Consider the following 72,089-nt stretch of genomic DNA (forward strand, 5'->3'; position numbering starts at 1 on the left):
TTTCTATTGCCCTCACGGATTGCCGCAGTTAATACATTCATTGATGTTTACTTCAACCAATCTTGGAATCAATTTTCAACCTCTACAAAATACATAATTAAGTATTTGACCTTCCTGGTGCAAAGAATTGCTACGCTAGATGAAAATATCTTTCATAATTTATCAACTTATATCTTATCATAAGACCGATGATAATAGACTGCTTGGATTAACGATATCACTTTGCTCCAATATAATCAATTTATATTACCACGGCAACAAAGAAACGGTAAAGTACTTCCAGTTAATTAGGAAATTAATACACCAATATCTATTAATGATGCACGAATACAGAATTGGTGCACCTACAGAATAAATCTAGTATTATACCGATATCTTTTACTATGCATACCGTATACATATGTACAAAAATAATAGATCTTCGCTTACCATATTAATATGCTTTGAAACATCCTAGACTGTTATATAGATGATCCTCACGATATCAACCTTAAAGAGATTCAAATTAAATCAACAACTTCGATTGATAATACATTACAAATTCGTTCAACATGAAACCCAAAATAAACTGAGTTTAAACATCATAATAATGAATAAAATCATCTAAAGAACAAAGAGTGCAACTGACTAGTGAGATAAACTCAATCAATTACCAACAAAATAACTCAACTCCGACTAGAGGACCCAACATCCTAATGCAAGAAGAATAGTAAACTAATAAAAGAAGTCCTCGGGTGTCCACTGCTAGGTACAAGAACGCTCATCCATCAAGTCCTGCCGCCTCCTCATTACCTGCACCATATAGATCTAATGATTCTAAAAACACTACAAGTTCAATCTTTTACATAAATAGCATCCGTCGCATTCACAAAAAATATTTTGATAATTACCATATTAAATAATGACGGGGAGTAACTTCTGACATTAGTTTTATGAACCCTCCAAATTTACATAAATTAACCTTCAATATTTAACCTTCGTTATCTTTTATTTGTAGAACTTGTAAATTTCAAGAATTCAGATCATCAAATGTATTTACTTTATACCTTAACCTGATCGTTTGGCCAAATCTTTACCCTAATACTAGGTTGGTAAGATTCATCGGACCCTTCTTAAGCGGATTCCCAGACCCCTCTGTTTTGATGAGGTTCACAGGACCATTTTTAAGTCAGATTTCCAAAACCCTCTGTTTTGGTGAGGATCAACGGACCCTTCTTAAGCCAAATTCCCAAACTCTTTTGTTTTGATAAAATTCACCGGACTCTTCTTAAACCAAATTCCCTTACCGATTACATTGCAACATTCATCAAGAAGTTTACCTTACTTACCTGCATTGACCGTCATAAACAAAAATAATAATTTTTTTCTTTGCATGCAAACTCTACATTATCCTTCGTTTGATTTCATGGTATCATCAAGAAACACATGCAATTCGAGAATCGTTCTTACTTAAAGCATAGAAAATATGGAGCAAATAATTACAATAGGAGGAACCTCAAATCCAGCAACCATATTGATTGATTAAATTAAATCAATCAATTACCAATAGTACAAATAACAGTTAACATGTTCAACTAAGTCCCTAATCAATAATCACGGGCTCCCTAATATATATATATATATATATATATATATATATATATATATATATATATATATTAATCCATTGATTATTTAACCTATGAATGATCAATAAATTTATTAACTTGTCCCCTTTCTTTCCTTTTTTTTTCCCATTTAGTTAATTTGATTAGTAATCCAATTCCATGTCAATTAAATCAGTCTATATTACACTCATTACTCAATTTTAAATCAACGTTAAATTTATTTGACTTACTATTCATTGATCAATAGGTTAATTATCTAGCAATTCAATTAATTAACCATCTCAATAAATTCGATAATAATTTACTCTAATAATTAATCCATATATCCAACAATTAATCATTGATGAACCAACATCAAGCAACCCTTAATTAAATGACCTGTTACTTAAATCAACAATTAACCTATCATATAACCAATAACCTTTAAATCATTATCAACTGATCATTTAATTATCTGTTAATCATTGGAATTATCCTGATTAATCAATATATTAAATTCAAAATCAAATAATGACATGAATCCTTATATTACTAGCATCACCAATACTGCCAAACATAAAAAAGACGAAGAAATTATATGGTACAAAACTGGACGTTTGAAATCATCACAAAATTTCCAATAACATTAAGGAAAGAAAGAAAAACAAGAAACCCCTCTGATCATGCTAAATCACGCATTGATCAATAATCATGCTTAGTATAATCCATGTAGTGCAATAAAATCGGAATAGAAAATCTTACGACGTAAATTAAGATATTATACTACAATCCATATGGTGCAGTAAATATCAAAAACTATCAAAGGAGATCTTGCCTTAGTATTTTTGCGTATGGGAGATGACTAGTAAATATCAAAAATCATCAAAGGAGAACTTGCCTTAGTGTTTTTAAATATAGGAGATGACTAACGAGACATAGGGAAAGACGACTTTAAGCGTTCCGACAGAATTCTTTCTCTATCTCCTCTGAAGTTGCTAGGGTTTGAATGGGACAATCGGCGGCTTCCAAAGTGAGGGGAGGAGAAACAAAACATGTATTTAAAAGGATAAGTCGGATCATATTACTAGCCAATCGAGTCGGGTTCGTTAACTTATTAATACATTATTTACTTAAACGTATTAATGCTTTAATTACCTTTTTTTCTTTTATATATATATATATATATATATATATATTAGCACTACATGCTTGCTGTGGAATCAGCACTGCCCCTGTATCTACTATATTGGCGCACCTTCAAGTAGTAATTTTTTTTTAAAAAAATGATGATAATAATAATAATAAACATTTAAAATTGATATGGAAGTGATGAATTTCAAATAAAATGATAATGATAATAAAAACATTATCGTGAATGAAAATGATAGGTTCACCCAAATTTTGCAATAAAGATATATCAGGGTTAAAGAGCCTCACTCAAGAAGAAAAATAAAACATGGCAAAATCATAAAACTAAATCTTCACCAATAAAATTATATAAAGCGTTCATCCATCCGAATATCCTAACAACTGATGTGCAACAAAATGTTTTTCCATCATCTCATCCTAAAGAGAATGTAGTAAATATGGTTGATTTTTCCATATGAAATAGGCTAAGAGTGAGTTCTATGTAGTTCCTCAATATGACATCAATTACGGTCAAATTATCACCATCGAGCGTGACACTTGTAAATCAGAGTGGCTGAGCAACAGATCGTCAATAAAAGTAAAAGAGATGCATAAAATTTGCTACGCTTGGACTTACCAAGTGGCTTCAAGCTCCAGTTAATCTTTCTTGACTCGGTTCCTTGCGGCTGTAGCAGTGGCAGAACGCTCAGACTGAGAGAAACGGATAAATATCTGCATGACTACAATAACCAGCAATAACGCTGCAGAGGTGAATCCAACTCCTTTCCATGTTGTCAACAATTGAGACCGTTTGGAGAATCTGAATGTAGCATATGACAGAAGACACGACCAAAATACAACCACCTGTTGAACCAAGATGGTTGATCAACAAAGTTGTATATAAGATCCAGAATATGAATGGTGTACACAGGGTGGCAATGTAGGTAAGTGCCAACCTTGAAACTTCAATTTTGTTTGCTTAAACACATGAATAATCCAAATGTGTACACAAATGGAAATTAGAGAAACACAGGCATATACATTAAAAAAAAAAAAGATGGATCAGTTCAAAGTGGGAAATACGAAAATACAGTTTTCAAAATTATTCCATTATATTTTGCATCTGTAATCTTTCCTGGAATGAGGCAATTTTTTACTTAGTATGATAAAGGTTTACAGTTTGCAAAGTGGCATTGAAACTTTGCAGAGCATAACTGTGGTGAAATTTGAGGAAATTAATGATTCCATTTTAATTGCATTCTACTGTTTGGTTTCCTCTTGGTAAAGGAATACTATGTTGCTATGTATCCAGCACAGTGATATAGGTAGACACTTCATTCTCTAAAACAGGTTTTTTTATATGAGATCAATAGAGGTGATGTCCAACTATATGTTGGTGCTGGAGCATGTGGTAATTGTCCCCTCGAGATGATCTAGTGGCTAGCGCATGAGGTACTACTATCATGAAGTCTGGGGTTCGAATCTCGGCATAACCGAGATAAATGTCTCCCTCATACGCCAGTCACTTTCCAAATGCTAATAGCCACCCGTGATTTACCTCCTCCGTGTTGGTCATGGGATGGGTTAGCGGGGGCGCTGGTGGCGAGCGTAGTCGTCTTTTGCCACCATGGAGCATGTGGGGGCGAATGTAGTCGCCTTTTGCCAACATGGAGCGTGTGGGTAATTAAAGAATCTTGGGTCACGACACCCTCCACAACACCCATAGAGAGCTGCCGCGGCACCGCAACCCCAGTGGAGGGTTGTCGTGAGGTTGCGACACCCTCCGTGACCATTGTGGAGGGCCACCGCGGCACCCTCAGTGACCCCAATGAAGGGCCGCTGCCGCTGCCGCACCTTCAGTGACCCCACGGAGGGCCGCCGCGGCACCGCAACCGTAGCAAAGGATCGCCGCTAGGTCGCAACACCCTCCACGACCCTTGCGGCGACCTCATGTGGACTCACCTCATGGTCGTAGTGCCGGTAGGTATAGGTGCCAGTAAATATTGCCCGTTTCGGGCGGTACAGCTAGGCATTTCAAATATTGTATGAAGCATCATAATTGTTTTGTAGATCCAAGGCATGCAAATAAGATTTGCGAGCTACAAATGTCCACATATGGACTAAAGCAAATATCTCAAAGTTAGAAGCTTTGGTTTAATGATACACTTTAAAAGTTTAAGTTTGTCTTTAATAGAGAAAGATGAACCTTATATCTATAAGAAGGCGAGCAGGAGCATGAGTCATGTTTTTGATATTTTATTCGGATGATATTTTGTTTATTTGGAATTGATGTCTCAATGTTGCTATCTTTGAACACGTGACTCTCAGTTAAGTTCTCCATAAAGAATCTAGAAGAAGCAACTTATATTTCGGGTTTAAGGATCTATAAAGTAAGCAGCAATCTCACAACCATGCAGCTGACAAACTCACAAGCAAGTCATGAGCTCATGGCCAGACCACCAATAAGCTCGCGGCAAGGCGGCCAACAAGTTTGCAAGCAAGCCACAAGCTCACAGGCTAGCCACAGGCAAGCTCATAGGTGTCAAGCATGTAGGGGGCCAACAAGCTCACAAGCAACCAGCAGGCTCCCATGCAGGTGACAAGCTCCCAGTCGGTCATTTGGCACTCGAGTAGGTAGCCAAGGACAATGTTCAAGAGGAAGGTGGCGGGTTGCGTCTGGCGGGTTGCGAAGGAGGGTTGAATACTCTAGAAGAGTTAGAAGGAAAGTGTTTTTCCATCCAATTTTGGTTAGATGCTCATGAAGAGGAGTTGGGAGGAACGAAAGTGTCTTTCTATCATATTTTAGGCAATCAAATTTAACCAAAATCAATCGATAGATGAATTGACAATCCATCTTTTGTAATTCTACGTCTAGTAAACAATGAACAATATTTCAATTTGCATTCAACCACAATTTTAATGATATATCCTTCAGAGTAAACTGAGCATTAGTACAGAGGCAGAGAACTAATCATGCAAGGGTCATTTATGGATACAAGTTGTTCAACTATTCATGATGATTTGCGGTCACAATTGCGATATGGTTTGTCTCAATAGAGGTGCAATGTGTTGAAAGAGTTCTAAGCAAGACACTATGACCTATTCAACAACAAAAGAATACATAGCGGCCTAATAGGTAGCAAAGGAAAAAGTTTGGATCTACAAGTTCATTAGTAAACTTAGAATAGTTTTGAGTGTTGTTGATCCAATCACATTGTGATAACAACAAAGTCATTGGGCAAGCTAAAAAATCTAATTAACAATCTAAGCACATACTCAGACAATCAACCTTATATGAAATTTTATCAAGCATGAAGATATGATAGTGAAGCAAATGGAGCAAGCTCTAACTTGTAACGATGTCACTGACCCACTTATTAAAGAATTGTCCAAGTAGAAATATAAGTGCCATATTTGATCGTCTCATATATAGGGCAGTAAATGAACTAAGCATTGATGAACAAGCTTAGTGTTCAGCTTGGTAAGAGCTTGTTTATGTGCGTTCAATATACACAAGATAAATTAAACAAACAAACTTAAAGAGTTCGTTAAACTAAACAAACAAGTTTGAACACATATGTGTTCAGCTTATTAACGTTCGTAAACAATATTCGTGAACAATGTTCGTGAAAACAATGTTCACGAACTATATTCATTAATAGAACCCTTATCAATATGCTAAATAAATAATAAAATAAAACAAACAAATAAATTTGAATTATCAAACTCAATAACCAATCAAACAACTAAAAGTTTCAAACAACCAAACAAGCTTGAATTGAGAGCTCGATAATATCTAAACGAACCAAGCTCGAACTAAGCTCAAGCCAAGTTTGAATTGAGAGCTCGATAACATCAAAACGAACTAAGCTCAAGCCAAAACAGGCAAGCTCAAGAAATAAACCAAGCCAAACTTGAACAATTATTTCAAAGGCTTGGTTCATTTTAAGCTCGGCTCGGCTTGACTTAGTTACCTTATCAAACAATCTTAAACGCCCCAAAACTCGGTTAAGCTCGGTTCGTTTACAGCCCTACTCATATGCAATACATGGGCGATTGGCTTTAGCAAAAAATGGAAGGTTATTAATTCAAGTGGACTATGAGGATATAGTGACAAGAGTAAGGATTTCAAGTGAATTAACCAAAGCATTTCCTATAAAAAATAGAGTTACATCAAGGATCAATTCTTAATCCGTATATTTTTATATAAATCATGCATGAACTCATTGGACACATCCAAGACATATTACCATAATGCATATTGTTTGCAGATGACACTGCTTTGGATGATGAGACACGTGGAGTAATAACTAAGCTTAAATTTCAGCAAAAAAATATGAAAATAAAATATTTTAGGCTTTGTAGAGTAAAAACAGAATATATAAAATTTAAATTTGATAGTAGTAGACGAAGCAAGACAATTGTTAAGATAAGATGTGATGATTTACCTATAATTGAGAATTTTAAGTATCAATTTCATTTTTGCAAAAGGATAGAGGGGTTGATAGAGATGTTTTATATATGATACAAATTAAATGGTTGAAATGGAAGAGAGCATTTGGTGTTTTTTTGTGATCGTAAGGTACCTTTAAAGCTTAAAGGGAACTTTACAAAATGATGGTTAGACATGATATGTTATATGAAGTTGAATGTTGGGCTACAAATCGAGCACACAAGCCGAAGATGAAAGTCGACAATATGAAAATATTGAGGTGGATATGCAAACATACGAAGATAAAAAAATAAGAAATTAGAACATTAGAAGAAAAGTCGGGATTGCGCTTATTGAGGGGAAAACTTTAAGAGACACGTTTAAGATGATATGAACATGTACTTAGGTAACCAATAAATGTCTCAGCACACATTAATCCAAGAAGAAGGAGACCAAAAAAAAACTTGGTTAATAATGATAAAATAGAATAGAATTTATTTAAATATAAATAATGATATTAAGGGATCGAACCTAATGATGTAAAAGGATCGATATAGTTGACCCTACTTAGTAGGATAAAGACTTAATTGTTATCGTCGTCGTTGTTGTAGAGCAATCCAAATATAATAGAAATCACTTGGTAATGTACTTGTATGTATAAATGAAATTATACTTTTATCACAACCTTTTTATCATGTGTACTGGAAAATTATAATAAAAGTTCCCTATAACATTGTTTTAGTGATGAATCAAGACAGATAATGAGACAATAATGAAACACAGCAATTTATTAAAGTCCCTAGTCTTAGTGATCTCAAAATGGGTGATAGTAATAGGTGATCTCACACTCGTAAACATAGTATTGTCTAAACTAGGACATAGATGAATTGTTAGAGAACAATCTATTAAACATGATCTATAGGATCTTATACAAACAAGCAAAACTACTCATAAGTTTATTACTTGCCACATAAGAAGATCATCATACTTTGATGTTTGGTGTTTGGTCGCCTAAAAATGTTATATATACACTTGAGATTTGGTATGTTGAAAATCTTATAGTCATGAGAGTCTAATCAATATAGGACTTATTACTCTTCTTAGTAAAAAGAGAAAATATCACATGAATGATTGGATCAGTGACTACTTAAATCAAATTTATGCAACTTCAAAACCAATAAAGAAGCATTCTCAAGTTGATTTTCCTTCTAGTGTGTCAACTACATCGAGTGCACAATTAGATGTACCCTATTAGGACATACACTAACCAAGTCCTATGAGAACGTACGATATAAAGTAGTAAGAGATTGTATAATCATGTTGTAACAAGCTTTTGTGGAAAGTGTCACTTCCAAAATACTGGTAGTGTTGATGCTTTAGTAGAAGCTAATCAAGACTTGAATGCCTAAACTAATGAGTCACTTTCAAAATAGTGGAGAATTTATATGGCTTAGTAGAGGCATCAATGCCACCTCTTTTGCTGCCAACATCTCAGCTAGGTCCTTCGAGGCATGGACGAGTGTAGTTAGAATAACTTACATTGAATCCGCAATGCGTTCATGAGCACGGGCTAAAGCTCACAAACAATTCTAGAGCTAGAAATGGGCAGCCATTGGGATGATAGTGATGCTAATGTCTAGATAATAGGGCAGCATGCAAAGGAAGAAGATGTGGGACACAACTCGAGAGCCCTCAATCTACTTGGTTTAGATTCACTCTACCATATTAGTCTGATTCAAACTTGTTTGTGTCGAGCAGTTTTGTTGGGGTGAATGTATCTATCTAATGGAAAAGGCACATTTTTTTGGAAATTATCCAACATAGGGCTCTTGATTGAAAAAATTTGATCCGAAATCTTTCGAGGGCAATCGTTTAAGAAAAACGTTAGATTTTTTTAGTGCCTCCTTGATGCCGCTTATGGTTGTTCCTCCCAATCTTTGGCTCTATCACAATTACCACGGATAAAGTGAATATAAAAATTATGCCTAATAGACCATAGTAGTTAAAAGTTTGGTTCATGAGCCAAGGTCAATTGAAGCATCTCAGCACCTAGGATACAGAGATTCTTAAGTCCACTAAAGCATCATGGGAGCATAATGATGCTCTATCAAGAGTATCTTTTGTTGCTACTCCTATAAGACATTGACATGGGATAGCAATCTATAATGAGTACATCTCTTGGGCCTATAATGTGATTAGTAATTTCTTCCAATTGCACCAATCATCACTTAGATGACCAACATTAGCCACTTCTAGGCTTTACAGATGATTGGTAATCACTTCCCGAAATCTCCAAATGTCAAGCTATAAGGACATCTTCTTATCTCCCCAAAAATTCACAACAAATTAACATAGCAAAAGAAGAAGAATCAACACTTAGTTAGCTTGCTCATGCTCCTACATATATATGTTCTTTTTTCCTTTGAGAGTGATACATCTTTTACTATATGTTATCCTATAAATTATGTCATTCTCTTCCTCTCCGAGCATTTTATTGTACTTTGTCTTGTCCATCTAATATCTCCTACACAAAATAAGTTATATGTACATTTATATCTTTCTCGCATATTTTTGTCTCTAGAAGGGCAACTATGCTACTCTCCTGATTTACACATAATCTTTATTCATATCATGTGTTTATCTTTGCTAATGTGACTTTCTTTGCCCTCGGGGCAATGGTGCAACGGTTGGATCCTTCAAACAATTAACAACAACAGCAGCGCACTGTAGAGATTTTCCTCCCATGGAATAATAACTCTAAGAATGTTGGCAGCTTGGATGGGCCTCCACGAGCCCTTCCCGATTTACCCTGGTAGCCGATAGAAACTTCCATGGGGCCGAACCAGTCACCTCCAGGATTAGGCAATTTGAAGAGATAGATACCTAAATTACCAATAATAATAATAATAATAATAATAATAATAATGTGACTTTCTTTTACTCAACTTCATTCTTTGGTTCTTCACTCTCTTCAGCTAAGTTAGCGTGGAAGGATTATATATAGATCTCTTTTGTATTGTCATTAGGATTGCATGATTAAAGGAGTGGACAACCTCAAAAAAAATTCCACAATAGCAAAGATTACTTCGACTTGCCTCTCTCACCTAGGCAACTATCTTTCATTAACTGCTTCATCAACTCAACATCAAAATCACCTTTCATGGGTGATCTTACTAAGAAGATTTATCTGGAGCACCAGAATTTGTTGTTTACCTGGAGGAAATGTAGTGTCCGAGCTAAAGAAATCATTGTATAGATCAAAGTTTCAGGTTCCATTTCACGTCAACTAGCACAAGTGAAACATTTTGTCAAGACCACCAACCGACACGCATAAGAGCTTGGTACTAAAAGTCTTCCATGAGCAAAGTTGACACAGTGAAATAACAAATACAAAAGTTAGCTCCATAAGTCTTCTACAAGCAAAAGTAGTGTGACGAAGCAATCATACCAACATGCCAATTTTTCAAGTTTTTAAATACAAATATTATATTTTTGGATTTAAATTAAATTTTGAATTTTGTAACTAATTTTATTTAATTTGATAAGTATAAATTTTATAAAAAATAAAAATATAACACCCAACTCTAACTCATCTAAATTAAATTCGAAAAATTTTAGATTCAAAATTTTCAAATAAAACTAAATTTGAATTTGGAAAACTTTTAAACCTTTAAACTGAATCAAGATACAAAATATTGGATTGATGCTAGTGTTTCGGTTTTTGACTAGAACAATATTGTTTCAGTATCGTGTCGACATTCTAATATATGGTATCCATTGTAAATTAGAGGTAAAAGAAGGAAAGAAATGAAGAAAAAAATATTGATATCTCAAATGTTATGATTTTGACATTATCTTTTATGGAGACAATCAACAAAATAATAAATAACAACATTATCTTAATTTTAATATGCAAAGGAGAATAAGTGTTAACATGAAATGATGCTCGTCAACATCATTAACACAATAACACAATAGGCATTGTCTCAGCATGACAAATAATATTGAGTTTCATTAATTTATCGAAATGATGTTCAACCATTTCGCATAATAGATTCAAAATTTCACACCATGAATTAAATAAAAGAAACTATTAACTAATCTAATCAGTACATACCTATTGTAATCATCATATATCTTCCACTTTTCCAAATAAATGAATTAAAAATAGTGAAAGAAAACATAAATTATTTAATCAATCAAATAAATTCTCATTTAAGCAAAGCTTCATGTGAAACCCTAGCTGCTCTCCTTGATGCCCAAACCAAAGCATAGAGAAGACACAAAGGAGAAGGAGGTCAACAGACATGGTTTTATCAAACCTTAGTTTTCCCATCCCTTGCTCCCACAATCTCTCTCGATCTCTCCTGACGTAACAAAAATTAGAACATGAAAAAACATTATCATCAACATAAGATACTCAATTTTACCCTATTTAAATTATTTTTTAAATTTTAGATGCCTAATTAAGTTGAACCCAACCAACATTTGATTTTTGAGCGTTTAATTGAAAATCAATTTAGGTTTGATAGAGCCCATTAAGTAGACTCAAACCAGATTCAATTTGAACTTATTTTAATAAGTTTAGGACTAAACCAAGTTTATATATAGGATAGTCTAGTTGGGTCGTATTGAATTCAGTGAGTAGAATTTTTAAGAGGGTAGCATTAAATTATTTCACCCCCCTCTCTCCTAAATCCCCTCCCTTCTCATCCTCTCCTAATTTCTTTCTCGCTCGTACTCTCCTCTCCCTAATTTCCTTAATGCCAACTGTAATAAGTAGTCCATCATCATCATAACCGATAGCCCGCCACTCATTGCCAATCGTCAATCCTCTTCTCCCCTCTCCTCCAATAGACCTTCTCTCTACAAGTATCTCTCTTGTGCTTGTCTCTCTTTCCGCCACACATAATTGTCACTGCTCACGCTTCGATGTCTTATTATGTTGGTATCGTCTCGCTTGTCAGTCAATGAGTGGAACATTAAATTTCACTCATGCCAACCAATAGAGCTCGACACTTCAATTCCTAGCAAGACCTAGCGAAGGAGACTCGGGAGTATCAAAGCATAAACTCCCAAAGCTATATTATAATCAATTAATATAATTAATTAATTGTTAATAGATAATATAATTAATTAGTTAGTTAATTAATTTATATAATAAATTGATTAGAATTGAGTAAAAAGGGCAGCTCGGTGCACGAAGCTCCCGCCATGCGGGGTCCCGGGGAAGGATCCATTGTACGCAGCCTTACTCTGCTTTTTGCAAGAGGCTGTTTTCAGGATTCAAACCCATGACATTTTGGTCACATGGCAACAACTTTACCGTTGCGCCAAGGCTCCCCTTCAAAATTGAGTAATTAAATTAATTGATAATAATTAATCAATTAATTTATTGATTATAATTAATTGATCAAACATACTCGTGTGTATAATTCAGTGAATAAAAGTATAATTCATTACTTAATAATTTAAATGTTATAAGTAATAGTTTATAATTAAAATTAAATTAATTAATTTATTATTATAAAAAATATTATTAAATATTGATAAATTTATAATTAAGGTATTGATAATATAAATAATTATATAACATATTTTAGTAAATGACAACAAATTTATAAAGTATTGATAGAATTATATATATCTAATTAATGTATTAAATAATAAAATTAATTAGATATAAATTATTATTTAGTCAATCAATTGGTTTACTAAGTATAAACAATCATAACTAAAATATAAATATCAAGTGGACTGTATTATTCTGCTTAGAGATAGAAACTCACACTACTCAAAATTTTAAATGTTGACATGAACTATGTTTAAAATCTCATGTCATACCGGACGGCACGAGAGAAACATATCATTTCGTCTGCCGATTGGCACTGCACCAACACCGACATAGCACATGTGAGGCCCCATGGACACCTCATGCAAGGCCCTAAGGCCGCCTTGGATGAGGCCCCATGACCGTGTCGACTCCTTGCGCAAAGCTTCACAACCTCGCGAACACCTCATGTAAGGCCTCACAGTCGCGTGAAGACCTCACCGAGCCTAGTAGAGGCCTCGCACGATCCCCACGGCCGCGCAGAAGCCTCACACAAGATTGCGACAGTCGTGCAGAGGACTCGAGCTAGCCTCGCGGAGGCCTCGTGCGAACCCCGCAACAACTTGGAAGCCTCGCACAAGACCACGACGACACGCAAGAATAAGTTTTTTTAAAACTTTTTTAACTATTATTTTTTTAATGGTTTTTCCCCTCTTAATTCTTTCTTCTCTAGATTTTTATTTCTTACCTCCTTAGACACATGAAAAAAAATCCTTTTTAGTTTTTTTTTTATTCCTTTCCTCCTTAAATACATAGGAAAAAAATTTCTCAATAAACTGATTAAAATAAATTCAATTCAATTTAATTTAAACCTACTTGATCCTTATCATTATGTTTAAACTTTAGTTAATCCTAATTATTTTTTCTCTATCCTAATTGAATGGATACCTCTGTAAACATTTTCTATTAAAGACTTAGATGCCCTCAAGTAGTTCTTTGACACAGAGATTGCCTACTCAAGCAAAGGAAATTGCATCTCTAAATGAAAGTATGTACTTGATAGTTGATATATTAGAGGAGATTGAGATTGGTATGCTAGGAACCAAACCACATTGCGTTCTATAAATCCTAATGTTAGATTGATACCATCATAATTTATCCAAACACTAATTGTTCGAGTATTAGTAGACGATATATATATTGGTTTGCGATGTCTTGCCACTCGAAATCAAGATATTGGGATTGGACTTATAAATCGATTCATAACCTTTCGAGCATAACCAATATATATTAGAACCCCCTTTACTTGCAGGAGACATCTTGGATCTGCCAATTATGTTATGGTCGGAGTCCTACTCATGGTGACCTTGTCGAATTGGGAGAAGCTGTAGGTATTATTGCAGGTCAATCAATTGGGGAACCAGGGACTCAACTAACATTAAGAACTTTTCATACTGGTGAAGTATTCACAGGTGGTACTACCGAGTATGTACAAGCTCCTTCTAATGGAAAAAAAAAATTGAATGAGGGGAGAGCATTAAGTAATTTGGAGACGTACAAAAAAACTAAATAATCCCAAACTTAAAGTACCTTACAATTACAAGCTCTGATGATATTTCATTTACAAGGAATGTGTTCACTCAGTTTGTAGAGATCTCATGCCATTGTCATTAGAAGACATCTTGAGAATTTCATCATACCTCAAGAATTCTCAATCTCTTATTTTAAGATCATGTTCTCAAATTATGAGATTGGGTAAGTTCTCCACCAATAGCAATTTATATCAAGCTATGCAACCTACTAAGAAGTAACTTGTTTTCCTAGATGAAGAAACAAATCATTTTAGCTAGGTTAAGAGCATAGGATAGTATAGACCATAGACTGTGAATTTATTGGAGTGGAACTGTTTTGACTAACTTTGGACATGCATCTATATAGCTAATAAAGTTCTGCTATGGCAATCATGCATATAGTCTATAATCCAATATTTTATAATAGAACAAAGCACATAGAGATCAAAGAAGCTCCAATGCTAATCCAGCATATTTCGTACCTAATTCCATAAAGATCTGAGAAACAAACTAGATTTCCATAATATATTTGAACAAGTTTGAATCAAACTCTTATGGACTATAGACCAAATTGTAAATATTATTAATATTAAGGATAATTTTTTTACATTGAAGATACATAGTTAGACAGAATTAACTAAAGCAATGAACTTAATATTTTTTCCCTTGTAACATGTGTACTATAATTAAGAAAAATTAAGTTTGAAAGTTCAAACTTTTTATTGGTTGTGAACTTTTATTTCTTGATTAAGGCTTCATGAACTAGTTTACTTTAATTATTGATCATGAGAATAATTAGAAAGTTGATCATTATTATTATTATTATTATTATCATTATTATGATTATTATTATTATTTAGTAATCCAGGTATCCAGCTCTTCGAATTAATCTGGAGGTGACCGACCCGGACCGGCCCGACACTCGGAAGTTTTCCACCGGCCACCAGAGTAAATCGGGAAACGCTCGCGGAGGCCCATCCAAGAAGCTAGCATCATCCCACTAGAGGAAAATTGCCGCAGATGGGATTTGATCCTTAGAAGCCTGGTTAACTGCTTGAAGGGCCTAGCCGCTGCACCATTGGCATTTAAAAGTCAATTATTAATTGATCAATAGGGAATAGATTATTTCTAATTTTAATTTATGGAAATTAATATTGGGGCATTTAAAAGTGACACTAACCCCTTGTTCTGATTATCATAGTTTAATATTTGCTCTTCTTCTGTTTGTTCTTCCATGCTGCATCAGCATGTTTCATGTTTATATGTCAACAATTTATAGCTATACGAACCATGCCAGCTTTTGTATGAAATCTATCTTTCTAAATTGCTGAAAATTTATCTTACTAGCAAAGACTTTACTGGTCGACCAAGTAGCCTTTGTTCGATACCAAAAGTGCCGTCTTCTTTGTATTTATCCAATAAAGCATCCTGTCAGAGAACGAATGAATAAATTCAATACATTGTGTCATAAAAACATAGACCGGAGGCTCAGAATTATATAAGTGAAACATATTTGCACAAAACAAAAACAAGCAAGTGCACTACAAAGCAAATTCAATATATTCCAATGAAAACATGAAAGAAGAGAAATATGCCTTAGCTACAAATATGTCTCTGCACCACTGAGCCAATCCATCATCTGTTTCAGGAAGATCTGTCACTGCATAGCGCTTTATGTGGACATGTACCTGCAAGCATAATAGCATTAGATAAACAAAATAGGAAAACATAATCGAGGCTACCTCCAAAGTGTCAAATGTTTAGCGTTTCACTCATTGATATAAAACTTCATTATTTGCGAAAAGTAGACAGACAAATAGACATCTTAGCTAAAAATTGCTCAATATACAAATGCCAGAAATGGACCGACCATAGTCGTAGCAGAAAAGTAGCCAAGATATTCTGTCATCACTATGGTTTGATATTCTGTCATTGATATAGTTTAAGCAGTGTGTGCAGAGAAAATATTAAATGGCATAAACATCCAAAATGTTTAGAGCCAATTAGGAGCTGGAACAACTAAAGCTCAACTAAATAAAAATTCGTTCCTCTTAAAATTAGTGAAATGTGCTGAAATGTCCTAGCAAATGATGAACTAAAAAAATAATAATCATAATGAATATGAGATTTCAAGACCAGTCCCAACTGAACAAGGCCAATTGTTAGCCCACACTCGAATTATAGATAAAAATGTCTTTTGACAATAATTTACAACAACAATAACAATAACAACCAAGCCTTATCCCACTAGGAGGGATCGAACATATAGATCCTTTTACGTTATTGAGCTCTATCTCCAACTATATTATCATCTATATTTAAATAAAGTTTATCTCGTTTTATGGTTGATAACCAAGTCTTTTTTTAGTCTAACTCTTCCTCGATTGATATGCGTGTTTGTCATAGTGTCACATCGCCTAACTGGAATATTTATTGATCGTCTAATACATGCCCGTACCATCTTAAATGTATCTCTCGGAGTTTTCCCTCAATAGATGCAACTCCGACTTTCTCTCTAATGCTCTCATTTTTTATTTTGTCCATTCTCGTATGTCCGTACATCCACCTTAATATCCTCATCTCTGCAACTCTCATCTTTTGCTCATATGCTCGAGTTTAACATAGCAGGTTTAACTGCGATTTTGTAGAATTTTCTTTTAAGTTTTAGAGGTACTTTACGGTCACATAAAACACCCGACGCTCTCCTTCATTTCAACCATCCTACTTGTATTCTATATAAGACATCTCTCTCAATCTCTCCATCATTTTGTAAAAATGATCCTAAATATCTAAACCTCTCAATTCCAAACAACTCGTCGTCTATCGTCGTCTCCTATCTTAACAATTATCTTATTATATCTAGTATTGCTAAACTTAAATTTCATATATTCTGTCTTTATTCTACTAAGCCTAAAACATTTCTCTTCTAGTATTTCTTGCCAAGATTCTAGTTTAGCATTTACTCCTTCACGTGCTTCATCTACCAAAATAATATCATCTACAAACACATGCACAACGGTGCTGTATCTTGAATATGTGTAGTGAGTTCATCCATAATTAGTGTAAAAAGATAGGGACTTAAAGCTGATCCTTGATGTAACCCTATCTTTATTGGAAATACTTCAGTTACTCCACTTGAAGTCTTTACTCTAGTCGTTACATCCTCATACATATCCTTAATTAGTTCAATATATGTTACGCTAACACCTCTCTTTTCTAGAATTCTCTATATAATTTCTCTTGAAACTCTATCATAAGCTTTTTCTAAGTCAATAAATACCATGTGTAGATCTTGTTTTTGCTCCCGATATTTTTCAATTAATTTTCTAAGAAAATGTATAGCTTCTATTGTCGACCTTCCAGGTATGAACCCAAATTGATTTTCGGTCACAGTGGTCTCCTTCCTTGATCTTTTTTCCATTATTTTTTCCCAAAGTTTCATGGTATGACTCATTAGTTTAATACCCCTATAGTTTGCACAATTTTGTATGTCTCCTTTGTTCTTATACAAGGGAACTAGAGTATTTATCCTCCATTGATAAGGTATTTTTTTCGTTGTCAATATTTGTTAAATAATTTTGTAAGTCATTCAATACCTTGTTTCCCTAGGCACTTCCATACCTTTATCGGAATATCATCTGGTCCAACGACTTTTTCATTGTGCATCCCATTTAAAACTTGTTATACTTCTAAACTTTGAACTCTACAATAAAAATTTAAATTTCTATGCTCATTTGACTTACTTAAATTACCTAAGTTAAGTTGATCATCTAAACTTTTATTAAAAAGTTGATGAAAATACCTCTTCCACTGCTCTTTTATTTCTCCCTCGTTTACTAGTACCCTATTACATTCATCTTTAATACATTTTATTTGGATAAGATCTCTTGTCTTCCTTTCTCTCACTTTAGCTATTCTATAAATATGTCTTTCCTCTTCTTTTATATCCAACTTTTGATATAATCGTTCAAAAGTTGCATTCTTGGTTTCATTCACTACTCTTTTAACTTCTTTCTTGACTATTGTATATTTTTTTAGGTTTTCCTTGTTCTTACAAATATATAATTCCTTATAAGCTATTCATTTTTCCTTCACTTTCTCATGTACTTTCTCATTCCACCACCAAGATTCCTTACTTAGCGGTGCATGTCCCTTTGACTCACCGAGTATACTCTTAGTTACTATTTTTAATTTTGATATCATCTTATCTCATGTTGTATTAGAATCACCATCTTTTAACAATAGTTTACTAATAAAAATTACTCAATCTTCATCTTGATGAACACATTGCACTTATGTGCTATAATTTTTAAAATAAATAGTATATTTTCTGTATTATTCTTCCCTTATGGTACTACTAGATGCACATTTTTATCAATCCATTTATACTCCAAGTTTGTTTTCTTGCTTTGCAATTTAGTAGCTTCACTGTCCGAAGATATGAATCATAGAAATTACATTTTATTTGGAAGGTCAAGGTTTAGCAGAAAGCTTAGCAGGAACTTCATTTGTTCTGCCGCCTTTTATATCCACAGTAATGCATGTATTACTAATGAAGCTTCTGTCATGAAAACTTTTTTTTTAGTTTCCAAGTTCTTAAAATAGAAAATCATTTTTGAGAAAGTAAGATCCTATATTGTTACTTCCAAAATTAGAACAAATAAAATCTTATTTTGAGATATTGCATACTGCAACAATTGACCAAATATAATAACACAAGTTCTGTAATTTAGCTAACATACCACACAAGATTGCCTTTTCAGAAGCCTAAGCATTGTCGGAGGAGATTGATCCAAAGGAATGGCAACTGTTACATCATAGACAGCAGGGACAAAAGGACGCATGATACTAATAGCAGATACAAAACCCTGACAAAAGTAATTTAAGTATCAATATATATCCAGATATTTCAGTCCACTATATATTAAACCACGAGGATAGAAAACGTGTGCTTTTAGAAACAACGGCAAAAACTCAAGGACACTAACCACAGGGTAAGGACCATGAAAAAGAAGCAAAGAAATAAACCTCTTTGCAACAGTGATTTATAATCAACTAGAAAAAAACCTTGGTACGAGGAATGAGAACATTTCTAGGTAACGGCAGACCCTGTGAAGCTGCATAGTCTTGTGCTGCTAAAAGTTTTGCTGGTGTGAATCGTGTGCCCTCAACAAAAAGTGCCAACCAAAATGGTCGAGGAAAGTCCTTCAGCCGTTGTAAACCCAGCTGAAGACAGTATCCAAATGAATACTAACTAGAATCAGATGAGTGAACACTACGCATTAAATTTCTATTAAATAGAACCTTTAGAGTCTTCTCATCCTTAGCCCAGCTTCTTTCCAGAAAGAGGTATTCAGTGAACCACATTGACCAGCCAATGACCTGTAGAAAAGATCGATTAATTAAGCAAAAAATACCAAGAGATAAAAAGGCTAGTTTTCAAAGAGAAGTACAAGTTCAATAGATTCATATTGACATTGTTACCACATGAAATTAGCTTTATTGAAACAAAGTAGATTCTACAATGGTTAAATCAACTAGCAAAGAAAAAGGTAGATATGAAGTTAATAGAAGTTATAAGATATGCAGTTTGTATATATGAAGAAATAAGCTTGATAGTACCAAAAAACTTCTTTATAGATCACAAGTTCAATAATTGACAAAGTCTCAAAAGACATTCGAGATCAGAGGCAGCGTTATTGGCTGGTTGGAAGGGATGACCCAAAGTTTGTTTCTCTATAGCTCTCCTACAACAAACTCAACACACAAAGACAGAGGCTCAAATGTCTTCTATTAATTTAGCATTCTCTGATTTTAAAAAAATAATAACCGTTTACATAAGTAAATAAATTAAACAAAATGCATTAGGTTCAATTTTTCTCAGAGTAAAAATGAACGTAAATGCTTATGTTGGACCTTTACAGGATTATAGGACCAAAGAATGTGTAGATATACTCTACGTCATATGTCTTTGCTTTTGAGTCTACAAGGTGCATCAACATTTTTTTTTTTATAATAATGATTCAAGAACTCAATCCTCTATTTTTAAAAAATGTAATTAGAGATTTTGTCAATTTTATTCCACCCTTATTCTTTTATTCTTTTAATTTAGTTGGGTCTTTTTTTAGTTTCAAACGCAGTGTGATACTTGCAGGCCTCAATCATGGCCAATATCATGTGGAATATTTCTTAAATGTGGTGATATGTGAGAGGATTTTTAGAAGATTCAACTAAAGGATCATTTGGAGACTCTTTACAAGGCTCATGTAAAGAATCGTCAAGGGACTTTTAGGAGGCTGACATAGAGGATTATTAGTAGTCTCTTGAAAAGAATCAAGTAAAGATTGTTAGGGGCTTCTTTAGGCAGCTCGTGAAAAAGCTTGGTTGGAGGCTTCTAGGAAGACTAAAAAAAGGATCGATAGTAGGCCTTTTGGGTGATACAATTAAAAAGGTCATCAATCTTGGGATAAGGATCATTTATTAAGATAAACATTTTTTTTTTTGCCCATTAAGATAAACATTTTAATCGCATGTTAAGTGTTTCTCAATGAAAAACAGTTTTCAATGTACCCCCTTTAACTAAGGATTGGGCTTTAATTTTGGTTTCAAAGGCTCAAATTAAGAGGTTCTTTGAAATTATAATTTCAAGGGACTTAAGGTGTCATCAGAGGGCTATTTTAAAGTCTAAGTTATCAAGGAAGTTTTCTGCGATTAAGACATTAGTGGAGTTCTTTAAAGTCAAATCATTAGGGAGAAGGAAATCTTCTGGGATTTTAGGGTCATTGAAGGGCTCTTTTAAGGGAAGTTATCAAGGTTCTTTTTTTTTTTCGATCAACACATTAGGGAATCCTTTAATATCAAATTATTTGGGAGATCTCCTAGGATTTTATTGTCATTGGAAGGCTTATTTAATATAAGTGATCAAGGGAATTTTCAATGGTTAGGTTATCAATGGGTCCTTAAAGGCTGAATCATTAGGAGTATCTTCTATGGTTAACTCAATCAAGGAATTTTCTAAGGTCAAGATTTGTAATTCAATTACAAGTTCATGAATTTTAGGTGAGGTGGAAATCTTCTATGGTTAGTTTATGTGTGGAATCCTTTGAGGCCAAATCATTAGGAGTATCTCCTATGCTTAAGTCAATTAAGGAATTTTCTGAGGTAAATTTTATATTTTTTTAGTAAGTTCATGAATTTTAAGTAAGATAGGAATCTTCTATGCTTAGGTCATGATCCTTTAAGTTTGAATCTGTCTTCTATGGTTAAGCCAATTTGAGGAATTTTATCATGCCAAATTTTGTGGTTTAATTACAAGTTTATGAATTTTAGGTAAGGCGGGAACTTTAGGAGTACGTTTGGTTTAAATTATCATGCATAACCTTGGTTATACAGAATAAAGCATAACCTAATGTTGTTTGGTTCAACCTTTGGAATACTCATTTTGGGAAAAAAGTTTGGAAAAAAAAAATTGGAAATCTTTTTTTGTTAACTCGGAATCACGTAAAAACTCAACACTTCCAAGAGATCACATTCCAAGTTATATCCCCCATTTGTTGACGTGGCGAACATATTCCATTACTTGGGAATCACTCATTTACTTGAACCAAACAGGATTAAATAACATAACCTTAGATAGATAACCAAAGTTATCTACAATAACCTTCAACCAAACATGCCCTAAGGGTTATTCTAGAGTAGGTGTTATCTTTTGCTAATTTACATCCCTTTCAACTTGGGGTCGTGCATTTTTGGTCAATGATGTCCTAGATGTAGGATAGCAATCATCCTATAATGTTTCCATACCCTCAATATTATATTCAATCCCTTTTGCTTTATAATAGGCATCTAAGTAAACAAAAATAAATTGCATGGCCTTTTAATTTATAGTCCAAGGATCAACCTAGCTTCTTTGCTAATATCACGATGAATGCATAAATTTTAAAACCTTAAGTATTCTACTACGAGTATAATTGTTTTTTAGCCTTATGAATTTGTTATATAGTAGATAGTTAAAATATGGTGGAACGGATCTGTAAGTTTACAGGTTAGATTTCAGACCAATGTTTTATAGGTTCTTGAACACACCAATCACTAACAGCCTAAACACATCATCAAAATTTTCTAGTGGATCCACTACCTATGAATTGGCAAGTTGTACTCAGTTCAATAAAGTCAAACAAGTCTTCTATTTCAATAAACCAATCAATGATGCAACTTGAGTTTTCTTTACATATTGGACGATGTGATTTATGATCCATGGACCTACTATATGTATGAGAGTATGGTAGTAGAAGGTTGGAAAGGGATTGGTTGCAACTTCTCAAGGAAGGGAGATCCAATTTTTTTTTTTTTGGGTGGTTGATGGATGGATGGATGCACAGTAGAATGGGATATGTAGGAGTACATATTCGTCTTTGATACCACTAAAAACAAATCGTAACACTAAAATTACCAAAACTCAACTTACCAAAGAGGAAAAATATTATTAACTATAACCAATTTTATAGACCCAAAATAATAAAACCAAGACTTATAAGGAAATAGATATTTTTTTCTCTAAAATTATAACCAACTCTCAAAGGGTCTAATTGTTCTCTAAAAACTTTTAAAAATTAAAGAGCATATACAATTTTACACACTGAAATTTAAAGAAAATTTCTAATAGATTCCCAAATCTCACACAGTCAATAATTCAGAAAAATGGCATGGGAATTAATTCCAATGGGAGGCCATGCTAATTAATCCCAAGAATGCTTATGTTGTCAAGAGGAACTTGAATGGTGTTTGTATATATACATATATATGGAAAACCCAATACCAAAAGTATTTCTCTCGCTACTGGGAAGAAAGAAATGAGAAAACTTGCTCATTTCTAGAAAACCATCTCAAAACATTATTTAAATAGATGGACACTGAAAATTATTGCTCATTATGATCATCTATAAAGAAAAGTGAGTCTTCTTGATACTGGCAATGGGCAACAAGATTGGACACACCAAAAGAGTTAAAATTGTTGTGAGAAGCAAGGGTAGATAAGTCTTTTTATCTTTTGTTAATAAGTTGATGCTTAGGGTGGGTTGTGTGGCTATATAAGCATATGTAATTCTCCTGAAATAAGATGAATATTAAAAACTCTTTATTTCAACATGGTATCAGAGCAAAGTTCCGAACCCTAACCCTAGCCATCGGCGCATCTTCTTCCTCTTTGCCCTAGCGCCGACCAAGCTTTCCTCTTCCTTTCTTCATCGCGATCTCCTGGCGCCGACCAAGCTTTCTTCCCTTCTCTCTGCCACGTGCAGATCTTCTTCCCGAAGGTGCCCACAACGTTGCCACCGCCCCAACTTCACCGGCAAAGTTGCAGTGATCTGCTGGTCACCGGAGAGCAGCAGCTTCTTCAAACTGCTGTGAATTCCTGCACTTCACCTTCTCTCGAATTCTTTTTCTTTAGCCCAGTCTACTGCCGCCACCCCTTCCCGAAAATTTTTAATGGCGGACAACGCTAGCGAAACCTCGGGGATTTCTGCGAACCCTATGTCTTCTTCAAGACAGGTACAACCGGTTTTCACAATGGCAGACACTGGAGGGTCCGGTCTTCAGATAGTATCAGAAAAATTGTCTGAGACAAATTATGCATCTTGGGCAGTTGCTGTTGAACTTTATGTCGAAGGCCATGATAAACTTGATATTCTTCATGGCACTAAAGTGAAACCAGATGAAAAGGATCCTAGTTTTCGCACTTGGCGATGTGACAATATTCAATTAATGACTTGGATGCTTAACTCTGTTAATTCTGGCATCAAACAAGTCATTCTTCATAACAAAATTACGACGTGTGGAAGACACTAGAGCAGATGTATGGACGTCGACATGATATGCTGCATACTTATCAGATCAACAGTCAAATTTTCAAACTTGAACAAGGTTCTATGTCAGTCACCAACTATTTTGCTACTCTGAAGGGACTGTGGGATGAGTTTGACTACTACCGGATGGAAAATTGGAGTTCCACTGATGATCATCAGAGATATTTAAAGCTTCTGGAAAAAGACAGAATTATTAAATTTTTAGATGGACTTACTGCAGAGTTTGAGAGTTTAAAAGGGCAAATTCTTGGTCTTGATCCTACTCCTTCTCTAGAACAGGTTTACTACAAAATTCTAAGTGAAGAAGGTAGAAAAAGGACCATGAACAACAAGGGGATTTCCACTGGAGGTCCTCCGATTGGGGAGACCTCTGTCTTTATTGGTTCTGCAAACAAGTTTCGGCCTGGGGGAACTAAAAGACAAGGGGACAGATTTTGTCGGCACTGCAAGAGAACTAATCATGATTCAGATTTCTGTTGGGAAAAATATCCGGAAAAGAAACCTGAAAAATTTAAGCACAATGCTAAGAAGGCTCCTAATAGTAGTAATATTGCTATCCAAAAGTTAGAAAGTGAAGAGACTATTGGTTCCTCTGTGTCCTCTATCACGGGATTGTCTTCTACTGATATTGTTAACCTCCAGCATCTTCTCTCTCGGCTTCAGGCTTCATCTTCGGCCTCTACTCCTGCAGATTCTACTCCATTTCAAGCGCACACAGGTATCCGTGGCCTGGGATTAAGTGTTACTGGTCCCAGTTCTTACAGCCCCTGGGTCATTGATTCAGGAGCTACGGATCACATGACAAATGCTGCTAACTCCTTTATTTCTTATTCTTTATCCTCTGGGCAGGAGAAAGTGATCATTGCAGATGGAACCAAAGCCACTGTTGCTGGCAAAGGTTCCATAAAACTTACAGATCATTTTTTCCTATCCTCTGCACTTCATGTTCCTTCCGTCTCTATTAATTTACTTTCTGTTAGTAGCATTACTAAACAACTACACTGCTCCGTAACCTTTTTCCCTGATCATTGTGTCTTCCAGGATCTCGAGACCAAGCAGACGATTGGGACTGGCCGTGAAGTAGGGGGTCTTTATTATTACCAGCTTGAAACAACATCTGCTCTGAAATCTGCAGCCAAGTGTTTGGGAACTAAGCATCAAGAAATTCTTTTATGGCATTCTCGGTTGGGACATTTGTCTTTTCAGTCTTTGAAAATTTTATTCCCTAGTCTGTTCCTTTCTGTTTCTCTTCAGTCATTTCAATGTGAAATATGTCAGTTATCCAAACATTGTAGAACACATTTTTCTGAGTCTTTAAAGAAGAGTTTGTCTCCATTTGATCTTGTTCATTCGGATGTGTGGGGGCCCTCTCCTGTGACTTCTTTGGATGACTATCGATATTTTCTATCTTTTATTGATGACTACTGTATTTGATGAAAACCAGGGAAGAAGTTCCTCGTCTCATTCAAAATTTTTGTAAAATGGTTGAAACCCAATTTAACTCAAAGGTGAAGATTCTTCGTTCTGACAATGCCCGTGAGTACTTTGCACAGTCTCTAAATACTTTTCTTGAAGACTCAGGAATTCTTCATGAGTCATCTTGTCCCTACACACCACAACAAAATGGAGTGGCCGAGAGAAAGAATCGTCATATTCTTGAAACAGCCCGTGCACTTTTATTTCAACGTCACTTACCCAAATATTTCTGGGCTGATGTTGTTCTTGCCGCTGCTTATCTCATCAATCGATTGCCATCTAAAGGTCTCGGGAACCGGTGTCCTCTCACTATTCTTCATCCTAGCGTAGAGTTGTTCTCCCTTACACCTCGGGTTTTTGGTTCACTTTGTTTTATACATGTTCTTGGTCCCAAATCCTCTAAACTTGATCCTCGTTCTATACGAGGAGTTTTTATAGGGTATTCCACTTGCCAGAAAGGCTACAAGTGCTTTGATCCTATTACTAGGACGAGATATATCTTGAAGGATGTTACTTTCTTTGAGTCTGAGTCTTATTATTCTCCTCAGTCTCATCCTCAGGGGGAGAATATTACCTCTTCCTTTGTGCCTCAAGTGGTCGTTCCTCAAGTTCCTCAAGTGGTTTCTTCTCCTATTCCACTGGATGTCATAGAAAATAGAAAAGATGCCCCATCACTGGGAAAAGATGCTCCATCACTGGAGCGCAGTCTTCACCAGATATTATTACTTATAAACGACGAAGACACAAGCAAGAACCTTCTATTGATCGGCTGGTTGAATCGGATGCTCTGGCTCCTGATCCTGTGAAGCAGTTATCCTCATCAGTTGAGCCAACCGCACCTCTAAATATGAACGAGTTGGACCTTCCGGTTGCTGTTAGAAAAGGTGTCAGGTCATGTACTCAACATCCTATCTCCAACCATGTTTCATACTCTCGTTTGTCTCCTTCATATCATGCATTTGTTTCACAATTATCAAACCATGCTATACCTTCTTCCTATTATGAAGCTGTAAGGGATTCAAGGTGGCAGGAAGCAATGAACGAAGAAATGGAGGCTCTTAACAGAAATGGTACTTGGGAATTAGTTGATCCCCCAAAGGGGAAGAACTTGGTTGGTTCTAAATGGGTCAATGCTATCAAGTATAACTCAGAGGGTGAAGTGATTAGATATAAAGCCAGACTTGTTGCCAAGGGATTCACCCAAACATATGGGGTAGATTACTTGGATACTTTCGCACCAGTTGCAAAGCTGAACTCGGTCAGGGTAATTCTTTCTCTTGCTGCTCAATATAATTGGCCTCTATTTCAGTTAGATGTTAAAAATGTCTTCTTGAATGGTGACCTTTATGAAGAAGTATACATGTTGCCACCGCCTGGAATTGAAACAAAAGGAAAGGTTTGCAAGCTAAGAAAAGCTTTGTATGGGCTTAAACAATCTCCCAGAGCATGGTTTGATAGGTTTTGCAAAGTCATGATATTGTTTGGTTTTAAACAAGGGAATGCTGATCATACACTCTTTATAAAAAGGAAAAAGGACAGCACTACCATTCTTTTGGTTTATGTTGATGATATGATAGTTACAGGGGATGATGAGGTAGAAATCCAGGCTCTTAAGTCCAAGTTAACATCAGAATTTGAAATTAAAGACCTTGGATCATTAAAGTACTTCCTGGGTATTGAAGTCGCTCGATCAAAGGAAGGAATCTATGTATGTCAGAGAAAATATCTGTTGGACTTACTCAAGGAGACAGGGAAGCTGGGTTCTCGGCCAGCGTCTGCTCCTATAGAAGTAAATCATGATCTTACTAGTTCTAGTGGGGAAGATCTTACAAGTCTGGAAAAGGGAACGTATCAAAGGCTGGTTGGAAAATTACTCTATTTATCTATGACTAGGCCTGACATCACCTATGTTGTTAGTGTAGTAAGCCACTACATGCATGCTCCTAAAACTATCCACATGAAGGTTGTTGACAGGATTCTAAGGTACTTGAAATCATATCCTGGAAAAGGCTTGCTGTTTAAAGGAGGTGGTGATCTGAAGGTGGAATGCTATTCTGATGCAGGCTGGGCTGGTTCTCGAGATGATAGAAGGTCCACTTCTGGCTATTGCACTTTTTTGGGAGGAAACTTGGTAACTTGGAGGAGTAAGAAACAGAATGTTTGTGCACGGTCCAGTGTTGAAGCTGAATATCGAGCCATGGCACATGGTCTTGCAGAGATGTTGTGGCTGAGTTTTTTGTTGACAGACATAGGATTAAAGGTTGAATTACCTCTCAGGTTGTATTGCGACAACAAGGCAGCAATCAATATTGCAAATAATCCAGTACAACATGACCGGACTAAACACATTGAGATTGACCGTCACTTTATTCGGGAGAGACTTGATTCTGGAGAGCTATGTCTGCCTTATGTTAAGTCTGAGGATCAACTTGCTGATATGTTTACAAAAGCTATACCCCAAGTTGTGTTTGACTCTTCTCTTAGCAAGTTAAACATGTTTGATATATATGTTCAACTTGAGGGGGAGTGTTGTGAGAAGCAAGGGTAGATAAGTCTTTTTATCTTTTGTTAATAAGTTGATGCTTAGGGTGGGTTGTGTGCTATATAAGCATATGTAATTCTCCTGAAATAAGATGAATATTAAAAACTCTTTATTTCAACAAAAATAAACCACTGATGTTAATAGAGTATATTGATTATGGCATCATAGTTTGGATCAGAAAGACAAGCTTTGTCAAGCTAAAGTCAATGGAACTACCAAAATGTGAAGAAAGAAGGAAAAGGATGTTGCGAAGATACTCACCGGAAGAAACTTGGATGACTTTTTCATGACAGCTAAAGTGCTACCAAGACAACCTGACCGCTGAGATGAGACAAATAACCAAGTTATTAAAAAAATGATACAAGCCAACTTATGTTGACACACAAGTCACCTTAATACTTTCTTTCCTTGTTGAATTTACAACCAACAAGAACATAATATGCTTATCTAAAATCCAAGCATGAGTTAGCCTGTAACAGTATAGTCAGTAAACACTGATTCGAACCTGAGATAAGATCCATCCAACAAGCCAATCAATGTCACTTTTATGGTTGGAAATCACAAGAGCATGCTCTTTACCTACAAAACTCACCATGTTGAATCAAGGCACACCTATGCCCTCACTTTCATGAGAGAGAAAGAATCCTCACCCATTGCATCATAAGTTTTTGAATCTGCATGTAACTGGACCTGCCACCGTGAAATTTAGTTACCATTAATAAAGACCAATAAAATCTACAAGGGCACAAAACAATTGTCATGAATCCCAAGTTTTGTACATTACATACCATTGCAGTCCTATGGGTAGACAAGAAACCATGACAGTGATCCTTAAACAAGAATAGATTATTTATGTAAGACATTTTCCTAACTTCTAGTCTTTGCTAACACATGGGTGATTAAGCATTCACTCTGTCAACTGAGTGGATTCAACCTCACAAGAAAATCAATATATGACAATGCAAGCATGCATTGTTTCCTTGTGTACAGATCACTGTCACAGATAACTGCATCTTAGGAGTTAGCACATGGATCTTTTGAAGGAATAGTCACCTATGATTCCTTTTGCATTCTACAAAATATCTTATGTGACATAGATCTATGTGAACAATAATAGGATTTTGGATATAATATATTACAAAAAAGTGTTTAGTCTGTGTTAAAAAGATGGCCATCATAGACACTCCCATCACTGACTTTACATACGTTGTGCCAATCCATGTGTGCCCAGACATGTTTATGAAACATCAACAATGTCATGTTGGTGTTGAAATCCTTCTCTTGATTATCTTTGTATTACTATCACCATCACTTATCACTCAGAAGTAATAACAGTGACCGAAATAACTAAATGAAATAGTGATGTGATACGGCAACTAATCAAACCAAAAAGAGTGACATGTGTCAACCAATCCTAAGCTATTGTATTAGGATATGCTGCCAAACAAAAGGCATTCTATTTGAATGCAAACTAGCAAGGAACAACCTGAGAAAAGTAAGGCATGGTGACTGTGACTACCATAATGCATGTACATGGAAATATTCAAAACAATATGATCAAGGACAAAGTAAAAATAGATCTAGTCAGGAACATACTTCAGCAAAAACCATAATGCAGTTGATGTAATAAAGAACGAAATGATTGATTAAAAAGCATGTAAGAGAACTAATAGCACAGGTGGAATACATTAACCTTAGAAATTATTAACTATATAAAAGATGACTGAATTTCCTTAAAATTAACACAACTCAACTTCTTCCATAGTATTTTTTTTTTTCTTTTGCCTCATGAAAATTGTGTTGAACTCAAAAGAATTACAAATACAAACATTTTGACAAGTGGATCAGGGGAAAGCAGAAGCATCTAATCTGCCATTTTAAATTCTGTCCAAGAGGCGGGAATAAGTTTTAAACCAACTAACCAAGCAATGTCAAATTCCCAATGATTCTTAAAAATGTCATCCTTCTTGTATCATTGAAAAGCTTCAAGGGGCTGAGATACCTGTATTTCATTTTTTTTTTCTCCCAATGTCATGTGCCTGTATGGTCATTGTAGGCAACTAGGCATAACTGTCATTTTTGTATTGCAACAGCAAGTAACCTACAAAGTAAGAACTAGGCTGGATTGTCATGTGCCATAGCTAGCTTTCACGTGCCAGGAACACCATTATGAGCAGCACTTGCACTAAAGGGGCTATATTTCAGGTTATCCAATGAACAAGTCATGGAACTTTGACAATTATAATGCAGATATTGCCTGTACATGTATGACGAACAAATATAAGATATTCTCAAGAGAGACCCTATTAAAGCAAAATATGGAGCATGTGCTACTATTAAGTTAAACATAAAAAACCTGAACACTATAGGGTACAAGACCAATGCATAGTATTCAAATCCCTCTTCCTATGGATGTTGTCACTCCAAATTCCACTAAACGTGAAGGCTTCTGCAAAAATGAACACCAATACGCCATCCTCTCCTCACCTAAATCAGTTAGGGTTACCATGCAAATATTATTTCACCTCTTCTATTTCAACTAGTGTTAATGTAAAGTTTCCCTTAAATCCCAAGTACTATAAGAATCTTCTATTACTATGCTGAGTCATGCAGATGCCTCAAAGCTATCCCTAGTTAAATTAGCATGTCTTTGACTAGGAATGCTATATAAACCAGCCAATGCAATGTTAGATCAGTTGGTATACTGTTAATTAGACTCTCTAAGACAAATAAAATCTGGATCGGCCCTCACTGACCTCCTAGAACTGTTCCCTGCTGGAAAGTTCTTGTTGACTATTATTCAAAACTTAAGTAGAACCCAAAAATTTGTGCTAAATGTCATATAAATGCTACTCGCATTTAATGGACCTCCATCTGTGATCTTTTATTGGCATACCAAAACTTCCTCTCCTTTACTATTCAATTATCATCCATGGATTAGAAGGAATGAATCAAGAGAGGATGGCATTGGAGTCCTGATGCAGGAGGGAATCCAAAGTATTCAGATTTGTATTTTTTTGGATTTTGTTAATTAGTAATCGGTTAATTAAGTTTAGTTTATTTTTTATTAATTATATTTAATTTGATCCTAAATCGTAGGGAACTAAGTCTTGTTAGTTAATTTATCTTAAATCTTAGGAAATAAGTCTTGTTAGTTAATTTTTTTATTTAGAGTTTTGAGAGAAGGTAGAAGTACAAGCATTAGGTGAAATATACGATGACTCTAATACAACATGGGATAAGATGGTATCAAAGTTGAAAATAGTAGCTAAGAGTGTCCTCGGTGAGTCAAAGGGGCATGCACCGCTAAGTAAAGAATCTTGGTGGTGGAATGAGAAAGTACAAGAGAAAGTGAGGGAAAAACGAATAGCTTATAAGGAATTATATATTTGTAAGAACGAGGAAAATTTAAAAAAATATACAATAGCCAAGAAAGAAGCTAAGAAAGTAGTGAGTGAAGCAAAAAATAAACTTTTGAACGGTTATATCAAAAATTGGATACAAAAGAAGGGGAAAAAGATATTTATAGAATAGCTAAAGCGAGAGAAAGAAAAACAAAAGATCTTAGCCAAATAAAATGTATTAAAGATGAATGTAATAGGGTATTAGTAAGCGATGAAGAAATAAAAGAGCGGTGGAAGAGGTATTTTCATCAACTTTTTAATGAAGGTTTAGGAGACCAACTTAACTTAGGTAATTTAATTAGGTCAAATGAGCATCGAAATTTTAATTTTTATCGTAGAATTCAAACTTCAGAAGTAAAACAAATTTTAAATGAAATGCACAATGGAAAAGCCGTTGGACCAGATGATATTCCGATAGAGGTAAGGAAGTGCTTAGGGAAACAAGGTATTGAATGACTTACAAAATTATTTAACATGATATCGATAACGAAAAAAATGTTTGATCAATGGAGGATAAGTACTCTAGTTCCCTTATATAAGAATAAGGGAGACGTACAAAATTGTGCAAACTATAGGGGTATTAAACTAATGAGTCATACTATGAAACTTTGGGAAAAAAATAATAGAAAAAAGATTAAGGAAGGAGACCACAGTGACAGAAGATCAATTTGGGTTCATGCCGAAAAGGTCGATAATAAAAATCATATATCTTCTCATGCAACTAATTGAAAAGTCTAAACAAAAGCAAGGTCTACATAAGGTATTCATAGACCTAGAAAAAGTTTAAGATAGAGTCCCAAAGAAATTATATGAAGAATTCTAGAAAAGAAAAATGTTAGCATAGTATATATTAAACTAATTAAGGATATATACGACAATGTAACGACCAGAGTGAAAATTTCATGCGGATTAACTGAAACATTTCCTATAAAGACAAGGTTACATCAAAGATCAACTCTAGTCTCTGTCTTTTACATTAATTATGGGCGTACTCACTAGACACATCCAAGACACGGTATAATGATACATGTTGTTTGCTGATAATATTATTTTATTAGATGAGACACGTGAAAGAGTAAATACTAAACTTAAACTTTAGCAAGAAACATTAAAAGTGAAAGGTTTTAGGCTTAGTAGATTAAAGACAGAATATATGGATTTAAGTTTAGTAATATTAGAAGTAATGAAACAATTGTTAAGATAGGAGAGGACGAGTTGTCTGGAATCGAGAGATTTAAATATTTAGGATCATTTTTACAAAATGATGGAGGGATTGAGAGAGATGTCTTATATATAATACAAGCAGGATAGGTGAAATGGAGGGGAGCGTCAGGTGTTTTATGTGACTGTAAAGTACCTCATAAACTTAAAGGTAAGTTCTATAAAACCGCAGTTAGACCTGCTATGTTATATGACTCGAGCACATGAGCAGAAGATGAGAGTTGCAGAGATGAGGATGTTAAGGTGGATGTGTGGACATACGAGGATGGACAAAATAAGAAATGAGAGCATTAGAGAGAAAGTAGGAGTTGCATCTATTGAGGAAAAACTCAGAGAGACACGTTTAAGATGGTACGAACATGTACTTAGACGACCAATAAATGCTCCAGTTAGGCGATGTGAAACTATGATAAACATGCATATAAAACGAGGAAGAGGAAGACCAAAAAAGACTTGGTTAGCAACAATAAAACAAGATAAAATTTATTTAAATATAGATGATGATATAATAGGAGATAGAGCTCAATGGCGTAAAAGGATTCATACAGCCGACCCCACTTAGTGGGAAAAGGCTTGATTGTTGTTGTTGTTGTAGAGTTTTGAGAGCTATATAAACCTATGCTTAGATAATGTTTAAAACAAGTTATTTTGATATTGAATCAATTGGTTTCACTTAAGTCACGTTATGGCTACATCCCTTTTTCTTTGCGCTCTTGATTTCATAATAAGTTTAAACTTAATTTAGGTTATTCCTTTTTTTTTATGTTACTTCTCTCTTGTTTACTAATCCCTTTACAATTTCACACCCAGAATAATATACATATTTTGCCCGAAGTCAGTTGGTATCAAAGCTCATTAAGATCCAATGGAAGGTCATCGTGGATGTGGTTGTGGTCGCAACAGACAAGTTCCGAATGAGGAAGCCCAGCACTGTGGTCGTAATATCCAGGATGTAATGATAATTGAAGATTTGCAAAAGCAAGTTGCGGAGTTATCCCAGCCTTTAGTGGCACAAGATCTTGAAGATAGTGAGGTGCATGGTCAAGGTTGTGATAGACAAGTTCCGGCTGAGGAAGTTTCACATCGTGATCGTAGTGCCCGAGATCTTAAAGGTCGTAAGTTATTTTATTTTAATTTGAATAAAATTTTTCTTGATAAAGATTTAGACAACAATATCAAAATAGTCGGTGATCCAATTTACGACGAAGACGAGACCGAGTTAACTAGCGAGACAATTTATGATGATGAAGAAGTGGATGAAGTTGTGGATAAAGTTGATAGGGATTTTCAAATTAAGGAAGAAGAAAAATAAATTCAAGGTTCTGACATGGATGGTACTGTTGTTTGCAATACCGAAGAAAAAAGCACCACTAAAACTTGTTTGCAGTTTTTTCAAAAACAAGATGCAAATGGTCAGTGTGACGCAATAAGTTCTAAGGATGTCACTGACAATATAAAAGAGATCGATATGAATATTACAGAAGTCAAACCAATATCTACTGTCTCATCCAAATTGGATTCTTTCAACAGTGATTCTTCTTTATCAAAGGTAATGGAACATCAGCAAATTAACAAAGTTGAAGAGTTATGGTTCTGTGGAAGCAATCAAATCCAAGATGGACCTTCCACGCAGCCGTTGGCGATGGACGCGATATCGCCTCTGGTTCTGAAGCAAAACTACCCCTGCATTACATCACTGCAACAGTTCTACGACGATGGATCTTTTGTTGTGTCCTTCGACGGTTGCTTCCTCGTTTGCTCCTATGATGACGAAGTAACACTCGTGAGCATGTCCGATTCCTCAGCATTAAGGAGTCTTGGCGGGTTTTCAGAGTCTAGTACTTCCTTCACCTTGAGCCTTGATGACAGGTTCCTTTTCACTACTACCGACAGCCATCAAATTCAAGTTTGGGAGCTCTCCTCTTGCAAGTGCATTCGTTCGTGGAAGGGATATGATGTTCAGTAAAGAGCATGGCATGTCAATCTTCTAGCGGATTTCCAGGTGGAGCAAACAGAATGGTTTGTGACGTAGACGATGGTGGATTTTGCCCACATTTCTTCAAAAGTCATTAGGGTATTGTGACATTCATCAAATTCTAGTTGAACCAATTACTGTTGTTCTCAGGCGGTGATGTTGCTACCGTTCAAGTTTGGAACTTGTAATCTAAGAAGTGTGTTGCAGTGCTAGAAAAGCACTTCTCACCAATTACCTCATTGGCAATATATAATGATGGCTCGATTTTGCTAAGTGTTGGAAGAGCTAAGGTCGTGAACAGATGGGACTTGCCAGATTATAGCTTTAAGATGGACAAGAGTAGTGTCCATGATGTCGTGCTCATCAGCAGATCAATGAGGATTTTCATAGTTCAGCAGCTTGTAATAGATTTTGTCGAGTAGGTACTAGATGATCTTCCTCCTGGGCTATCACTTGATACTACTTAAACTCGAGACCGAGTTCTCTTTAACTCCGGGCGACTGATGCAGGAGGAAATCAAAAGTATTCAGATTTGCATTTTTTGGGGATTTTTAATTAGTAATCTATTAATTAAGTTTAGTTTGTTTTTTCTTAATATATTTAATTTGGTCATAAATCTTAAGGAACTAAGTCTTATTAGTCAATTTATCCTAAATCTTAGGGAATAAGTCTTGTTAGTTAATTTATCCTAAATCTTAAAAAATAATTCTAGTTGGTTATTTTTTCATTTAGATTTTTTTAGGTTTTGGGAGTTATATAAACCTATACTTAGATGATGTTTAGGACAAGTTAGTTTGATATTGAATCAATTGGTTTCGCTTAAGCCACGTTACGGCTACATTCCTTTTTCTTTACGCTCTTGATTTCATAATAGATTTAAGTCTAATTTAGGTTATTCCTTTTTTGTGTTACTTCTCTCTTGTTTTCTTGTTAATCCCTCTGCAACTTCACACCCTAGAATAATATACATATTCTGCTCGACATCAAGTCCGCATCTACTTTTGCAACATCAGCAGATCAATCCCACCATGCTTCAATTTTTCTGTTTCACTCTTGTCAATCTCTGGACTAGAGCAACGACATACCTTCACAAAGGCCACTACCTCCCCTCTCAGTTCATGTTCGTTGCCCATCTCCACTCCTAGTGCTTCCATGAGTATTTTTATACCTCAAGGATCTTCTAGTCTCGGGAAAGAAGGGCATATTCTACCATGAATTGGATGCATCATTGCTTAGAGGTGGCCCACCTTTCTCACCACCGCAATGATCTCATCATTTGTTTTCATTGCTTTACTAGTGAGCCTAAGCAAACATATGTTACACCTCCAGGGATTCTATTATTAGATCGATGATAAGACTAGAGGTGATGAATAGTCAATCTCTTACTCGTGTCTACAACTGAGTTAGTGTGCAACGGAATATATTAAATCATAAATACATGACATGAGCAATACTAGCACTTAGTCTTTACGTGGTTTGAACTCACGCTTCCTACTCAACGACCTATGACTCATTGAAAAGTTGCTCTGAGAATCCCTCTATACTATCTCCTTCTTGAATGTCTTTCAAAGGTGGAGAAACCTTACTTTAAAATGAAGTACAAGAAGGTAAAACAAAAAGTAATAGCAATTACAACAACGAAACAATGAGGTTGAAGTGTTTCTTTTGGCTTGCTTTCACTTGATCGTAAGATTGGTTGTCAGAAGCTCCTCTTGTTTCTATTTCTATAGCTATCTTGTTCTAAGCGGCTATTGTTTTATTTGTCCAGTTGGTCTAAGTGGCAACTTACCCAGCTGATCTTGCAACTATTCCATCCTTCTATCTGCCAACAAATAACTAAGCCGAATGCATCTGCATTCAGTCAAGTGTCCAACTCCTCAAGGGATATTTGAGTCGACAATTCTTCCATCAAGTCAACTAAATTGTTGACTCCTTGAGGGATGTTTGAGTCGATAGATCTTTGATGTGCGTAGATCTTATGATCATTTATACATGTTTTGACGCACATTCACTTACTTTATTCACGTATATTCTACGCATGTTCGCCTCTCTTAGCATATATTCAGCATAAATACTCTTTTGTTCGGAGATCTACTCTTTGTTTTGTTTTGTGTTGACATGGACAACTTTTGGAGAAAAACAGCAAGTGTTGACGCACCGGAACGAGGAAGAGAACACGACCATGCAACCTCGCACAACCGTGTGGCCAAACAGAGGAAGAACATGGCACGGTCGTGCAACTCTTGCACGGTCGTGCGGCCAAACAGAGGAGGATCCATGCATGGTCGTGCAAACCTACATGGTTGTGCCACCCCACGACCGCAGCAATGCACGGTCGTGCAATCCTGCACGATCGTGCCCCAGAAGCAGAGCCCTAGATCCACACGGCCGTGCAGCATGGCCAGAGACAAAAGAGAACACGGTCATGCCATATCTACACGGTCGTTCAGCATGGCCAGAGACAAAAGAGAACACGGTCGTGCCATATCCACACGGCTGTGGCACGGGTCATGTGGCGCCCATGTCCTAACCTATAAAAGGGTCAAGAACCCTATTCTTGGGAGCATCTTTGGTTCGGGACTTTGTCCCTCTCCTGGGAAAAGGGTTCTCCCCTCCAGGGGAAACCCTAGAGCTTCATCCAACGTCATCCCTTGACGTTCCGTCCATCTCCAGAGCAAGGAGGCATCCCCAAGACATCGGAAACCTCGGCAAGCATCTCTTCTTCCCCTTCTTCTCACATCAAGGGTTATAAGTATGCTTTACTTTATGTTTTGGGGTTGTTCTTCCCTCACAATGGAGTAGATCTCCTTTTCTATGGATGTAGGGAGTAGTTTTGGATAGGGTTTGATGTAAGACTCATGTTTGTGCCTTTACTCGTTGGATGATTTCTCTTGCTTCGTTTCTATTTGATATGCATGAGACTTGTTGTCTTGTCATGTTAATTGATTGTGTCGGAATTGCTAATTTCGTAAAGAGAGGATCTTAGATCGTATACCCGAGGGGCCCTAGTGGGTAACCCGTTCACGGACATCTAGGATATTCCCTTGAAAGGAGAGACAACTTCTCCACAAGGAAGTAAGAGACAAAACCAAACCCCTATCTCTATCCCTAATGATACCGATTAGATTTGTATTCTTGTGATCTACCGAAGCGCCCTAGTGACGGGGGTTAACCGTAACAGGATTTCACAGGGATCTTCTCTGATTAGTACTTAAGGATAGTAACTTTAACTTCCGGCGAAGGTATATTGGTTGACAATGAGTAAAAGATAGAACATGATACATCAGGTTCCACCACAACGAAACCGAAATCCTAGAATCAATTTCACAAAGCTCAATTCCCTCCAAGATCGATTCTCTCATCCTTCTCTTTCTCTCTTCAATCACTCTCGTTAGTTTGCAAACGCCAAAGCCAACTTTCGACTATCTAGATAACTTACTTTGCGACATCTCTAGTGCTTACTTTGCAACAGTCCTTGTGGTTCGACAATCTTATATATTACTAACGACGAATCCGTGTACTTACGGAATCGTAACAATCTTCCATCTAGTCAACTAATTGATAGACCATCTGCCGGCTCTTGCCAATCTCTATCAAATCAACAATTCTCTCCCAACTTTTTTTTATCAATTGATAATCATTGTTCACTAGTCATTGACCGATCTTGTCCTAGTCGAATGTCTAGTCAACTAATCCCCACTCACAAATCTTTTGTTCATTAGCAAACCGGCTTGATTCAACTACTTAGTCAAATTAGAATCACCCATAAACTTTCATCTCACTTAAACTTCAACTTTGACCTACTTAACACACCATATAAACTTAACACAATATCCTAATTTAACCACTTGAGTCAATCACGTATAGGGGTGTCAAAAATGAACCTTACCAGAGTCGACTCGAAAAATATTAGGTTCAGGTTGGGGATTTTCGGATTTCGAGTTCAGGTTGGGGGGGGGGGGGGTTGGGTTGTGTTAGGATTGAGTCGAGTTCGGGTTGACCTGAATTTAGGGTTTAGTAGGTTTTATTGAGATTAAATCAAATTTTATTTTGAAAATTAAGATATTTTTTTTATATTGTTCAAAGTAAAACCTAAAATCTCGTGTTATAGAAACCCCACGAGTTAGGCCTTTATATAGAAAAGAAGATATACACCAAAAGACACAAATACCCTTTTACTTATTCTAACACTCTCCCTCAAGCTTGAGAATATAAATCATATATACCAAGCTTGTTACATATGTAGTCAATCCGGGGACCTCTAAGTGATTTAGTGAATATATCTGCTAGCTGATCATTTGAGTTGACAAAACTAGTAGATATTTCTCCAGATATGACTTTCTCTCTGACAAAGAGACAGTCAACTTCAATATGCTTTGTTCTCTCATGGAAGACTGGATTTGAAGCAATATGCATAACGGCTTGGTTGTCACATATGAGTGACATTTGTGTAACCTCTCCAAACCTTAGTTCCTGAAACAACTGTTTTAACCAAATAAGTTCTTGACTAGCAATAGCCATAGCTCGATATTCTGCCTCTGCACTTGATCTTGCCACAACATTTTGTTTTTTGCTTTTCCAAGAAATAAGGTTACCTCCGACAAATATACAAAATCCAGAAGTGGACCTTTTATTAGAAGGAGATCCTGCCCAATCTGCATCAGAATATCCTACGACTTTAGTATGTCCTTTGTCTTCATATAAAAGACTCTTTCCTGGTGCACCCCTGATATATCGAACAATGCGAGTCACTGCATCCCAATGTTCTTTGCATGGAGAGCTAAGAAACTGACTTACTACACTCACTGCAAATAAGATATCCGGACGAGTGACAGTAAGGTAGCTTAGTTTCCCTACCAATCGTCTGTACCGTTCAGGATCTGAAAAAGGCTCCCCCTGATTTGGTAAGAGCTTGACATTAGGATCCATGGGATTGTCGACTGTCTTTGAGTTTAACATTCCTGTTTCTTCCAGAATATCCATTGCATACTTCCTTTGGGATATAATGATCCCATCTTTAGACTGTGTCACTTCTATCCCTAGAAAATATTTGAGTTTGCCGAGATCTTTTGTCTGGAAATGTTTGAAAAGATGTTATTTTACTTGTGAAATTCCAAGATGATCATTACCTGTGATGACAATATCATCAACATAAACCACTACATAGATGCAACCAGTAGATGAGTGGCGATAAAAAACAAAATGATTAGCCTCGCTTCGAGTCATGTCAAACTGTTGAATTATGGTATTAAATCGAACCATGCTCTGGGTGACTGCTTGAGACCATATAAAGATTTCCGCAAGCGACATACAAGACCAGAAGACTCCCCCTGAGCAACAAAACACGGAGGTTGCTCCATATAGACTTCCTCGAGCAGGTCACCATGTAAGAATGCATTTTTGATGTCCAATTGATGAAGGGGCCATTGGCGAATTGCAACGAAAAGACGCACAGAAGACATCTTGGCAACAGGAGAAAAGGTGTCTCCATAATCCAATCCAAATACCTGAGTATATCCTTTAGCGACAAGACGAGTCTTAAGTCGATCAACCGTGCCGTCTACACCAACCTTCACCGTAAACACCCATCGACAACCAACCACCGACTTCCGAGGAGGTAGAGGAACGAGGTCCTAAGTCCCACTGCTCTGCTCTGTAAGGTACTCATTTCATCAAGCATAGCCTGTTTCCATCCTGGATGGGCAAAGACATCACCTGCAGTCTTTGGAAGAGAAACAGACGACAAGGAAGACAGACAATAATAATAGGATGGAGAAAGATGATGATAGCTCAAAGAAACATAGTGAGGAGAAGGATTACGAGTGGAATGCATACCCTTTCGAAGTGCAATAGGAACATCAGAGTCAGGAGATGGGATCGGAGGAAACGGCGAAGGACTTGGCTCCAAAGATGTGCCCACGGCAGTGTCAGTGTTGGTCGGCGGCAAAGCAGAACGAGGACGACGCTGATAAAGGAGACGAAGCAGGAGGTGATAGAGGCGCCTCCGGAGGATAAAAGATAGTCATTGGTGCAGGTGGAGAGGGAGAAACCTCGGCCTTTGAAGCGGAAGGACCAAAAAAAGAAACCGACTCAAAGAATGTGACGTCAGCAGAGATGAAGTACCGACGAAGAGTAGGGGAATAACACTTGTACCCTTTCTGAGACCGTGGGTACCCAAGGAAGACACACTTATGAGACCGAGGAGAGAGTTTGTCAATGCCGGGATCAAGAGCATGAGCAAAACAAATAGAACCAAAGACCCGAGGTGGTAGAGGATGAAGGGACTGATGTGGATAAAGCACCTGATGAGGTATTTTACCCTGGAGAGTAGATGAAGGCATGCGATTGATGAGATAACACGCAGTATGGCGTCACCCCAAAACTGATGAGGGACATGAGAATGGAGAAGAAGAGTCCGAGTGGTTTCAAGGAGATGACGATTCTTGCGTTCTGCAACCCCATTCTGTTGAGGGGTATGAGGGCAAGACGTGCAATGCAGCACACCATGAGATGTCAAGAAGGTACGAAACTGAGTAGATAAATACTCGCGTGCATTATCACTTTGCAAAGTTCGAAGGGAAGTACCAAATTGAGTTTTTATTTCAAGGAAAAAGGATTCAAAAATAGAAAACAATTCTGAACGATCCTTCATTAGATATAAGTATATAACCATGTACAACGGGAAAAATCGTCTATAAAAGTAACAAAATACCTTGACCCCATTGTAGAAGAAACACGACTCGGACCCCAAACATCAGAATGAACCAAAGAAAAAGGAGACATAGCCCGACTCTCAATACGAGGAGAAAAAGAATTACGAACATGCTTACCTAATTGACACGACGCACAAGATAAAGAGTCTAAGTGAGAAAGACTAGGATGTAACTGTTTCAACTTATTAAGACCTAGATGTCCCAACTGAGCATGAATAAGAAGTGGAGATGCCGCCGCCGAACCAACAAAAGAGGGTTGGTGAAGTCGATATAGGCCATGAGATTCACATCCGAAGCCAATCATCCTCCCCGTACTCCGGTCCTGTAAGGAAACAGACGTGTTAGTAAAAGAAATGACACAATCAAGAGATCGAGTAAGTTGACTTATCGACAATAAATTAAAAGGAGCGCCGGGAACATAAAGAACATTATGAACTGAAAGAGATGAAGAAGGATGAACAATACCAATACCCTGGGATTGAGTTTGGGAACCATTGGCCATGGTGACCATTGGTAAATTACCAGAAGTAGTGAGAGAGGAAAAAAGGGATTTATTACCAGTGATATGATCGGTGGCCCCAGAATCAAGAACCCAAGGACTCGAAGAACGAGATATGCCAGCAAAGGAAGTACCAGCGTCTGCAATGGTAGCAGTGGAGCCCGAAGCCTGTCGATCCTCAAACCATTTCAGAAAGTCAGTATAGGAAGGTGTTGAAGTCGAATCAGGTGTTAACTGTGAAGTGGAAGCTGAAGAAGTAACAGAACTCTGAACGATCTGAGCAGCATGAGGAGGACGACCATGTAGACTCCAACACTTATCAATCGTGTGTCCCGATCGGTGGCAGTGATCACACCAAGGGCGTTCTTTGCTACCCTTGCGAGGTGGAGGTCCTTTGTGTCGAGAGACCAAACCTGACGAGTCAACAGGAACAGAAGAAGACATCGTTAAGACTTTGGTCGGGACACGGAGAAGAGTCGCCCAGGTATTGTCCATTGCAGGATCTGGTCACGGACATGAGAATAATCTGTGGGCAGACCATATAAAGCCAAAGACATAAAAAATTTCTTCCGATTTTCAAGCTCTTCAACAGGATCGGCCGCAGGTGGGAGCAGTTCATTGAAGTCACAAAGAAGGCTAGAAACTGAACCCAAATAATTTGACATTGAATCCTTAATCTGATTAGCGCTGAGGATAGTCATGAGATCTTCACAAACTTGATAGAGTCGCCGAGAGGTGTTTGTAAAGAGTTGTTGAGCTTGTGTCCAAACAGCTTTGCAGGTTTTGTGAGTACGGAAGACATTCCTAAGAGATGAATGGATGGTGGCTCGGATAATACAACACAACTGAGCGTCAACCTTCTTCCACAGAGGACAATCGGCGTCTTGAACATCTTCTTCAGTTGGAGTGAGATGTGTCTCATATCCCTGTCCAACAAGCCAAAGTTCAATGTGAGATGCCCAGGAGATATAATTTTTACCATCCAACTGCTCGGAAGATAGGGGTGCAGTAATATGGTTGGTAAAGATTGAGATATCTGGCTTTGGGGCGTCAGATGTAGCCATGAATAGATAAACTGAGCTTCTGCTGGATTGCTTCTTCTGGTGTTGAGCCTTTCTGCTGGTGAAGGGCAGGGTTGGAGCTTGTAAGGAAGAATAAGGCACGTAGAAGGGATTTTCGAGCCTTGTTGTAGATCCTTCACCTCTGCCCTTCCTCCTCCTCTGTGCAACAGAAAACCAACAACGGCAGAGGCTTCTCTCTCGCGAGGGATCAGGTCAAAGCGCTGCAACAGAAAACCAACAACGGCAGAGGCTTCTCTCTCGCGAGGGATCAGGTCAAAGCGCAGGGCGATCGAACACAGAGACAGGAGAAGGATTGGGGTTCGTGCTCAATCCTTGGTCGCAAGCCTTGAAGAGGAGGGCGAAGAGATCAAGGGAGAAGCAACGATGATATGGTGGAGACGAGGTAGAGCTCGGCGCCCACGAAACGGGCGTCCCCCTTCCGGACCCTCCTCGCGACTCCCCCTTCTTTGAAACGACCGAAGCAGAGGAAGCGGTCGTCGCCCCCTTCACGCTGGAGAAGCCGGCTGCGGAAGAGAAAGGCCGACGAGGCGCGAGCTTGAGGAGGAGAAAGGTCGACGAGGCGCGAGCTTGACCAGAAAGATGTGCGGCAGAAAAACGGCGCGGGGCAGAGGAAAGACGGCGCGGGGTAAGGAAAGAAATTAGGGTTTTTTAACTTGGCTCTGATACCATGTTCAAAGTAAAACCTAAAATCTCGTGTCATAGAAACCCCACGAGTTAGGCCTTTATATAGAAAAGAAGATATACACCAAAAGACACAAATACCCTTTTACTTATTCTAACATATATCAATATCAAGGTTAGTATGATAATAATGAAGTATTGAGATAAAAGTGAAGAATTATTAGAAAAATAGTAAAAAAAAAGTCATTTTTAATCGGGTTGGTCGAGTTATCCGAGTTCAGGTTTAGGTTTTCAGTTGTGTTCGGCAAGGTTTAAAATTTCGACCCGTGCCGAAGTTTCGATCCCAGACCGGAACAATATGGTTTCGGTATCGTATCGTGTCGTACCGATACTGTTTTGGTATTTTTTTTTATTTATATATAGTAATTATTAGATAAATATATTTATTATGTATAATTTAAAAATAAGTTATATATTAATTTTATGTAAGCTTTCATTATTAAACAACTTAATATTGTTATAAAAAATAATCAAATATAGTTTTCTTTAAAAATAATCAACTTAATATTGTCATAATATCATAATATGTTACCTTACAAAATAATTAAATATGTATATATATATATAAGAATATAAATTGATTTATTAGAATTTTTTTAGAATTTTTATAAAAAATTTTAATTTTTTTTTAATTTTTTAGAATTTTTTAAACAGTAAAAACAATTCGGAATATTATTTAATAAAATTTATTATTTTTTAAAAAAATTTAAATATATTTTTTATATTTTATTGAGATAATTTAATTAGGGTTTACGAAAGCCTCTTTGAAATATCACAAACAAGTAGGAATTGCTTGATTTATTTAAAATATTAATTTTACACAGAAAAGCCCCACGCCCGCCCGCGACGCGAGCCCACCAGCGCACTCCCTACGCCCTGCGGACACCTCCGACAGCACCGGAGGCGTCCAGTGACACCTCCGACAACGCTTCCGGCGGTGCCGAAAGAGTCCCGCAATGCTTTCCGGCGCCGCCAGAAAAATCGCGTCACGACGCCCACGACGCTTCAGGTGCCCTCCGAGGCTTCCGACGGCACCGGAAGCGTCTGGCGACTCTGCCGATGACGAGCGTGCTTCCTTTTAGCGCGTGACGCATGACACGACGAAATCGCCGCTAGTTTGGTGCCAGTTTCGGTGCGGTGGTGGAACGGCAAGTTTCGCCCATTCCGCCTGACACGGAACAAAATGTTTATCCATGGTGTTCAGGTTCGAGTTGCTATTTTTTTTTAAATCCTTGCTTCAACCCGAACCGAACTCACCCGACCTACCCAAATTTACACCCCTAATCACGTACCTTTGACTAAGAATTTACCAAACATCAAAACATCTTTGTCTAACTCGAACAAGTTAGAGCACAATCTTTCCAACATTTATGTCGTATCACTTCTTGATTATGATTAAGTTGGAGGCAAATATTGTGAAGTTGAGTGCAGGGTTCATTATCTATGACTCTACATTGGTCATTTGTCTCAATTTTCAAGCCTTAAATGCCAATTTAGTCACCTATTCCAATGTGTGTCTAAGGGATCCCCTAAGGCCAAGTGGCACCTATAACCATAAAAGTAAAACTGCATTTTCATAGGTTGTTCTCATCAAAGATTTCTTAACACTCTTCTCAGCATGGGTGTCAATATAATTAAATGTTGAGTTTTATGGATCTCCCAATGGAGTATTGATGTTGATAGCACCCTTGTAATAAAGGGGTTCTTGCACTCAATAAGTTAAGGGGTCAATCAAGATCTTGTCCACGATCAAATCTCGTAACTCCATCTTTCCTATAACTTGTTTACTAAGGAAGTGATTGTGAGCACTCTTATCCTCGCGTCATTGCCAAGATTCATTCCCCTTTGTGATTAGATATTCTCATCCTCTCAATCCACATTGTCAATTATCGTCTATAGCAATCAGATAGCAATAGCTTGTGTCATCCTCTTAGTTTAATAAAGGTATTTTTGAGGCTTTAAGGATAATCTCCATCTAGGATTTAATGCTTCCTCCCTTTCCTCTGTGCTTGAGTGTTATCGATGCCTAGAGGAAGCACTCCCTCCTGTAGACAATATCAATATTTCCTCTTCGACACAGCCAATTTAAGAGTGGTCTTTTGGCATGCAATAAATACTTCCAAGCAACGAGCTTCTACTCCTAAGAACATTTAGTAAAGCCCTTACTCAGATTCTTTTCTCCTCCTTCCAGCTTGGATTTTTATAATCCTTCATTTCTCTCAATTGGCAACAACGACAACAAGCATGTGATGGAGCGCGTCTACTTTTGCCCTTTTCCCATGCACACGGCTACCATTGTAGGGTAATCCCAAGTTACTTGTGTTTGTTGGAACTCTAATTTTATTATCTCATACTCTTGTTGGGAAGCCCTTGGGATTAGAAGGTTTTATGTATTCAAAATTTAGAGAGAGTTTTGTTTGTGTGGAATAGGGCAGCAACTTCATTAAGGAATTCTTTAGTATTTCCACTTAGCAAATTCCATCTCGACAAACATCACTTGAGGTGGCATGATTTTCCTTTGTGTTAGGGCCTTCCTCCTATCACTGATAATAGGAGTTATACACCATTATGGCTTAGAAAATAATTAGTTATGATTAAATCAATTCCAGAATCAAAGAGTCTAAATTTTTATACTTGGCCTTTCAGAGGGCGGGCTAAGTAATGGAAGTGAGTTAAATTTGTCAAATATTATTTGCAGTTTATAATGGTCAATAAATTCAGAACTGTAGGGGTTCATAAGGGCATGTTTTGACTCGTATAGCTGCTGGGAATTGAGTTAACTTTGCTCCTAAATGCCCTATGAGCAGCTCAAAAGGACCTCTGAATTTATGGGAGAGTGAGCTAATGACTAAGGAAGTTAAAAGCTAAATTTTGAGGCCTGCGGTGAATGTTTATGACAACTTAGCCTGTTGTACCAATTTGCCAGCGGCGTATCAAGATCATAATCAAGTGTTAAACAATCTCTATTGTTCTTATAATGACACCACGATATCCAATTATTGTAAGCTTCAGACCAAGAAATTGGAGGGTGTAAAGTCCTTAATATTACTAAACTGATGTGTGGATTAATTTAGTGACTTTGGTAGAAAATCTTAACTGGAAGGACCTTTTCTTAGTTGATTGGCATTCTCTTATGATTCCTTTTTACATGTGCATCATGCTCATTACTCATTGCTTAGATTTTTCATGTCATATGCGAATGTTAAGATCCTTTACTGTAAAGTCCACGTTGAATGTGTTCGCTAAGCCTCTCACTTCCTCCAGCTGCATGATAACCGGCTCCACCATGGAGATGAGCAGAGAGGAGTGTGTTACGCTCCGCAAGTGTACGGAAATGTCGCAAGTAATATAAAAGATTATCGTATCCACAGGGACTGGAATAAGCACTAGAAATGTCTCAATGCGAATTAGCTAAACAACTATCCAATCGTTTCAAAAGCAAAGTAAAGGTAAACAAATCTAATATTAGAGATCAACAAACAAGAGTTTAGTGTTTTGGGTTATGATAAAGGGAGATTCTAGGAGTTTCGGTTTCTTTGTAAGATTTCTTGAATGTAAATGGTTCACCAATTCTTATTCCTCCATTGCCAAACATGTAGAAAGTTACCGGTTCCCTCTTGCAATAGACAACCGGCTAAGGACTGAGAAATGTATCTAAATAGGATTAATTAGACATGAACCTATGTTGTCCTTACACAGAAGCGCACCTATTACTATGCCTTCCTCGGATATCAACATAGAAGCCCACACCTTATTAATCTATAAAGATACAAGAAGTTAATCATAGAATCCATCCTACTCTCTTGAATATTCCTATTTCCTCTTCAAGATTATCTCTCAAACGTCCTTACACGGGTTTGCACCTGTCACGTGGATCCCTCGGATGATCGAGTGAGAGTTTATCCTTACCAAGTCCATAAGAAATCCAAACAATCAATCAAGAATGAGAATTAAGCACAAACCACCATCAATCATTCAAGATCTAATTGATGCAAGCAAGATAATGTCATTGAAACAAGAAAATGACAAATCCATAAGAGATTACATCAATCCATCATACAAATACTCCCTTAATCCTAGAATACAAGATCTACTCCATGAATCGAGGAAGAAAACCCGAAAGAATAGAGATTACAAGCATTCCTTGAATCCCCAATCCAAGAAAACAAGAAGAGGGGAAAAGAGAAAACTTATCTACAAAGAAGCCTTGTCTTCGGATCCAATCCTCGCTCCGGAGTCGAAATCGTCGAGATCTCCCTTAGAATCGCCCAGAAATCCTCCCAAGAATGGGAGGAAACCACCAAATCTTGCTTTCTCCCAAAGGGGGAGATCCCTTTCAAATCATGAAGGAGGGTTTAAATAGAGGAGGGATTCGGGCGCCGTGACACGGCCGTGTGAGATTCACACGCCATGTCCACTTCCCTTCCTGTGACTACAGTGTGGTGCACACGGCCAAACCCCCTGCTCTCTGGAAATGCTACACGGTGGTGTGGTGCACACGCCACACCGCTGGTCTCTGGAAATGATACAGTGTGGCGACACGGCCACACCGCTGGTCTCGGAAGTCTCACACGGCCGTGCCAAGGCTTCTGCTCTGGTTGGCTTCAAATCTTGACACGGTCGTGTGAGGTTCACACGGCCATGTCATCTTCCTCTTCTGTTGGTGCCAAACTCCACACAGCCCGAGCTCCATCCCAGTGCATGGTCGTGTGAGGTACACGGCCCGGTGCTTTCTCCCTTCGTTTCTTCCAATGCATGCCCAAAGATGTAGATTCTTCACCAAATCGACTCCTGTGTACAGAAAATGCACAAAAAGCAGATCTCCGAACCAAAAGAGTAAATATGCTAAAAGGAAAGCTGGAAGTATAAAAATGCATAGATCAAGCATGCTCAAAGTATGTAAATGTGCGTAAAAACATGCATAAAAGAGTATATAATCTACGCACATCAGAGTGGCCTTATAGAAGGTTGGGGCTAGTTTTGGATAAATGCTAAAGAAGCAAATGAAGAAGAAAAAAAGTGAATGGAGTAACTGAAATTTGCATATGAAAGTGCTTATATATGTTTAATAACGGTAAGTGACTATCTGTGAGAACTTTTTAAGCCACTCAAACGTCATTTTTCCTTCACAAAGAGCTTTCTCTGTCTCTTCTTGCTAAAACTACATTTTGCTACTTCTATTATAGAGCGAGAAGAAGAGGAGCATTGGCACAACGGTAAGTTACTGCCTTGGAGGTCATGAGTTAGAATCTCAAAAATAGTCTCTTGCAAAATAGGATAAAGCTGCATACAATAAACCCTTCCCCGGGAAGAAAAAATACAATTTGAATCTCGCTCAAATGCTCTTGGGTCAGTGTTAGCTTACCTACATTTTCTATCTTATCAACAAGTTGGACACCTCTGACCAGAGGAAGGAATGAAACGATGTTATGCTTAAATTTCAATGTGCTTAGAATTTATTAAAAAAATGGAGTGATGCCAACTTGGTAATTATTCCTTTCCCACATAAAGTGCTAGTTGAATCAATTAAAATCATTAATTGCTACAACGCATGATGTGCTTAAGAGGAACAACTTAACTAATCTTATACTATGATCCATGATATACTTGATAAACAACACATATAAAACGAATGCTATGATAGAACCAAGGTTAGCTCGATAGTTTGCAACCACGAGTATTATATCATCAATAATCACATGGGATTGGTAGCCAGTGTGCGGGTTGTTGTGTTATAGCAGTGATGCCTATGTTGAGAATGTAATGTTGAGCATCCACACCACTCTGAATTTGATGCTTCTGAATGAATGCAGCAATATCTCACAACTCACTATGCTCAAGCTTATTAAAAATAAAGGGTTAACTAAAAATTATTGTGATGCAATAGTAAAACTTTAAGCTAGATACATATGTTAATGCTAATTACCTTTTATTGCTTACCATATTACTTTATACATATTGTTGTTTTATCCTACAAGCTATTCACATTCTGCATGACTTGCCTCTAGATTTATCAAAGGCGAGCACTCAAGAATCAGGATGTTGAATCAGATCATTAAGGTTAGGTTTCTATACTAAAATCATCAGAATTGTATTCATCGTTGAGTAGTCCAGTTTTTTTTTTCGCATTTTGCTTTTTTATTGATTTCTTTCAGTAATAGTTGGCATATTTGTTAAGTCTTTGTTTCCAATTGTCTGTGTAATTTAAACAACTTACATTTGTTATATATTTGAATATTTAATTGCTCTATTATTGTGGTTGTCTATTCCAAATGTTGAAATCACTTACTGAGATGGGGTTTCAGTCCCTGGTCAAAACGAGAAATACAAGGCATGTTAGGCGCCGATATCAGTTGGCAGAATGAGAAGTTCCGTCATTGCCACCAGCACAAAATGAGATTTTGTGTCATCTTTAGGATGAGTCATGTGAACATATTTTTAATGTCATGTATTGGCACCTAGTACAAGAATAGAATTGTTTGATGACAAGTGGTCCCTAAATTATCCAGAGGAAGGGTGTCATTCAGAAACTAAGAGCCTGTGCTGGTACATTAATCATACTCAAACGACAGTCAACAAACTTTTCTACCATATCCAGATCATCTTCACCAACCTGAAGATACCACATGATCGTGCAAGATTTATTTCTTCCAATGTGACATCTTTTTCTTGTGTTTTGGGATGCTTTTATAACTCGTTTTTGTTTATTCAGTCAAAAGAATGGTTTAAGGTAGGTTATCCCGTACTTGGTACCTTTTATATCCATGCACTAGATAAATTTGTTCATTAGTTTTCAGAAAAAAGAAACGTATAACAAAAGATATCTTTTGCTAGAACATAACTGCAGCATGGTTGAGATGTTGAATCCTAAGTAAATTAACATACAAAATAGGTAAAATCTGTATCCAGGCACGATATGTTATAAGAGAGCAGTCCGGACAATGACCAGTGAAGTGAACTCTAACCTCTTCAGAAATATTACCTTGGCACCAGCCCACCAGTCAACAAGCCATATAAGCTGGAGCCACAGTAGTTCCGCTACCACTCTGTTAATCCTCCTGTATATGCTCTTCGAAAAAGGCCGTATTGTTATGAAAAGCGTAGCCTGCATTACCAGAAACCAAAGATACTGGTAAACAAAATATATACTGAAAAAAAAAAAAACTTGCGCACGTAAAGAATGTGTATCATGCCACCAAAAAATGAAGTTAAATGCTTAGGAAAATAACACTCAGAACACAGAACAGAAGACGAAATAGCTGAGAGGAACAAAGTATTAGACGTAACGCAAACAAAATACCTAAAACTGCAACAATCCCCAATCATTAAACTACAAACTAGACCAAAAAGCAAGATAAAACGATAAGGAAAGAGGAATGAGGTTTACCTGAATGAGATTCACGATTAACCCTGGGAGAAGGAACAGAAGACCAAGAGGAACCACGACCAACGCCACGGCGATCGCCATGGCCGAGATCCTGCGAGACAACACGGACTCGGAAGGCGGCGAGAAACCAAGGAAGGTTTCGTAGATGAGTGCTGCGCTTTGTTCGCCGAGGATCCTCTCCTCGGGTATCAAGCGTCGGCGAGGCCCACCAGACTGGCCGTCTCGCGCATCAAATGCATCGATCAGAGAGTTCGCTGAGGAGACTTTATGAGGAGCGCGGAGACGGTGCTCACTTCTAACCGTGGTCCCACCGTAATCTCCGATTGGTGCATAACCGATAGCGGAGTTTCAGTTTGATTTTAGGACTGGTTTAGCGGCAAAGCCTGCTCCTCGGCAGCTGATCAACGTTCGGGTAGGCCCGACCTCGGGCCGAATCAGAACCGGCAATTCTGATAGTTGGAACCATTAGTTAACCGGCTATTCTGACCATTGGAATGGTTGTCCTAGCTATTGGGATTGGGATAAAAAAGAAGCATCATTTGACTTTTTTTTTTTTTTTTAAGGGCTATAATTTAACATTAGTTACTCTCCCAACTTTATAAATATATAATTCATTTTATTATTTTCACATACGTCTTCCCTTCTCTCATTCTCAATTCCATAATATCTACACGCTCTAGACTCTAGTTCTACACACTTTAGACTTCCTCTTTCAAGTTCTGACTATAATGGAAGGAGGCTGAGGGCAAGAAGGCGACCGAGGGCGAGGAGATTCATCATCTCGATCTCAGAAGGACAAGAAAATAGTGAATCTAAATATCAATCCACTGATGATGAGACCAAACAACTTCCGAATCTAACTATGACACTTGAAATACAAGAAAATATCGATGCAATTACTTCTCAGGTTTGGAAAGTTACTCTAAAATCTTCTATTTCTACTAAACATTTTGACAAGATCACTCTTGTCGGGAGAATTGCATGTAAAAAATAAGCACTATAATATTTTATACAAATTCCAAGTTGGCAGCGTCTACGAATTGTTGAAACGACATCCAGAAGTGAAGCACTTGATAGAATATGGAATCGACTGTGCTCAAGCACAATTATCCAAATTTTCCACGAGTAGAAATAATAATTATAATTTATTTTTATATTCTTATAATAAATTAAAAAAATCACTAGGGAAGAACATCTTTCATTTAATTTTGGATTTAAGTTTTAGATTTAAATGTATTTTTGAAGATTTTTTTGAAAAATCTCCATCTTCTAAATGTGTTCTTAGAACTATACTTATAAAAATAATTAAATGATTAGTAAAACAAGGGGGGAATAATTGAAGAATTTAATAAATTAAATAATAAAATTTCTTTATGTTCAGATATTTTGGATGATCATTGGTAAACACATTCATATATGAGTGTGATTTCCTATAACATCAATAACTCCTAAAATATCTATAAAAGATTATTAATTTATAGAATTTTTGATAAATAACATAATGCTCACAATATCTTATAATTATATTTAATTTTAGAAGAATATGGATTAACTCATAAAATAATTTTAATATCATTTGATAATACTTAAATTTATGTCTATGGTTTATTTTTTTTATATTCATTGCCTTATCATGTTTTAAATTTATGTGTTCAATAAAGATAAAGAATTTTAGTAAATGAACCAATTAAAAATATTATTTTCTATTTATAGTCGCATTCATCTATAATAAAATAATAGAGGTAAATTTTATAAAAAAAATGACATAAGACTTAAATAATGTTCACTGTATCAACATGTTAAATTCAACATATCAATTGTTAGAAAATTCATTTTAATAAAGAGAATTATTATATTCATATTTTGTAAAAATATTAATAATGTTAATATATATTTATTTTTATGACAATGGAATATGTAGTATTTGTGAAATTTTAAAAGTATTTAATAATATAATTTAACAACTTTCTAATTTTATTATCCTATTTCTCATTTAGTTTTAGGAATTTTTTATAATATAGTTTAATTTTAAATAAAAATAGTGCCAATAATTTTTTATCTTTTTGTGTATTAGTAATGAAAATGAAATGGAAATTTTTTTGGAATTTTTTTTTTATATTTTTGAAATTTATTTAGTTGCATTTGCTTTACGTATAAATTTTATTAAAAGGACGGACGAAACGTCAACTAGAATCCTCAAGTTCCACATACGAACTTGAGAATTATTTTACGACTTCTTTTGATTTTAATGAAACAAATAGTAGATTTTGATGTCCTAAAGTAATGGTCACAAAAGACTCAAAATTATTTTGTTCTCTCCATAATCGATAAAAAAGAATTTAGCTTACTTAGTGTCAATAGTTGTTGTGGAACAGACGTCCAGCAGTAATATATTGGATGAATGACAATCAACTTTGTCACCTGACTTGTTAAAAGCTCAAACATTACTCAACGATTGGACTAGAACCGAAGAAGAATTCAAAGAATACAACTTTTAAATAATGAAATCCAAGAATTTTATACCAAATGAACAAATATTATAGAAAAATGAAAGTGAATAATAACGTCACTTCATAAGATAAGATGGTCAAAATGTAAAAGAACTATGCAAGGTTTGATTTTTCTATATCCTAAGGAAATATGTAAGCAACTTAAATAAATGTAAATTTTTTTTTAATAAATTTGTAAGCTATAATTTTTTTTAATATGATAATTTTGAACTATGATATATAATTCATACGTAAACTATAAACTATGGTGAACCGTGTATAAACTGTATGAATGGTAATTAAAGTTAAAGATTGGTCTCCCATGAACTGTCAAATTGTCGGATCCGAATCAAGTTGGATCTATGTTCCAGTCCAAGATAGCGTACGTTTTATAAAGCTTAATAATTTATCTTTCACTTAAACTTTTTTTTTTTAAATGACGTGAAGATGATGAACTGATGCAATAGCACGAGGCCTAAGCACAATGAATAAAACTATTGTTATCAATATAACTCATTTAAAACGTGTGGCATCCTTGGTTTTCCAAACTGCACATGAGATAATATCAATTATTTAATGATTGTTGACGTAGGACTCAAATTGGCATAGGACTAAATTAATTTGCCAAAGCCTTGGATAATGGTGTAATAATCAGACGTCTTTTCAATTTCGTAATAAGGATATTTTTTTTTAATAGACAGTTCATCTTATAATATTAGATTGATGAATTATATGTTATGAATATTTTTTAATTTACTTTGATGATACTTTGTATCCTCACTCCCAAGATTGAAGGTCCTCGATTAAAGAGTTTCGACTGAAGAATTCTCTTATTGAAGGTTCTCGATATACTTGGCGGAGAGACGATTTGGAGGAATAAATGTGGAGGAAAATCTCAACCTACTTAAATAGAAACTTAGACTCTAGCATTATTTAATAATCAAATTAAAATCATTTACTGCCTATTAATTTGTCTAGCTTAAGTTCGGCATTTGACATGTATAAATTATGCTCACACACGAGTCAACTTGCTTTAATATAATCCGAGCCTTAGATTTACATCCCCCACGCACTAGAATCTCTTTTCATACATTTATTTACATCACCAATGCACGTATAACAATACAAACTAATCATAATATCTTGAAACATTCAATATGAGATTAAATTCATACAAAAAAAAATCTCTTTTTTTTTTTTTTCTTCATTTACATATATCCAACATTATTATCACTGAGTCTTCCCTCACGAACACCTTCCTCTCATTTTTGTTGATTTCACTTTGTAGAGCTTGCTCGTTTGCATGATTTATCCACAGTTTAAGGTCAACCCCCTTCCTTCTAAAAATCTTGTAATTAAATTGTTGGCGGTTCCAAGGCATAGTTTTGATTTGGTGTATCGAGAGCTCGAATGCGAAACCACAAATGTAACTTCGTTAATGAGAGAGAAGACACCTCACTCAATATAGTTTCACGCAAAGACTTCACAGAACATACAGATAAAGGAAATCCATATATTGCAAAATAGTATAACTTAATAAATATGCACACTTAATCAGAATAATAAATTTCATACTTTGACAATACCAAATAAAGGTGATAGGATGCATGCAATTGTTAGAAAAGTTTTGTCCCGCTGTTAGAGTTAGATTAATTATATTCTTTTATGTTTGACAGTTTTAAGTCGATTAGTTTAGAATAATGAGGCTATCTTAGATTCATAGTTCTAACATTTGTTGTAGATCATTGGACAAATCTAAGCTTGGATAAACAAGTTTAATGAAAAATATGAAGTTAAGCATCAAATGGGAGGTCACGTAATCGATTAAAAGTGCAGCCAACTGATCGCTCTGGTGACAGTTGAAGCAATCACAAAAACAGTCAATTGGGTAAGTAGGCAGTCGATTGGCCTGTGGGAGAATAATAGGCAGTTGGCAAACATGAAGACTATAAGGAAGCAAGGGGGAGTTTTGGGAAGTGCATGAAAAAGAACATACACAAACGAAAGCAAATGAAAGTAACTCTAAAGAAGAGTTGTATTGTTTCGTTAGGACCCTTGCGATAGATGATCAGCTCTTCTTGCAATGTTAACTTACACTCTTGCTAATGGCTTAGCAAGGTTAAATACAATTGGTTAGTGCAATGGAAACAAAAACAATCAACACATACCAATGCTAACATGCGAAGTGCGTGGTTTGGACCTCTTGATTTTAATTCCGCAGCCTATGACTCCTTAACAAGTTATTGTCAAAAACTCCACTAGTTTTTCTTTTTCTTTTGACTTCTTTTGAAGGTGGAGAAACATTTTATATACTCTTTATAAAGATTACAACGAAGCTTAAAAATTGAAGGAAAGAGTAGTACAAAAGAGTTCTAAAGATCACAAAGTTATTTTGTCAATGTTATCTCCCAATCACTCCCCTTGGTCCACTTTTATAAGCTACAATCATCTTCACGTTATTATTTGTTGCCGCCAATTAGTCAACTAAATCTACCATCAATACATTATTTTATGATCACAATAATTCTCAGTCTACTAATGGTTATATCAATCGACTAGTTTCTATCATCTTTGCAATTGTATCATCAGTTATCTCCAGGGGCAGAGCAAGGATATTAGCTCAGTGTAAGTAAATTGCGGCTACTGCTGATATACATGTTACAGACATGCCTAATTAAACTTACTGTTCTATTGTTTTGTCACCAATTAAACAGCTCAATTTATATATATATACAAAACTAACCCTAATAATTGATCCCAAATTACAAAATGGGGCAAGCTTTCTCATAGCGATCTTTTGGGTTTTCTCAGGCGACACGTTTTATGATCCCCTGGTCAAGCCTTAGTCTTGTGATCCCCTTGGTCAAGCCTTTGTAGAGCACAGTAGACAACTTCATCTCGATTTTCCAAGAATGATAATTCTGTTAGATTCTATTCGCTATTCTACAATTTCTTAAGTCTTCTCATTGTGATTCCTTATCTTGTTCTAGCCCTTACAAATCTGTCTTTGCTTCACCATAATTCCTATGATGCGGTATTCCAATGGATTCTTTGTTCATGTTCGACATATTTGTTCCAGGTTTATTCTTTAGGCGAGTTTCCTCTTCATGGCAAACTGCTTTGGTTTCATCTTCTTCATTATAACCACCGACTTTCCCTTTGCTTCTTCTGTTTTGCACAAATTTATTTTTCATGTTGGACTTCCCAAACTTTTTGTGATTGATTCTTACAATTGCTGCATCAAATTCTACAGTGTGAATACTTCGGTTTTTTTGTCTGAGTCTAGTTAACTCAATCCAGTTGTCTCACTTACAAACAAAAATATCTATTCATTAGTTGATTAATCTAAATGGACTACTTAGTCAACTAAACCATCATCAATCAACTATTTAATTGACTCAACAACGAATAGAAATATCATGTTCATTGGCTAACCCACATGAAGTCAACTAGACTAAAGTCAACTAAAGGCAACTCTCAATCGATTAGATCATCAACTATGACCATCCTAATGGTCAATTCTTCCCTTAAGTTGAAGACTACCCTCTTCTAGGTGCAAGTCTCAACTCTCAACACACTAAAGAGCTTTGCTTTAAATCTTCTTCACCATGAGGCCAGCTTTTATCAAGCTATTTGTCCCTTGGATTCACCAAGTCCTTAGCTAGTTGCATGTGTCATCCTTCACACTTTCAACTATGTGGTTTGTCTCCTTTGACTCAATTGCTTTCCAATGCTCCTCATCTTATAATTCTTGAATGTCTCGTACCATCCTTCTCATCTCTAATGGACCTCAAGGCATCAAGTCACCATCAACCTTGTCATGCCAAATCATCTCCATTTATATATCAACCAAATCTTACATGGATCAAATACATAGAAAAACCTAACATAAACTCTTTTTTTTAAATATCACTCATTATTGTCGGTGTAATATGTGGGATCGTGGGAGATCAATAGAGGGTGAATACCAATAATTTTATTTCTCTTTCTTTTTCCTTGATACCAAAGTGTTAGTAGTATCAAAAAATATAAAAAATAATAGATAACTAGACAATTATTTTTTACTTAGTTCACACCCCAGAGTGCTACGCCTAAGATCTACGTACTCAGCGCGAGTCCATTATGTGTATCTCATTTTTGAAGCTTTTCTGGTGGCGGAAAAACCTCTTACAATGTTTATATACAATCACAAGTAGTATAAAATTAAGCACATATACAATAATACAAACAATTACTTATCGATTAGTTTGGAAGATCTGAATGTTGCGCACTCCTCTTGATGCTTCTCTGATCGTCGAGCTTTTAAATCACTTTCAAGTACATAATTGAAGCCTTTGATGGTAGATGGATTATTTGAGCCTTAAACCTTCATCTTCTTTTATAGAACTAGATCTATTTTTTTTTGCGATTGACATTAAAATTACTTTGTATCGACCGAACCTTTGTCAAACTTGATTCAAAGATCAAGCCCTTCGTGATCTGGACCGATCATCGTGATCTCATCGTTATCAGGTTTCCAGTCGACTGAAGATCTTATCAATAGGCTGAACCTTTTGGTCACCCAAATCAAGACTCAAACCATCTAAACATGACTCAAGTTCATCCGGTCGACCGAGGCTAGTTGAGTTCTGATTTGGTCGGGTTGAGTCAGCTCACTCCGGACTTAGTCGGGTTGTGCCCAGTTGCGTCTGGTTCATCTGTCCTACCTTACTCTGGTCTTAGTCTAGCTCTAGTTTCCTGCAAAATACAAGACAACCAAACTATGCAAACAAGCTTAATTTTGTAGTCTACTTGACCTGCTAGGCTTACTTGGTTCTTGCTTGGAATTCACTTCTCTAAGACTTCTCATTAAGGACAGAGGCAAGAATTTCATATTAGGGGAGGGCGAAAGATATGTGTTTATGTTGGGGGGATAGTTGTGTCATTGCCCCCATCATGTACTAAAAATTTGGATGGGTGGATACTTGGGCATAAGCTTTCGAGTCATTTACTTCTGGGCGATGAGACTTGGGTTCTCATATCCTCAGGCATTCGACACTTAGGCTCTCAGTCACTCGAGCAAACGGCCGCTCGAGCGCTCAGCAGTGCAACTTGCATTTGGGTTCACGTGCTCAAGAGTTCAACGACCTCAAGCCATTTGGGACCGGGCTCCTGCAGCATCTGAACCCCTTCGGCAATTCGACATAATAGTTTAGTGTGATTAGAATGACATGGCAAACTCAGGATTGAGCCGTGTAGGTATTGACATGAAACAGGTTGAATATTCACAATATCAGTTTTAATTAATAGAAATTCAATCTTTCAAAAAGAAATTAAAGGTGTTTGCCTGTTCGTTTAGTTAATTTCTTAATTCTATAATTCATATAATATAGGATTTTTGCTTCATATGCTAATATCTCAAAATAACAAATTAGTTTGAAACTTAAACATGGAAAAATAAATTGGCTTGCCTTCTTATAGATCTCAGTTTCAATGCTGATCACATGATACTGCAAGCAAATGCGAACATATCATTAGCCCCTCGGGCTGGGTACAATGGTAAACAGATGAGTGCATTTTTTTTCAAGGATTTTTATAGGATTGCTGTGTGTGTGGGGGGGGGGAAATAGTACTCGTAGTTTTTTCACACTTTTACATAAGACAATCGTATTGAGTAAAACATATCAGAATAAAAAATAAAATAAAAGCAATGCTAACACTTTTGGTTTTACTTAGTTCGGAATCTTTGACGACTCTATTCCAAGGCTCGCACTCGTTGAGTGTTTGCTTTGGGCAATTCACTATCAATCCGTATAATTACAAAGACAAGTACAAGTACAATTAAATGCTATAAATAAAAATTATACCGACGACTTAGAGAGTTAGAGTTTTGAGCTTTTAGTCGTCAGAGCAGCTTTACGACTTTGTTGACTTATCTTTTGAGTAGCACGCAATAGAGAGATCATAAGGATCGTTGTTTGAAGTGTTGGTTGAGGCCTCCTTTTATAGTCAAGTTAAACCTGATCCGATCCACTGATCTCAGGATCAGTGTTCGCGACTTGACTTTTATCGGTCGACCGATCCACCCTGATCGGTCGATTGATCCTTGTGTATCAGCCTGACTTTTTGTCCAAATGCTGCCACATCAGATGAGATCTTTGTTCGAACAACCGATCTCGCTATTCGGTCGACTGATCCCCCTATCCTTGCTGGCTTATCTGGTCCGATCAACTCGCTGTTTATCCACCATTCAGTCGACTAAACCTTCCTGTTCCGTCGACCAATCCCTCGATCAAAACCTCATAACGAGTTGAAATCTGATCTTTTTGCTTAGGAGTTCAGCCAACTATTCCGGACGTTTGGTCAATCGAACGAAGCAAAATCCTAACCTTTAAAATGTTAGTCTTCCAGCAAAATAGAGGTAGAATAATAGGTAAATAGTATATATAGAATAATTTTGACAGCCTCTGACTGTCTGATCCTGACTTTGAGTTTCGCTAAAACTCTAGATTGGACCGACATCTACTATATAGAATGCGTCCTCACCTACTTCTCTCAGGAGAGTTTACCTTTTGTCAGGCAGGTCTTCTAGACCGTTTAGACTTGTGCTCAACGTCCGAGACATCGGAACTTCATACTAGACATTCAATCCCCGTCCCTTTCAGTCTTCCACCTGGTATATGCTATCCCTAGGATTTTCACTTAGCGTCCTCAACTCTGGGATTTCTCCCAATATCCTCAACCCACCAAGACTTTGTCCAGTCCCCCTGACCAGGACTTCGTTGCTTAACCGCAGTTAGAACTTTCCACCTGCTAGCCTCAACTAGGATTTTCCTTTACCTAAGATCACTTAGGACTTTCCCACACACTCAGTTCAACTTGTTAGATCACAAAATAACTTAACTTTGAACCTTTTTACTATTATCAAAACTTAGATTTGATCGTCTGGTGCTCCCTACATCAATAATTTCCATACAGTGCAATTAAACATCTACAGAGCTCGAACCACTTGTAGTGCTAGATCGTTGCCCGTAGTCAATCTGCACTTCTTGGATTTATCCAGTAGTCGATAGCAAACTTCCGTAACACTATTCTATCATCTCTAAGTGCCTGAATGATAGAAATAACTGGACACTTGGGATAATTAACTCATTGCATGCAGCTTCATATTTGTATATGATTTATCTTCTAGTCCTGAAGAAAAAAATACCACAATCCAAATTTCTGGGGGTATAGCTGAATAAGGGAATCAGATAAAAAGCACACTAAAATTATTTTTCAAAAATAAACGATGCAGGAAATTAGCTATGGAAGGAGAAGTTGTTCATACTTTTCTATTGCAAACAACCTTCATTGCCTCATCCGGATTTTTACGAGGTGGCCACAAGAGACAAAAATACACAATTAAATAACATATGAACTTGGGAGAAGTTAGTGAAATTACATGAACGTATAATAAAGGCAAAGTTGGTAAAAAGAGACCTCTTGAGAACTCAAATCAATATTTTCAAGATGTAAAACGGTGAGACCGTGGCAAAACTATAAATAAGATTCAAAAAGTTCATCAACGGTGAAGAAAAGTATGTTATTTGAGACTGAATAATAGCCTTCAATGCCTCATCATTTGAGGGACTGTAGGACGAATAACATCAAAGTATGATTGAGTCGAGAAAATGAACTATGTACTTGAACATGTGAAGAATGGAATAAGGAAAGTCATAAGTTTAGGTGCATTGAAGGGACAAGTAGCTCAATGGAAGATGGCTTCAAGGCGAAGGTAAACTCTTAGTGAGTTGAGTGTTGAGAGAAACTATATCGAGGCGAGAGTAGAATCTCAGTATAGGTGGACTCCATCTTAAAAGTAGTCAAAGTCACTAGGCCAGTCAATTGGTACTAGACACCAATTGTTTAATTTGATGGTTGAGTCATGGACTCTCAATGCCTTTGAACAAAAGAGTTTCCTGTTAGTGGCTATCTAGTCTAATTGTTGGACTGAATCAATTGACTAGTGAAATTCCAAATTTTATATGAGTAGATTTGGGGTTTTGATCAGTTCATGGTAATACTAGTTCAGTTGGTCGATGACTAGTTGACTATGGATGGATGGCTGGCAAATAGATTAGTTATGCACATGGATGAGTCTACTTATGAGTCTACTGGTCATAAATTAGATGACAAATCCTAGTTTACTATTGCTACAAGGGCTAGTGTGGAAGGATCATTGATAAAACCATAAAGATCAAATCTACTAATGACGAGCAAGCAACTAATGAAGAGTTCTAGTTGACTAGTGGGTGTCAGGCAGCAATAATGAAAAGGTTGGAAGAAGGCTTATAAAAGTAAGATTTCAAGGAAATTTGAAACTCTAACATTCCCAACAATATTCCAAGCAATCTTCGAACTTTCTTGTATTCATTTGTGAGCTTTCCTTATGAGTTTTACTGTAATTCATGCAAGTAAATTGTAAAAAATTTCTCAACCTTTGGTATATGACCGAGAAGGAGAGTAGTGGCTGTTTGGGGGTGATCCACCTAAAAGATTAATAGGTCGTAGTTTTTATTAATTCTGTTGTGATCGTAGTTTAGAGAATTTATATTTCTGTCTTTAGCCTTAGCATCTCAAACCCAAACCCCCATTTACAAACAACTTAATCTTAAGATTAACACTCACCATTGCATTACTTAAGAGATGATCCGAGTTGCCCTATATTGAACTAGTTAGGGGATTCGGTAACTTGAATTTTTATCGTATCACAACTATACGGTATCAATCCTCTGGTTCGATTAACTGATCGCCTCGATAACTAAATCCAGATCTAGTTTATGAGTTGATCGAACGTCTTCTCTAGTCGATCGAACCTGCCATATTAGCTTTGCGTCCCGATTCAACATCTACTTGGCTCTTTCGGTTGCCTAAATTCGTTTTTTTATCACCTAAACGTTGTTGAGTCGTCATCCAATCACCACTGATCTTGTCTGAAATCTGAGTCAGATGGACCGCCGGATGAGGTGGATGGAATGTTGACCGAATCGCGACGTCCTAGAGGGGGCATGCTGAGATGACTTCTATGTTGACCAAGTCGTCAGAAGTTCTTTGGTCAACGCTACCTGCAGCCCAGCGACCGGGTTGCCCTGATCCCTAGTACCCCGATGCTCGAGGCAGATCTAACGAGTATATAACTAACAGACTAAGACATAAAATAATGAAATGCGTATAGAATATGAACGAAGAACGTACCCTGGCCCAGGGGGGCGCCCTCGGGTGGATCGGTGAGCTGGTCGGGATGCTGCTCAAGTTGTCGTGACCTGGAAGAGCAGATGACCGGGAGTTGGATGTGGAGCTGGGTCTGGCGGCGTAAAGCCGAATGCGACCTGGATTTGGAAGACGACACACAGGCCAAAACCTAGCAGCAACACGTGGACCGGGATATGATATCGGCATGCAGGCCGGGATATAATATCGGCATGCAGGCCAGGAGATGATAGCGGCACGTAGGCCGAGAAATGATAGCGGCACGCAGGACGAGATAAGATATCGATACGCAGGCCGAGATACAATGGCGACACGAAGGCCGAAACATAAAAACATCACATAAGTCAGGTCAGAATATAATGATAACGAGGGCTCGGGGGCCCGATCGGCATCGAAAGCATACGATAATGCGGATCGAGAGCCGGAGACCTGGACCGACGGATCTGAGGTGCCGACAGCGAGGCCTACGGCTGAGGAGTGCTCGTCAGGGGTTATGGAATGGGTGCTCGTTGGCAAAGGTTGAGAGGGAGAAAAGGAGGCGACGATTGGCTGTGGAATGAAAACGAGGGTTGTGGAATGTGACGACAACACCCTCAGTGATGGAGAGAGTTGTGGGTGGCTAGCGATTGGTCGGCGATGGCAATGACGCTACGAGGCGGCGATGTCTCACGAGTAAGAGAAGAGGAAGCAGGCAAGAGGCGGTCGTCGATGACGACGGAGGTTGGGGACGACGATCGTGAGGGGGAAGAGAGTTGCTGCCTGCGTGAGAGAAGACGGCGACGAGGTGCGTCATAGTGGCCAAACGCGATGGTAGCCGTTGGATGCAGAAGTGACCGCCGGGGAGGAAGAAAGGAGAGGGGCGGTTCTGTCCCGGCGATGGCAGGCCTCATTGGCGAGCGACATCGGAGGTGGCGTGCGCGAGAGCGAGGCGGCATGGGCGGCGATGAGCAGTGGTCCGTGTGAGGAGGGCGGCGGCTTGCGTGAGGGAGAGAGGTGCCAAGGGAGACGGCGTAGTGGCGCTAGCATGGAGAAGGGAGGAGGTGGCCCAGAGGTGGTCATCGTTGACGGATCTTCCCGGTGGTGGCGGCGAGAGACGAAAAAGAAGCTCTCCTTCCGTCCCGATACGTGGTGGCGCGGAGAAAGGAGAAGATGGCAACTCGAATCATTTGCCGGCGAGAGGAGAGGGAGAGAGGAGGAGGAGGTTGACGAAGGTGGTGACCCATTCCCTCCCCCTGGCGGCAGCACCGTGCCAAGCCAAGGACCCCCCATGTTCGTGGCTGCGGCGAAGAAGGAAACTCCCATGGCGGTGGAAGAAAAGCCGCAGCAGCCTCCTTTCCACGGGTGAACAGTGCTCGAAAAGGGATGCTACAGTACAATGACCAAAATGCCCCCTTCCCTCTCCTCTATTCTTAAGCCATATCCGTATCAACCACATTAGCAAGAAGAAGTTATCTTGATCGAGCATCTTGACACGTCAGCAATCTGAAGTCTTTCTATGCTACATCAGCAATTTGAGACTTATCCTCGTCCACATCAGATGTCACAGTAGCTCGATAAATACTTTAGTTGTCATGTCATAATTCTGCACCACCTCAACTTCTGGTCGACTGAACCCTACTGTTTAGTCGTCTTCGGTCGATCAAATCTTACCTTTCGGTTGATCGAATATTACCTTTCTATCGACTAACCCCTACAAAATAAAGTTAGCATAAAATATAAGTAAAATATAATATATGCATGATCTAATTGAGAAAGTTAAGTAACTGTCTGATCTCGACTTTGAAATCCGAGTAGCATTCTTAGTCGGATCTTTGTCTAAGTTCGCCCCCTCAATGAGGACACGTACGCCCTCACTGTTTCAGAAGGAGCTTGCTTCTCCAAGACTTACCTTCACTTACCCTTCTTGTAAACATCTGGTCTAGTTGACCTGTTTGAGCTTCCTCTGTTTAGCATCTGATCTCTTGACTCACTAGGTTTTCCTTAAACTCATCAAGTCCTTCCTGCCATATATTCAGTCAGCCGACCTTTTCTGGACTGATTGTCAGAGTCCAGTCCCACTGATCTGACTTCCTCTTCTTGGTGTCCAGTCTTTTTGATGCACTAAGACTTCCATTACTTAGTATCCGATCCACCTGATCTACTAGGGCTTTCCTGTTAAATCCTACATACTTAACAAAGATATCAGATCCACAACAGCTTAACTTTAAATCTTTGTTAATATCAAAATATAGATTTGATTATTTGATACTCCTTGCACCAACATAAACTTGATCCATGTTGAACTATTTAAGAGAAACAAATTGTCACCTATAACTCTCCATTGGGCTTAACTCCACATGACAAACTTGTTGGAGATACTCACATGAGTCTATTACATATTTTTGTCAGACAGAAATTTTCATGCACTGTAATGTTGATTAGGCTAAACTGCACTCTGTTGGGCTTTGATATTATTCAGTAAAGCTAAAAACAATTCCTTGTCTCAGTTGAAGATGGGATTCAATAAGTGAAACATGTGCTGCGAACTTGTGAGTATCGACATACAGCTAAAGAGGAATTTGTTTCAGAAAAAATGCAGAATTTTCAACATGTAGGTGTCTCAAACCTTGATAGTATAAGCTAATTGAAGAAATTACAATATGTTGTTTCGATACACCTTAATCTCAAGTTACAAGGTAAACATGAGGTTGATTATTGTGAACTCAACCTTCTGTTTTCTCCCCTTTCTCCTATGACTTATGGGTTGCACCATAACTAGTGAAAAGTAGCACTCCATGTTATTGTGTGCATGTGCGAGTTCGTGACCACCTTCTTCAAGACAAAGATCGATCGCAATGAATTATCTCTGAAGGAAAGACCAAGGTCCTCTTGCTGCTCCCATCCTGCAGAGTTAGAAATATAGATGAGCTCTAGTGGTTAATAAATAATTCCAAACACAATGCAGATGAAGCAACCAATATCATCACTTGAAAGAGTAAGTGACTATGGACTCAAGTTTATAAAGTTTTGTTTCTTCGATATATATCAAGAGTTCTATTCTACTATTTTGGCTGCAACAATCATGAATAGTTTTCCATACCTCCAAACACTGGCCAAAGTTCTTATGGTCATGTAGATTGTTAATGCAAACCATATCCCAATGAATCCATGAGCTGATGATAGGAAGATAAGGCTGGGAATGCTAACAGCAGCCACTGCAACCTGAACATGTAAGGAAGGGAAGCAAGTCAAATCCAAGTGCAGAAAATTATTGAAGCAAAATGTAAGCTGCCATGTCCAGAATCATGAAATATAAAGTAAAGTGACACCCAGAGAGACTTGCCATAGAGTATGCAGAGTAGGTGTAATCGGAAGCTCCAAAGTTGATGCCATCAAACACAAAAGCCAAGGAATTGATTGTTTGAGTACCAGCAACAAACTGAGTTTTATGTACAAGTTTATTTTCTATTAGATTTTGAGGGAAACAAATCTCTTTTACACATACGAAGTAGAATTTGTTACACTTATTGAGCTGTATCAGGCGACATCTTTGAGCTTATTATGCAGATTGTGTTGTTAAGACATAGAAGATGGCATACCGGGAGGCCTTTGTGTATCATATTTTGGACATGGATGTCCTTGGTGAATATGCCAGACCCAAAATGAACTACTACTCCAAGCAAAACAGTGAGGGCTACTCCAAGAAGAATGCTGAACTGCAAGGCATGCAATTGTTTGTTTTCTTTTTTTATTGCTTTCTTATGATGGAATTAAGAACCAATTAAAGAGAGAAAAAGTGTTGTTCTTTAGGAATGCATGGTACCTGCAACACTCGAGCTGTAGCAGAAACAACCTCAGCATTCTCCCCTTTTGAAAAAGACACAGCGAGTATTGCCTACAAAGTTCAAGTATTATTCACTGCAAGAAAGTTCCCATGATTGAAAATCATGAGTGAAGTTCATTGTAAATGAGGATTGACCACTTACCTGGCCTGCTACTGCCAGTCCATCAGCAAGTAGAGAAGTTGCCAACCAAAGTTGTAGACAGATCTGGAAAGCTGCCATAGAAGTTAGTCCATCGCGAGCCGCCAATGATGCGGCTAGTGTGACGCAACAAGTGACTGCTATTACCCTTGCTAGCAGCAGAAATCCTGAGAAACAAACCACAAAATCTTGTTGAACTTCAGACTATCTCCATGGAGGAACTGTAACTTATTTTTTCTTAGCAATGAAGAACATGCTACCACTAATTGCAACTATCATAACTTAGTTTAACATAAAAGGATGATGATGATGATGATGTTACAAGTCCACTAAATTTATCTCAAATGCAAATCAAAATATTGAAAATAAGTTGAAACGATATTGTAGATGGTTTACCACATTGAAGAAATCGGCTAAACTTGAGGGCTCTGAAGCTAGGTGGCACAATATCAACTTTCAGAATTAGTCTACTTAGCAGTATCAGAGTTATAAGGTACCTGCAAGGAGGAAGTATTTTACTCAAAATAGCACAAAATAACACATATAAGAACAGAAAAAGGGCCAAAAGGAAGGTATGCACAACTTACTGAGAGATGACATGAGCAATTGCAGCACCAATGACACCCATATGGAGAACAAACATTAAAATTGGGTCTAAGATGATGTTGGTGATATCTCCAATCACTACAATGTCAGAAGAAAAAAAAAGAAAGTGAAAAGGAGTTATGTTAAATGCAGAAGGGAGTAGACTACTTGGGTTTGTACTAACAGATAGCATTTGTTTGGCAAGCACAAAAAGAATTCTGAGAGTGAGTTAGTCTTTACTTAGTATAACTAGGTAACTTTTTATTTGCCAACTCAAAGTATTAGTTTCTGCTGATTGAATTGCAGTGAGGGATCAATTTACTCACCGGTAGCATATAGAGGAGTTCTAGTGTCCTTAAATCCTCTAAAAATGCCTTGCATGGCTAATGAGAGTAGAACAGCAGGTGCACCAAGAGACCTCAAAGTCAAGTAACTCAGTGCTGGGGCTAGCATAGATGATCCCTGGTTGACAAAAATAGCAAATTGAGGAGAAATCTAGCTAATATTGCAGTTGTACTGCCATGGGTTTCATAATCAACTCGCATATAACACAATATGTACTTGAACACAGTAAAGAAGGAGAAAATTTCAAGTTTAATGCAAGTGGTGATATAACTCATCATCTAAGAGGTTAGAATTCATATTAATTTGTCATTTTACTTACAGGTTTCACACCCATAATTCTTAGCATCCACTTTGCTGAAAAGATGAGAAAAACAGCCTGAAGAAGACCAACCACTAAACCAATGATCAGTGCAGATGAAATTGAAGGGATGTATCCGCGTTTGCCACCAGTTTTTCTACAGAAGGTGGGAACAAAAGCTGAGGTGCATCCTTTATTCTTAGAATCTGAAGCAAGTTTGATTGCTGAGTAAATTGATCATCATTAACAACATGAATGAGAATGCTAGATTAAAAGATGTGCATACCATGATCAGGAGGTAGCTCTTCCGTATCTGTATTTACTCCACTCGTCTTCTCCAAGTCTTCTCCTTCTTCAACACTGCCATTCATGGTTGCATCTTCCTCGGCTACGAAGGAAGTTGTGACACTAACGAGAGGGTAGATACAAATCTTCGAAACCTGGTTGAAAATTGCTATAGAAACCCCTACTGCAGCAATCTCAACGGAACCTGCAATTGAGTGAATCCTGAGAAATTGTTGTCCATCAAGTTTTTCTTAACAACAACAAAATAAAAAACTTGGAATATCTTAATGTCCTGAAGGTAGTTTTAATCTTTGTAAGGCATCTTAAGTTTTCTGATAGAGCAACTCTACATTCTTACAGATTACAGGCTATTCAATTAAATAATTGATAGTAGAAGGAAAAGCAGGTATATCAATCAAAGGAGGGAGGGGGAAAAAAACTAAATAAAAAAGAAATTCTGAACCTAGTCTGCCAATGAATATTGTGTCAACCAGTGAAGCAAGTGGATCGGCTGCCAAAGCCAGTGCTGCAGGAACTGCAATCTTTAAAATCTCCTGCCCCAGCTCGTCCAGCCTGAACACTCGCCTGGTGATCAACAACAAATTAAACATGAGCTGATCATATTCTCATGCAAGATTAAAATAATGCTAGATATTCCAAAGTGATGACACCTTATGTCCAAGAAGAAGATAAAAAGTCCGGTTTTCCTCGCTCCACTGGATGGCTGTGAAACCACCTGATCACCATCTCTCCCACTCATTCCAGATGGATCCTTAACCATTTCATCTGGCACAGCTTCCATTGTATAACTTGGAACTTGGAATGTTCTCAACCGTCGACAAGAGCAGTATTACAGAAATTGGAAACCCAAACTGCTGCCGATCGTCCAGCCCAAATCATCAAATATAATGGAGTCAGTCTTTCGTCTCTTTATATAGAAATTAAACTGAGGCTCAGGCTACGAAGCTGGAGTACCACCAAGCAGTAAGTACCAATGTTTGAGACTAAAGAATTGTCACCAAGTACAAATGAAGCTACAAGACATAGAGAGCTCAGACACACAACCATTCCACTTCCTGCAACAAACACCAGAATTTATGGAGTGAGAGGACCGGCCAATTGTAGCAAAATTGTAGCAGGTCTGGCCATGACATGACATGAAGCCTACCTTAGATGGCAGGTCTCGGATGGGTGGTAATTTGATGTCCACATGATAGTTTGATTAAGAATCAAAGGCCTGAGATGGAGAAGTAAACAACGTACGTAATTAACACTGTAATACTGGGAACATAGTGACATCAGTGTGGCAGGTCCCCATTGGGAATACGTCAAGTCACAAGAAGGATGGTAATGGCGGTGGTGGACGTTTTAGGATCAGTACAAGAACCTGATCCTCCTTGCAGTTTCTAAAGGATAGTGATCGCTGCACCAATTATTTTAATGACTTAGGCAAGAGAAATCATTTGGTCTCCATTTGTAAAGTTGATGGATCTCCTACTCACTCCCAACAAGAAGTGGCTGCTGAATTTGTAGCTTACTACGAGGAGTTGCTAGGTTCAATGGCATTTTAGAGGACATTAATGAAGAAGGAAAATTTTAAGATGGAAAAAAAAAGGAAGAAAAGGGGTGGAACTCCGATGAATTGAGGCCTCTGTGACCACGAGGTCACTCGCGGCTGCGAGGGAGGCCGCACGTGGCCAAGAGCGAACTTGCTCGTGATCGAGAGTTCGTTGGTAGTCACCAGCAAGGTCGCTCGCAGCGCCGTGGGTGAGATTCGAGCAAGGGAACGAGGGAGAGATTCGAGCGAGGCAGGTTGACGACAATGACGACGGGAGTGAAAGCTCGTTCTGCTCAATTTCAGACGGACAGAAATTTGCCTACAACGTAACTGATCCGCGGACGGTATAATTCATCCTTTCTTTCATTTAAACTTCCAAATAAATAGGGCTTAAAGTTGTGATGTTCAACATTGAAGATGGTTCATCCTTTGGCCAGATGATTACGGACGCCGAGACAAAATAACGATTATTATACCGGTGAGTTACCTCAGAGGGTTTACGTAGGAGGTAAATTCGATAAATGTAGAAAAGTTGATTTTAAGTTTAAACGAAAATATATAAATTTTATTAAACCAAAACAACATCTCCCACATCTACCCCCAACAAGTATTTAGAAGAATTTTTCCTTCGAATAAATGACATAGTAAAAAAAAACACGGGGCTTCTAGATTGACCGTCACGTGCACTTCTCGATTTATCCTGATGACCGATGGAAAATTTTCATGGGACCGAGCCGGTCACCCCCAGAGATAGTCAGTGAGACTAACTGAGATTATCATTTTTTAAATAACATAAAAACTCTTTTTAAAAAATTGAAACTAACAAAACGTATCCTGACCAAAATAAAGTCGTTAGACGATTCGGTCCGCTTGAACTAGAGTGGCACCATATGGCCATGCCGACTAGCACGATTGTGTCAGAGAACACAGCTAAGTCATGTTCCCTATTGGGGCGCACCTTCTTTTTTTCAGAATGTAACACGATCTTGTCAGGGGACACAGTCTGATCGTGTCAAGGGACAGTCTGATCGTGTCAAGGGACAGTCTAATCGTGTTGGTTGTTGGAAAACTAAATTTCACCTCACCAAGGCTCATAATGAAACACAGTTGTGTCAAGGGACACGACTTGGCTATGTTGGCTGCTAGAACCCTCGATAACAGCTCGCTAGGGCTTAGAATGAAGCATACTTGTGTTAGGAGCCACAAACCGGTTGATCTCCTTGAGCCTTTTGCATTGGCCATCTCGGGTTGAAAAGAACTTGAATTTAAAATAGTGTGATCCATAGAGTAATGACTCAAATGCTTTATATTAAAGACATTAGAAGTTTTCAAGTGGCTAGGGAGGCTTCACTTGTAACCATTGTCATTGAATTTTTACAGAATCTTACATGGTTTAATCTTCGTTTCCTTGAGCTTATTATACTCGCGTAGAGGAAAACGTTCACGGGTTAACACAATCCAAACGAAATCTCCAATCTTAAAAAGTATTTGATGATGATAATCGTCAACTCATTCCTTGTACTAGGTCTTGTTCTCATGGATAGTTTTTTTTACTTGCTTATGGATACTCTGAAGATGCTCTGCCATCTCATCTGTCTCAGGATTAAAGGGTCTCATACATAGGATGGAGGCTAAGTCCAATACCCCAAATGGGTCCTGTCCATTAACAACCTCAATGTTGGTGCAACCTTAGGTCAAGGTTGACTTGGTTGACCTGACTCGAGTTGACCTGACTCGAGTTGTGTTTTGATGTTTGACGATGTTTGACGAGGAAAGAGTTGTATTCTTGATGTTTGACAAGAATAGGTGTTCGGGAGATTGTAGGTGCAACCTTAGGTCAAGGTTGACCTGGTTGACCTGATTCGGGAAAATGGACTTTGCACGGGAAAAGTCCTGGTGAGTGAAGCCGGGCAGTGAGAAAGTCCTAACTGGGATGTTAGGCAGTTGGAAAGTCCTGGTGAGTGAAGCCAGGCAGTGGGAAAGTCCTAACTTGGATGTTAGGCAGTTGGAAAGTCCTGGTGAGTGAAGCCAGGCAGTGGAAAAGTCCTAACTGGGATGTTAGGCAATGAGAAAGTCCTAACTGGGATGTTAGGCAGTGTGGAAAGTCCTGGTGAGTGAATCCAGGCAAGGGAAAATCCAGATGGATCAGGGATGATCGGACATCTGGTGTTGAGGAAAGTCCAAGTAGGTCAAAGGATTGACCGGACACTTGGAGGAGTTCTAGC

At 37.4% G+C, this 72,089-nt stretch overlaps 2 protein-coding genes across 4 annotated transcripts; both read right to left on the bottom strand.

The window, feature by feature from the left end:
* Positions 1 to 505: 505 nt before the first annotated feature.
* On the bottom strand, positions 506 to 51,437 carry LOC122055970 (1-acyl-sn-glycerol-3-phosphate acyltransferase PLS1-like). Of its 3 annotated transcripts, XM_042617680.1 has the most exons (12): positions 51,112 to 51,437; positions 50,707 to 50,829; positions 28,800 to 28,839; positions 28,655 to 28,728; positions 28,411 to 28,470; positions 19,573 to 19,650; positions 19,336 to 19,494; positions 19,011 to 19,136; positions 15,864 to 15,956; positions 15,613 to 15,696; positions 3,352 to 3,578; positions 506 to 792 (listed from the first exon to the last, which is right to left on the bottom strand). In XM_042617680.1, exons 1-11 carry the CDS (start codon positions 51,190 to 51,192, stop codon positions 3,372 to 3,374), a joined length of 1,125 nt encoding a protein of 374 aa, XP_042473614.1. In that variant the 5' UTR covers positions 51,193 to 51,437; the 3' UTR covers positions 506 to 792; positions 3,352 to 3,371. The 3 variants fall into 3 exon arrangements, with proteins under 3 accessions (XP_042473614.1, XP_042473616.1, XP_042473615.1); XM_042617682.1 differs by lacking the exons at positions 50,707 to 50,829; positions 51,112 to 51,437 and adding an exon at positions 30,152 to 30,445; XM_042617681.1 differs by lacking the exons at positions 506 to 792; positions 3,352 to 3,578 and adding an exon at positions 15,452 to 15,505.
* A 13,964-nt stretch (positions 51,438 to 65,401) lies between these two features.
* LOC121968092 (protein DETOXIFICATION 42-like) lies at positions 65,402 to 69,846 on the bottom strand. The gene is made up of 14 exons (XM_042518597.1): positions 69,475 to 69,846; positions 68,978 to 69,382; positions 68,770 to 68,891; positions 68,308 to 68,511; positions 68,043 to 68,227; positions 67,705 to 67,840; positions 67,381 to 67,477; positions 67,190 to 67,290; positions 66,797 to 66,960; positions 66,634 to 66,705; positions 66,410 to 66,526; positions 66,154 to 66,249; positions 65,911 to 66,032; positions 65,402 to 65,713 (listed from the first exon to the last, which is right to left on the bottom strand). Exons 2-14 carry the CDS (start codon positions 69,106 to 69,108, stop codon positions 65,671 to 65,673), a joined length of 1,590 nt encoding a protein of 529 aa, XP_042374531.1. The 5' UTR covers positions 69,109 to 69,382; positions 69,475 to 69,846; the 3' UTR covers positions 65,402 to 65,670.
* Positions 69,847 to 72,089: the final 2,243 nt, after the last annotated feature.

This window comes from Zingiber officinale, chromosome 3B (assembly GCF_018446385.1).
Source record: "Zingiber officinale cultivar Zhangliang chromosome 3B, Zo_v1.1, whole genome shotgun sequence".
Classification (NCBI taxonomy): Eukaryota; Viridiplantae; Streptophyta; class Magnoliopsida; order Zingiberales; family Zingiberaceae; genus Zingiber; species Zingiber officinale.

Coding starts and splice junctions, on each gene's coding strand:
- LOC122055970 (XM_042617680.1), bottom strand. CDS start 51,192: ATGGCGATCGCCGTGGCGTTGGTCGTGGTTCCTCTTGGTCTTCTGTTC. Junction 28,840..50,706: donor ACTGGTGGGCTGGTGCCAAG/GTAATATTTCTG, acceptor TCACGGTGGCAG/GTCCAGTTACATGCAGATTC. Junction 3,579..15,612: donor GACCAGTAAAGTCTTTGCTA/GTAAGATAAATT, acceptor TTGGTTCAACAG/GTGGTTGTATTTTGGTCGTG.
- LOC121968092 (XM_042518597.1), bottom strand. CDS start 69,108: ATGGAAGCTGTGCCAGATGAAATGGTTAAGGATCCATCTGGAATGAGT. Junction 66,250..66,409: donor TGATACACAAAGGCCTCCCG/GTATGCCATCTT, acceptor CATAAAACTCAG/TTTGTTGCTGGTACTCAAAC. Junction 65,714..65,910: donor ACTTTGGCCAGTGTTTGGAG/GTATGGAAAACT, acceptor CTAACTCTGCAG/GATGGGAGCAGCAAGAGGAC.